This window comes from Pan paniscus, chromosome 6 (genome assembly GCF_029289425.2).
Source record: "Pan paniscus chromosome 6, NHGRI_mPanPan1-v2.0_pri, whole genome shotgun sequence".
NCBI classification, from domain to species: domain Eukaryota; kingdom Metazoa; phylum Chordata; class Mammalia; order Primates; family Hominidae; genus Pan; species Pan paniscus.
In genome coordinates this window covers 46,715,684-46,787,772 of record NC_073255.2, presented here as the reverse complement: position 1 = coordinate 46,787,772, position 72,089 = coordinate 46,715,684, and the positions used below count along the sequence as shown (strand labels likewise).

Sequence of the window (72,089 nt, the reverse complement as noted above, 5' to 3'; positions counted from 1 at the left end):
CTTAATAAATGCTAGCCATTTATAATTATTAATTTCATTGTCATCACCTTTCTATTACACAAACATCGACTGAGCACCTGTGCTATGCCTGGAGCTTTGCTGCGTCCTGCAATGCAAACATGAGTAGAACCTGGTCATGGTTTTCAGGAACTTCAGTCAATTATAGGAGACTGAGAAATAAACCACTAATTGCCCAGAGTGGATGAGTGGTGACAGGGATGTGCACACAGTGTTTCAGAAGACGGGAGAGGAAAGTGACACTTACACCCCCCCACCATTGCCACACACTGGCATCAGACTTGGCAATGCCATCTCAATAAGTTTAAGACAGCCCCATAAAATAGCCCTATTCTCCCACTCAACAGGTGAGAAAACTGAGGCAAAAGTACTTTGCTAAGTTCACAAAGCTAGTATACAGCAAAGTTTGGTTCGTCTTGCCTTGTCCTCTCTCTACTCAACCAGGCTGTCTCCTGAGCACCAAGAACACCTGGATGGCAGGCCAGAAAATGGTCCACAAATTAGGGAAAGTTTCTATTCTAGATAAATAAATAAAAGTTCTGCAAATGGCAAAGGGCAAGAAAATCTCATTCCCACCAGGCAATGGGAATAGTATGTTTAAAAGTATGAAATCATGAAGACAGTGTAGACAGACAACTACAGTTGCTGCACTGGGTCTAGAAAATAGGTTCTGGGTACGCAGGTGGAGTCTGTGAAGAGCCAGGGGAAATGAGGAATGAGACTACAAAAGTCAGTGGGGACTAAAGCACAAAAGGACACTGTCGGTGATCAGAAAGTGTGAATTTATTTGCTATGATATGTGCCTTTCATCTAGTCAGTCTCTCGGCTTAGCATGAGCCATGGGCGGACACTCATGAATTCCACTCCATAGCAGAATAGAGGGATGAGCTGGAATTAATGGGAATTAGGCACAGTTTGAAGATCTCTAACACCTCCAATTGCCTGCAGGCAAAGAAAAGTGCTCCAGTTCATGGATTTTAATGCAGTTCTTCCCTAAATGCAGTGAATTCCACAAATAGAAATTAAGTGCTTACTTTGTAGAATGCACAGGTTTAAGTATCAAAGGTCTATAGGCATGAACAGAAGAAATTCTTGTCTTTCTGGAGTTCACATCTTAGTTGAGAGACACAGAGACTAAATGTCACAACAAGTCAATCATACAGGATGGTGGTAAGTGTCACTGAAAAAATAGGGCAGAGGAAGGGGGTGCATAGGGCTAGCCAGGGGCATTGGTCACAATTTCAAATAGGATAGTCAGGGGAGGCCTCACACACAAAGAGATATTAAAGCAAGATTTAAAGATGTGAGAGAAAGAACCAGATCTTGGAAAATCCCAGCCAAGAGAACAACCTGGGCTAGGGCTGAGGCAGGCTCACACCCGATGCATTTGAGGACCAGAGTGGAGTCATTCATGACTGGGACTGAGCACATGAAGGGGACAGTGGAGAGCTTCTGGCTCAGAAGTGCCTGGGAGTTAAAGGGGGAAGTCATTGGTGGGTTCTGAGCAAATGAGCAAACCTGGACTGACTTAGATTTGAAAAGGTCCCCCACTCTGTCCTCTGTGGTGAGAATAGACATAAATAAAAATTTAAACCAAGAGTAGCTAGATGCCTCACTAGATCAATGGCTCTCAAACTTTTGGACTGTGATTCTTGGGAAAGAACACATTCTACATGATGACTAGGATATATGCATACACATACGTAACTACTGTAGAATTCTATAATGACACCAGTTGCTTGGTTACTCATGCTACATAGGATGAACTCTGATGTTTTCTATCCTAGTTTAGGTTACTCTATTTCACTTTCAAAATGTCTGTTTGTCACCCAATAAACTGACTTTATGAGTATATCAGTTATAATCTGCAGTTTTGAAAACACTTGAAAAGGGATCTTTGGTCATAATGTTGCATTGTGTATATATGGTGGTCCATAGCTGTCTTGGTGCTGAATACCCTAGATAAGGCAGAGATCCATTAGTTTGTAACATAATGGAAATAATATTAAGTCCAATATATTCTTGTGGTAGAAGCAACTGATGACAATATTTACCTTTAGGTAAATCAGAGATATAGCTCCTTAAACTATGGATTAAGCTGTCAGATTAGATAAACTAAGGTCAAATATTAAGTGGGAAGGAAATAAAATATAGCTGCAGTGCACATGAGAAATCAGTGTGTATAAAATGTGTTAAAAGTTTAATTAAAGAATGAAATGTTAAAGCAGGGTGCAGTGCTGTGCACCTGTAATCCCAGCTACACAGGAATATCATTTGAGCCCCAGGGGCTTAAGACCAGCCTAGGCAACTTAGCAGATCCCATCTCAATAAAAAAGAAAGAAAAAAATGTTAGCTTTTTCTATGACCAATATATACCATGACTAGGGAAATATTCATACCTAACCGATTTACTGAATGCTGGTTTTTGTTTTCTAAAACTTTTTCTTTCACATAGAAGGAAAATTTTCAATTACAGATAGTATTTTTTTGCAGCCATAGAGTATGCATATTAAACTGGACACTACACCCAGCATAGTGCTACTGGAGACATCCAGGCTATAGGAAAACACTCTGGTAACATGGCTGGACCTGGAATCAGTCACTTTGTAATGTATTCTCGGAGTATGTTATTTATGTAAGGTTGAGTGACCCTTTTTCAGGCTCTTAGCCACCCTTTGAACCTTTGCCCATGTATATTATCAACCTTCAGTTGATATGCTGAAATATTTGGATGCCGAGTTTATAGCAGGGACTAAAGCAGGGGGTGTCAAAACACGACAAGAAAGGCTTTTTCTTGTTTGATTTCTGGCAGGGATCAGAGTGAAAGTGATGGAAGGCTTGGGAAAAAGCCCAATCCTGTCAGTTATTCTAGCCAACTTGGCAGACTCCATAGGTTTAGAGAGTTCAGATGAGCTTTGTGTCCATAAACCTTTGAATACTTATAGAGGAACTAATCTTCCTGTCTGAGATTTTCTGAGGTTCAACACATCTCATTGCTCTGGAGCCAAACTTCTAACTACAATCAGATCCTTCTCTTTCCCAAAAACAGCAACACGAAAAGGCATTGAGTTCTGATCGCATGTGCCAAACCTAAACTCACAGAAAATGGCAAAAACGTTGATAGAATATGTGCTGTACCTCACCTGGATAAAGATTCTTATTACTGTCTCAGCTTTGTAGTGTACACCCCTCAAAACCATCTGGAGTGTTTGGTTTGTCTGTTTTGTGTTTTTAAAGCTATGAGAGCTAACACAAACCTTTTAAATGTGAAAATTTCTGCTTTGCCCCAGGAAGTTATAGACTAATTTTTAGTGTTCTTTATAAGGGAGAAGATTATTTACTGATTTGTGTTTTATAAGTGAAGAGTGTGTGTGTATGTGTATATAAAATAATTTATGATTTACATATACTCTAAAGCTACTTAGTAGTTAAAAATTTCATGATTCAATTTTTTATCTGTCATATAATTTGTTCTAGATAAGCCCTTAATAAAAATCAAGATTTTCCAGAGAAACTACACTATCTGGCAGCCTGTAATACTGAGCAAAGAAGGAAAGGCTCTAATAAGGAATCTGAGCTTTTTACTAGACTCACAGTTTTTACGTTATACAGATCTCGGATATTCTTCCTAGGGCTTTGTAGAGATCTGTGCAAGTCTCCACGTAGATCTAAATTATCTCCAATACACACATTTCCTTGAGAACATTCTTATTGAAACCACATTTTCAACCTTAAGTCCCTGGTGTTACTGTGCCTACGAGGCTGGCTCAGAACCAGAAATATGTCTCACATATTACTGCCACATTTCCTGAGTGAATTCAGGGTTCCAGTTGCAGGCTGAATTTTCTCTGAACTGTAGATACATTCAAGAAAGGCCATGTCTTGTAAAATAACCGGAGAATGCTGGCAGGCACACTTCCAGGAGGCATGATTTTTATGCCCAGTGCTACCATAGAGTCCTCTGGGTGTGTGTATCTTCCAGCTTGGTCGGCAGGCCAGTTGGCATTCATTCTATAACTCATCCCAAATGTATAAGTAGGTCACCAGAAATGGCCCCTCATGGATAAAAGAACAGAGCATTCGCTGAAGGGAGAAAAGTCGGGAGGGAAAACAATTTATAGGTGTTTCTTCATTACCTATATCCAGAGTCCTTCACCCAATGTCTAACATTGATCTTCCCACTGCAAATATTGATAGTGTGAACACCCAGAAAGAATGTAATATGCTTCAAACACCTAACAGAAATCAAACCAAAGAACAGGAAATACACTCTCATGTCGTAATTTTGCAAAGCTAGTTTTTACCGCTGTATCATAGATTCAACAAAAAGAGAGCTCCATTATGCTTCAACCATTCAGTATTTGTGTTTGTCTCTTTCTATTTCAGCTTTGTCATAGATAGCTTTCTAATGTGTTTGTTGGTTTTGACAATACTTGAGACTGTATCAATAGGAACTAACACATTTTAATTTCAATTTAAAATGAAACTCATCATAGTAAACAAAATTGCAAAACTAGTTTTTCATATTGGAATAACCTCTGTAATTTTTAATGGATGCCAGTGTATTCCCTTGTGGATAATTATTAGAAGGCATTTAAGGGCTTTGCTTTCCAACCCCAGATTTCCAAGAGCCACTTACATAGAATCTCATGAACATTCTTATGACGGCCTCTGTACAAAGAAAAAAAATGAACTAACGTCCTACCTTGTAGGAGATTGTATTTTAAATTTTTTACTCAGATTGATGAAGATAAACCCAGAACTCTTGCTAGAAAAAGATAATAAACATTCGCCCCATTTATAATTTAGGACACCTAAATATTTCCACTGTTCTTTGATCTTCCTGAACTGAACAATCCCGAGGGTACCTACATATCTACATTTTATTGTGGGGAGGGGTTAATATGGACTGTTTTTAGACTAAAAAGCCTTCCAGACCCAAAGGAATTAAACTCTAATGGTGCCATTCCTGAAACTGGGGCAGGCAGTTGGGCGGAGATGGGGGTAGAGAAAAAGCCACAGTCTTTTCTGCCAGAGAACAGGCACATCTGTCCACTGGAAAGGTCAGCCGTGTCTGTTCTCTGGCAGAGAGGACTGTGGCTTTTTCTCTACCCTCATCCCCATTCCATGGAACCAAAGCCAGCTCCTAGGAGCATACCAGGCACTTAATGAACAACTTCATTATTCTTTCAGGAGAGCACTAGCCACAAATCTAAGGAGTTTGGAGAAGAATTTTTCTTGGATCTATTTTAGTATTTTTTCTTCCACACTTAAATGTGGATAGACAAGATGGTTCCTCATTCAGTCAGAAGAATGCATGTCAGGCCACAGTAGAGCATCAGTGTTAAACATTCTTTCCTACTGGAGAATATAGGTTGGGAAGAGACAGCCGTGAATGCAGAGACAGTCCTGCCCAAGGGAAGCTTGGCAAAGCACTCTGCCTTTCCTGCTAAAATCCTAGGGGTGACTAACTTCCCTACTCCTGGTACTTACTCAGCAGATCACCAAACCATGTTGTATGATGAGGAAAAAGAAGCACTATGGTAGTATAAATTCCATGAGTATGTCCATGTATAATGAAGGCAAGACTACCCAGAAGGAAAATAATACAGGGGTTGTCTACAAGTGTAAAGGGTGTGTTTTCTCCATCTGCAGAGGCTGCAGCAATAATGAGAGACAGCACCTTAATAAGCCAGGGCTCAGTTCCCAATAAGACTTTGAAAGTGATCTGGCTCAACGCACATCAGCATTCAATTGTGCTGAGCATTAAGAGCTTAGGTGCACACAGCAGAGTATACTAATGAAACATTCCTAGGCTTGTTGCCCTCGAGAAACACGCTTTCTGTAGAGTCATAGTGGGCACACTTCTCTTCTATGATTTACTATTTTTAATTTGTTTTGCTGTTGTAAATAGTGACTGGGAGCAAAAGAGTTAGATGAAGCAAAAGAGTTAGAGTTACCTAACGTGCATATACCGATTATGACTTGAACTTACTTGGGATTAGAGTTCTCACTATTACTTACTTTATTTTATTTTATAAGAATTTTGATTTTGAAAAGATTGGGTATTACTTACAAAATAATAATACCTACTGGGTTTTCTGCATCAGATTCTATACCAACTATTAAGAAGAGAGAGAGAGAATGACCAAGGACATGAGCAGGAAAACAATGAATTTGAACTCTAGTAAGAGGAAGAGGAAAAACTACCTTACTGAAGGGGATTAGGAAGTCTTCACAGTCAAGACCACAGAAATCTGGTTTTCCAGAGGAAAAACGAAGCTGAAGAGGTGATAATGGACTACGGGCGAAGCTCTGATGACATGATTGTGGTATACAACAAAATACGAAACTCCTTCTCCCAAGGGTTAGACTGAGCTAACCTTAAAAGTCAAGTTATTACGATTATGTAATTTCGGGAAAAATGACACACCAAACTTTCAAAACAAAAGTGTCAAGAAAAAGAGAGACAAAAAGAAAAAGGAGGACGACATGACAGGAGAACAAAAGAGAAAAACAGGAGATAAAATCATTTCCTAAGCCTAAGGCAGCATTTCCCTTGATCTTCCTGGTAGATGAGCGATTTTTCAAACCCAAACAATGTTTCATGGGGAGTTACAATTCTGCCTCTGGGGACCCCAGGGGAGGTGGAGCTGAGGTGAGGGAGAAGTGAAATGAGTTTCCAGGTCCAGGCTCCACTGCTTCTCAAATAATGATTTCTACTGTAGATGTAACTGGTTCCCAGAAAATTATTTGGAGTCTGGGGCATAAGACAGTTTGAAAACCACCTTCTAAGTTATCATACCTTATGGTACTATTTAGCATGATTTTTCAGATGATATTCATGATGGGGCCTCCTTGGCATTCCTTCAAGCCAAGTGAAAAAAATCGGAAGGCTTAACGCCTCAATCAGCCTGTCTCTTTCATCCCCCGTAATACCCCATTGCAAGAGTACATTAACCTAGGCAACCGGCATAGTGTCAATTTCGTTGCTTCTCTTGGAGGGCCATAACTGTCAGTGGAAATTATTTTAGTTATGTCAGCTCTGCAGAGGAAAGTACAAAAACAAGGGAATCTAAGTCCTTGGAGTTCTACGTTTGTCTCAGTCTTCAACTTGCTTCCTCAAGAGATAGTATGTGGATTCTTTTCATATGCCAGGTTCCTAAAGAAACCCCATCACCACCACTAATTTCCCATCTTTGCAGTTCCTTTGCCCAACCCCGCAGAACAGCTACTTCTTGTCTAAATTACAAATATAAGGAAATCTCATAGGTATCTTTCTTTTATACTTTCATGGTAGATTTCAGGCATTGCCTGAGGGACTCAGTTACTAAACCTAGTTTAAATGGAAACATTTTTCATTGTAAATCAAACTTAAATCCTTAAGACTTAGAGAACTTGTAATATTGGCCATAATTAATTCATGTGATGGAGAGGGGAATACTCCAAATTTCCTTGTTTTTTTGAACTAGATAGTTTACTATCCCTTGTAGAACATTCCTAATCCACTATATTTAAGTGTGGTTGAGATGTCTCAAAATCCTATGCATTCTGACATTTATAATTCTTAATAGATTTATAACTCATTTCTGTGCTATAATTAGAGTTTTATACTTCTAAATCAAAACCATTCATCAATTTTCATGTCCTTGCACCAGAACGTCTACATATAATAGAATTGCTTAGAGACCCCTAGATCTTTGCTAATCACATTAGTAAATTCTTCCTTGGTACCATATCTTATTATGGCAACAACATGTGTTTCAAATTTCAGCCACTCACAAGTCATTTCTTACAGAAGACGGAGTGCATTGCACATGTCTAAATGATGAGCATATGTTAGCACACAGACATACACATGAACATACTTTGAGTCAAAGTGTGCTATTGGGACTATAACCCATCTGGCCAATGAAAGTTATAGATAAGCATTTGAGGACTGACTCTTCTAATTCACATAATTAATAAAGCTTGTTTAAAATGGAAGGCTCATATTGCTATATTTATTTACAGTGTTGCCATCTTAACTAATAGACTCATTTACTATTCCTGAATTCAAGTTATGGCTTTCTATCTCTTGGAAGGTTTCAGTCCAGATCAATTACAGCTTGTGGTCACTATGCCCTTGTCTGCTGTAGTAATAATGTGCCCAGCTGAAATCTTTCTTTGAAGTATTAGAGACATCATACCAGAAAATACTTACCTTCAGTGAAGTTTCACAATTCCTTTGGATACCTGCTAAATCTGACAACCTGCTGTACATTGTTGAAATTTCAAGTGTTTTCTACTCTGAAAAAAATAGGAAATACAGAAAGACTATATAAATCTAATCAATACTGGGTATGATTCTTAAGTGAACAATTTCTATTTAACATACTATATGCCCCTGGTTTATAAGTTTACAAAAAAAAAAAAGGGACATTTATGTTTAGCCAAGGATGGTTTAAATGCAGGTACTTAATGAAGAGCAGACTTATACCAATAGCTGCTCATCCTGGAACCCAGTGATGCCTGTTACTTCCCGAATTCACATTGGCAACATCACTTTTGATAACCAATAGCCGCTGTAGTAACAAAGACCTGGGAGCAGAGATCATTCACCCAGTAAGTGCTGTGAGTTGAATTGTGGCTTCTAAAAAGATATGTCCATGTCGTAAACCCTATAACCCATAAATGTGACCTTATTTGGAAAAAGAATCTAAACAAATCTAAGTAAGTTAAAAATCTTGAGATGGGTTCATCTTGGATTATGTAATTGAACCCTAATCTAATGACAAATATCAGGAAAAGACAGAGGGAGATTGAAGGCAGACAGAAGAGAGAGGATGTGGACTACAGTAGAAGTCCCTGTGAAGACTAAGGCAGACTGGAGTGATGGGCCACAAATCAGGGAATGCCTGGAGCCACCAGAGCTGCAGGGGATAAGAAAAGATTCTCCCCTAGAGACTTTGGAGTCAGCATAACCCTGTGGATACCCTGTTTTTGGACTTCTGGCCTCTAGAACTGTGAGAGAATTTTGTTTTGTTTTGTTTTAAGCTACCAAATTCATGATAAATTGTTTTGGCAGCTGCAGGAAATTAATGCACCATGACTTGCAAGCCCTTCTGAAACAGCAGATAAAAATATAGAATCATTGCGTGTCAATAAATGTTACCTTTCAGTTTAGAGAGGAAAAGCAAGCGTGAGCTATAAGTGTAAGCCTGGAAAACGGAAAATGTTTTATGAATGGTACAGAATTGACAGTGGTGCAGGCTGTTCCATTTCAAGCTAGGAGGAATGACATATAGACAACCAAAGAAGAAAGCAAAAGGCAGATTAACTGGCCCGGAAGAAAGTTTAACATCATAAGTCAGGCATACTGAATCATTAGGACAAAATATTTTTATAGATTGATTGATCTATAACTAAAAACACTGCATAGAGAAAAATCTTATAAAACCTTCATATACAAGATTGAATAATTAGCACATTTCCAAGAATGTGTGAAAAGGAGTGAGGGTGTTCCCAGTGTGTCTTGATTTTGTCTTCTGATAGGGTTTCCTGAAATGAATACACAGGCTCCTCATGGGTCGATCCAATGTGTGTGTCTGCTCACAGACTGTATTCTGGGCGATCTACAGATACAGGCACAAAACTCCAAAACTCACCATGCATTTTATTGTTTGTATTGTTCCAGTTCATTTTTTTTTTGAAATAATATTTTTTAGTTCAAACAGTTCTATTTTTGGTTCTGCACCATGATTTCTCATTAATTGTGAACTAAGGCAAGTGTCTTTTTTTTTTTTTTTTTTTTTTTTGAGAAGATGTTTTGCTCTTATTGCCCAGGCTGGAGTGGAGTGGCACAATCTTGGCTCACTGCAACCTACGCCTCCCGGGATCAAGTGATTCTCCCGCCTCAGCCTCCCAAGTAGCTGGGATTACATGCACCCGCCACCATTTCTGGCTAATTTTTTGTATTTTTAGTAGAGATGGGGTTTCACCATGTTGGCCAGGATGGTCTCAAACTCCTGGCATTGGGTGATCCACCCGCCTCAGCCTCACAAAGTGCTGGGATTACAGGCATGAGCCACTGCACCTGGCCGCAAGTGTCTTCTTGATGGTATCAGTCTATGAAGATTCACTGCCCATGGTACAAGAGTGTCAGCGTCCATGCTGATTGACTGTGGGAAATCCAGGATTGAGCTGGGGCTTCCCTCCCCAAGAATGAGCTGTGGTTTCACTCTGTTGCCATTTTCATCTGAGGAGACATCTTGCCTTGAATAAATTCTGTGGTCTTATCAGAAGGTCACAGCAGGTTACCCCTTGCCATCTTAGGCATGGAGTCTTTCAAGATGTTATTTATTTATTTTCTTCTACATTGCTTTGCCTCAAATTTGAACACAGGCCCTTGTCCCAATTCCCCAGCGTGATGGTGAAGACTGATTTCCACCTTTAAGAGATTTTACTTGAATTTGGGGAAAAATTGAAAGAGAGAAACAACTTTGACTATGACTAGTTGTGCTCCCAGTCTCCCAAGCCAAGAAGGGTGACACCACAGCTTCACTCCCAGATTTCTATCATTTTGATAGGCTCCTCCTCCAAATAAAAATTTCTCCTGGCGGGCCCGGTGGCTCACACCTGTAATCCCAGCACTTTGGGAAGCCGAGGCAAGTGGATCACCTGAGGTCAGGGATTCAAGACCAGCATGGTGAAACCCTGTCTCTATTAAAAATACAAAAATTAGCTGGGTGTGGTGGTGGGTGCCGGTAATCCCAGCTACTCAGGAGGCTGAGGCAGAAGAATTGCTTGAACCGGGAGGCAGAGGTTGCAATGAGCCAGGGTCACACCACTGACTCCAGCCTGGGTGACAGAGTGAGATTCCATCTCCAAAACAACAAAAAAGAATTTCTCCTCAGCCTCAAAAACCAGGCTTCAAAATAGAAAGAGGACTACCCTAATCAATCATCACACTCCTCTCTATCCCAGCCTAACCTTTGAACAAAAGAAAAAACATGTTGAAAGCAAAATGTTTAGCTAAAGTTCATCTCATCCTGTGGCAACTACTCCTTCTTTCCAGATAATCAAGCCAATACTTCTAGAGTCATCTCTGAATTCTCCCTTTCTCTCACATTGGATGTGGGCTCTGTCAAATCTTGTTACTTCTAATTTCAATATATATCCAGAAACTGAACTCTTCTCAGACTCTCCCATTACCATTTATTCCAAGCACCCATCACTTTTTGTCTGACTTAATGAAGTAGCCTCCTAATTTGCCACCTTGTCTAGACCTTGCTTTCCCTACCCCTAATGCTATGTTCTCCACCCGAGTTAAAAAGACACTTTTACTATTTAGGTCCACTTATTTTACAACGCTACTCGGGACCCTCCACTCCTTCCTATTACCAGCCCTGGCTTGAGCCCCACATTTTTAAGCCTCACTCAGCCCCTCCTCTCACTGACAGTTGTCTTCAAGAGCCAAGAGACGGTGATCATACAGAGCCCCTCTCTTTTCTCTCTTGCCCTGCTGCTGCAATATGAGTAGCTTGGACAGGAATTCTCTGACCAAATGACCCCAGATCACTTCTGCTAGAGCCTCTTCTCTGTCTGTCCTCTCTGGGATAACCTGAGTAAGATCTGTCTATACCTCTAAGCTTAAAAGATGGCGAAGGGGCAAGGTCAAGGGTGTGGCTGTGGATCTCTATTTTCCCTCTTGTCCTGGCCCCAGAGCTGTTAGAGACTGATCTGTGCTTCCCAGGTCCCCAGAGAAAAATCATAGGTTTTAAAGTCCTCCAAGGCTATATCAGATTTGTCCCGCCCCCGTATCTCTCCAATCTCATCTTCTCCAAACTTCTGAGCCTCCTTGCTGTTCCAGGAATACATAGACAGATTTACATCTCTGGGCTTTTACACTAGCAATTCCCTCTGCCTGGAATTCTTCCTCCATCTCTTTTCCTTATATTGTTTTGCTTCCTAGCACATTATCATCTTATAATATGCCATATTATATACTAATATAATATTGTACATAAATATATAAACAGCATAATGCTAATGTGTATCTCATACAAATATAAAATAAAAACAAGTCAAAGATTTTATTTTGTTTATTAACTAATGAGTGAACAGTAAGATGTTAAAGCTGGTTCACTGAGATTTATATTCTTTACTTGAGAAAATTAATATTCATTGCTATGCCCAGGAAGCATTTGCTTTGCTATGGATAGGAAATTATGCGTTCTTATCAGTTTCTACACTTAAATTCTGTCCCTACAGAGTTGTAAAATAGCCTAGTCAATCAAAAACAGTTCAAGGTGAACACCTTATAGATTCCGATAAACTCTGGAGTAGACAAGGCATTCCACTGAGAGGACAGCCAGTGATTCCTTTTACCCAGGCTCGTCTTGGACACATTAAGTTTTGCCAATAACTATATACTCATATTCTATATTAATATACTAACTAGTATTAAAATATGGCTAACTTTCTATATTAGAATGTAAGTTCCTTAAAGGCAAACATTTCTATACTTCCTTTAGTTGCTATATCTCTCATGTCTCGAACACTGGCTAGGACATGGTAAGCATTTAGTAAATTCTTGTTGAATAAATGAGTTAAAAACTTCACCAGTATATGCAATAGCTGCATGGAAATAAAGGCATCTAAATCTACATAGAGAAAAACGTGATTATCCCAAAATATAGCATAGTCTTTGAGACTTCATATGAAATTTGCCATCACATTATGTTTTAAGTAGAATGCTTAACTGCATATCTTCACCTTTCTTCAAGGCTCCAATCAATCACCAAAACAATAAATGGATTCTTACATTATATTTACATAATAAGCATACCTATAGTGTTTTGTTTTTTTGAAAGCCCCCAAGGTAAATTCAAGTTTCTACCTATTGGTACGGGGATGGGCGGAGGGGGGGTGGGGGGGGGGGGGAAGGGGGGAAAACAGCTGGCTTGTTTTCCTCCCCACGTTTTCAAAAATCTTGGAATCTAGAAGGCCTGGGGGCCTAATTACAAATGAGCTTTTTATATACTTCATTGGACATTAAGGGACACAGGAAGTTTTCCATAAAGAAACTTATTTTTTTAATTTTTAGTCCAGCTTAAAAATCTTTGTAAGAGAACATGAAAGAAGAACAAGTCTCGTTTTGATACATTTTGTGTTTGACCAGAAGGGCTCCGCAGTTCAATTGCTTGGTTTCCAGGTAAGAATTTCAGTGGATCTCTTTTTCCTGTTCTTGGGTTTTTCTCAGGGGTAGACCAGCTATCTTTACCAATCTCATTAGTAAGTATTTTTAAAAAGAAGGCAAAAAGCAAATAAACAAAATCCCCCCTCCAAAAGTTCATCAATGCTCTTGCAACCTCAAAAGCAAATTTAAACACATTTTTATAGGAAATGGTTACATGAAACTCTTCACTTAGCTAAATTGCTTGTGCATTCATTGAATGCAAGAATTAAAGATCTAGCTAGTTAAAATCCTACTCTATAAGGAAGTTGAAACTTTCTAAGCTTCTATCCAAACTGGAATTTGGCATATTGAGCCCCCAAAAAGATACTCTGAAGACAATATTTAGGAGGAAAGAAAACAAATGCATACGTTTATTGAGTGTTTATCATGTTCCTGATGGCGTGCTAGCAATTTTCAAACACTTTTTATGTAATTTTCACAATAATCCTAGGAGATAGTTATCATCCTCCTCAACCTCATCACCATCCTTGTACAGCCGGTCCTCAAATAAGATCTCTTCTTTCAACGTGGTCTTGTTATAAGGTCATTACACATTTTTTTGTTCTAACACTGACCATGTGGAGTTCCCACATTCTCCCCATGTCTGTTGTAGGTTTTCTCCAGGCCCTCCAGTTTTTTCCCATATCCCAAAGATGTGCATGTTGGGCTAACTGGTATGTCTAAAGTGTCCTAGTGTGAGTGTACCCTGAGATTGGAGGGCATCTTGTCCAGGGCTGGTTCCACATTGTGCCCTGAGCTGCTGGGGTATACTCCGGCCACCCAAGACCCTGAACTAAAATAACTCAGTAAATATAACAATTATTTTACTTGTTTTAATTAATCTTCCTAAATGTCTGTATTGCTCGCATTTATTTCAATGTTTAATGTTTTGGTCTTTATCTAGAAGTTTGGTGATGTTTGTGTGACCAGAAATATGCCGTAAGAAGCTAAGTATTTTTAACATCAATTCGCCTATGGGAAAATTGGTTTTCTCATAGTTGATTCTCTTAAAGTCACCGTTTCCAAGAAATTATCAATGATGTTAAGTGAGGACTTACTGTATATGAGGAAAGTGAAGCTCATGACATCAAATAACTTGGTCAAAGTCACAGAGCTGGGGAGGAACCCAGGCAGGGTTCAGAACTAAGAGTCTGAGGCTCCTATCCTGTTGCTCATTACAACTGGGAAGCTGCAAACCATATCATTTTATTCTCTTCTGTTTTATTCTGTGCTCTGTAAATTGGCAGTGAGGCTTAAAGTACTGCAGGAAGGAGAAATAGAAATGGAAGAGATTTCAATCATACTCATCTTTAAAATATACATTTTCAAGATGTTACAATTACGCATTGTCAAAGTATGAAAATGGTATCCAGTGAGCTTCAGATTAGGGCTACAAATACTGATTGATGGGTGCCACAATCAGTCTGACCTGGAAATTCTGACCTGGAAACAAAGTAATTGAACTGAGGAGCCCTTCTGGTCAAACATAAAATGTATCGAAACTAGACTTATTCTTCTTTCATGTTCTCTTACAAAGATTTTTTAAGCTAGGCTCAACTGAAAATTAAAAATAATAAGTTTATTTATGGAAAACTTCTTGCATCCCTAAAACTTTTGATGGATGCCACTATCAAAGGTTTCTTGCCTGGAAATTTCTTAATTCCTCTTATTCAATTGAAAAGGGCTTTGCCAGTAGAATTTGTAATTCTATTGAATTACATAAAGGAGCACATGAAGAATTTTCTTGACAGGCTTCTAAACAAAATAGCAATGTGGCTGTGGACAATTCTTGCATGTGTATCTCATTTGTTGCTGGCGAGCATAATTCTTTTACCTGGCTTCACTTGGCGGTTGAAAGAATACAATGAGGTAGAAGATAAAAAAATGTTTTCCAAAATCTAATTTTAAAAATTGTTGAATGATACCATCATAAGACATGGTGCAACACAAAAATCCATGTTTTCAATTTGTCCTTCTCTGTCTTCAGTGAGATGTGTGCCACTGTCACCTATGGCTGAAGCTGTTCCTTCCTGCAATGAGAGCAGCAGGGAGAAGAGGGCATAGACCTTCCACAGTGAATCCTCACAAAAACACTGAGAACTCAATATTGTTCCCATTTTATAAGTGAGAGAACTAAAGGCCAGAAATTCCAAATCACTGGTTCAAGTTCATTTAAGTGAAACTCAATATTTTACCACTAAACTCTAAGCTGTATGTTCATTTTCCCTTGCCATATCCTGTGATTCTGGAGCTTATACTCCAGAATCCCCACATCTATCCTTTAAAGTCCTTGCTGAAATGATGTAACTGCCTGATGGGTTCTTCTCTGCCACTTCCCAGATACAGCTGATTTATTAAGACAAGAGAATTGCAATAGAGAAAGAGTTTAATACATGTAGAGATGGTTAAACAGGAGACTGCAGTTGTATTATTACTCAGATCAGCCTCTCTAGAAATGTGAAGGCTAGAGGTTTTTAAAGATAGTTTGGTGGGCAGGGGCTAGAGAATGGGTGCTGCTGATTGGTAGGGGTGTGAAAAATGGTACTTGTATGCTGAGTCTGTTCCTGGGTGGGGGGCACAGGACTGGTTGTCATGAGTCATGGGTCTGAGTGGAGCCATCCAGTCATCAGAAATCCACAGTCTGAAAAGACATCTCAAAAGGCCAGTCTTCGGCTCTATTAGATAAGTGCAAAAGTAATCGTGGTTTTAGCCATTATGGCAAAAATCACAATTATTTTTGCACCAACCTAATACAATAGTGATGTTATTTATAGGAGTACTTGGAGAAGTTAAAAAATCTCATGACCTCCATAACAATGGCTGGCAATCCACCAACATCTTAGCAGAATTCAGGCCCCTCTCATCCTCCTAAACTTTTGGTCTTTTATTAGTTTTATAAAGAAAGTTTAGTTTGGCGAAGAACAATTGTCATTTAAAGTATAAACTAAATTTCTCCCAAAGTTAGTTTGTCCCACACTCAGAAATGACCAAGGGCAATTTGGAGGTTAAAGGTAAGATAGAGTTAGTTATGGCAGATCTCTTTCACGGTCAAAATTTTCTCACTGTCATAATTTTTACAAAGGTGGTCTCAGTGACAGGGTTTGGACAGTGCCCCAGACTGGGAGACCCCCCCCAACCTGCAGCCATGCCTCAGAGGTAGAGATGCTGAGGGTGCCTGGGAAGGCAGTCTCTTTCATTTGGAAGGTATAGCACATTAAACCTCTGTCAGGCACTAGCTGCTTCACTTAAGTGAGTTTGTCTCGTTATCTAGTTGTTTCCCACGGTCTCAAAGTAAAGATAATGCAACCATTAGTTTATAATCAGCAAGGACTTCAGAAAAGCCAGAATTTGGAATAAACCCTACATTTCACCTAAACCTTTCTATGAACTTAACAGCCTATGTTCATTCCTGAAGCTTATTAGTTTGTGATTGTGGTAGGTAAATTTAAAGGAAGATCTGTGGAGAAGAAAGGCTCTACATTAGACACATAGCTGGAAATTGCTTAGCTTACACTTTGAAGAAAGTTTAAAAATTTGGTTTGGATGAAACAAATGTGCCTCCTGAGAGTCAAGAGCCTCTTTCTTTCATTTAACCAAATGAATCACATGACTTGACAAGGCAAAGATATCCCAAGTCATATTGGATATGATGAAGTGTTATAAGACAAAAGAAAAGAGACCATGAGTTTAGAGAAAACCTTTTCCTTTTGTAAAAAATAAAAAAGAAACAAAGGGAGATGAATGCAAAACAGTTGTGGCCATTTGAAAATTGGGTTTTGAATATAATGCCCATGTGCACAGATCTGTGTTTTAAAATAAATCTGAACATTTACCCGAGCCTCAATTTAGGTCCACTACTATTTGTTCTGCCTGTTTTTATCATGATTTAAGCTTTGTGTTTTATTGTGCAGAAGGACTATGTGGCAGGCTAATGGTCTAAATACCTATGTCTCATTTTATAAATATTTATTGCCAACTGGTACATTCGTATCTTTGAAGTCACAGGCATGGCCCACTGGGAGCCCACACCCCCCTCCTCCGGCCTGTGGAGGATGACTTCCCCAGCACTCTTGTTTACATCAGGATAGCTTCAACGTGGAGTGATTTTTTTAAAAATCTACATCTTTTCACATCACTCATCTTTGCTCTGTTATATTTTTTCCCTCCTTCACCTTACATCTCATGCAGTGAAGGCCAGAAGTACTAAACCAAACAACCTAATCTGTGTTGCCCTTGAATTAAAGCATTGGTTCAGGATGAGCTAGCTGATCATTCATAACCTGCCTGGGGTTGCTGCAAAGGGCCGACAGGGTCTGGGGGAGAGAAATGAACAAAACTCAGAAGAGAAACTCAACATAAAAGATGTGATCATGGAGAATCTCCAGCATCAAACTAAAACCCCTGGACATAATTCTACTGGTAATCAAGAGCCACTGGAAGTTTTGAAGCAGGAGAACCTCACTGAGAAACATTGCTTCAAGAAAATGAATCAGACAGTATACATGAAAGACTGCTGCAGACTGGAGGAGGAAGGATCAATTAGGAGGCAACTGCAATAACACAGATGAGAGGGGATGCAGACCTGGATATGAGTACAGCTCTGTTAGTATTTAAGACCCAGATAATGAGAGTGGAAATAGATAGGAAGGTGCTGATGGGAGAGATGTCAATCATAGAGTTGATGACATTTGGAACTTTTGGGTATAGGCAAAGGTGAGTAACCATACAGGACAGAAAAAATGTGGAACAATAACGAATAGAAAAATGGGCCGGGTGTGGTGGCTCACGTCTGTAATCCCAGCACTTTGGGAGGCTGAGGTGGGTGGATCACCTGAGGTCAGGAATTCAAGGCCAGCCTGGCCAACATGGTGAAACCTCGCCTCTACTAAAAACACAAAAATTGTCTGGACATGGTGGCGAGTGCCTGTAATCCCAGCTACTCACTGGGGAGGCTGAGGCAGAAGAATCGTTTGAACCTGAAAGGTGAAGGTTGCAGTGAGCCAAGATCGCACCATTGTACTCCAGTCCAGGCGACAGAGTGAGACTCTGTCTCAAAAAAAAAAAAAAAAAAAAAAAAGAAAGAAAGAAAAAAAAGTGAGGGTCACATTAAGTTTCAAACATGCAAGAGGAGAATGTTTAGAACAAAAGATCATACAAATTACTGGAGATGGAATATGCTGAAACCCACAGAGGTAATAGGTAAGAAAGGAAAGATGGGCACAGCTTAGTACTTAGCTGTCTAAGACATGGCAGGTGAGGGAAAGAAAGGCAGACAGGAATAGCTCCTGATTTCCAGCTTGGATGGCCATGTGGTAATAATAACCAGAACAGAGTAAAAAGAGGAGGAGTGCTAAGGTGCTAAGGAGCAAGGAGTGAGCCCATACATTTATGTTTAATTTGAGCTTTTCATGGTCTGTCCAGGTGAAAACATTCAATAAGGCAAACTCACTTGCCAGAGCTCTTTGGAACAGATCTATTTGAGCAATATGGATTTGAGAATGGTAACAAGAAATTTAAAATACTGTTCAGAGGAGCAGAATTCTACTTCTGGGTAGATGGAGTAGACTTACTTTTTCCTCTTCCTCCCACTAAGTAGAACTAAAAACCCTGGATGTTATGTATAAAATAAACTCGAGAAGACTTTGAAGGATGGAAAAAAAGGATGCAGAACTATTGGAACCTTACGACGAGAGGAACAGCATAATGGTGAGTTCTCTGGGTTTCTTTGTTTTTTTCCTAGATCTGAGACCTGAAACTGAAGAAGTTGGCAATCTGGAAACAACAACATACACAGACAAAAAAGCCCAACAAAGCCTGTTTTTTCTAATCAGGCTTTGGTATCTCAGGATACCAGAGTGAACCATGGTTATTGACCAAGTGCAGGGAAAGGAAAATGGTCTCCCCCAAATCCTGTACCACCGACATCAGATTCCTCTGCCCAAGTCTTGAGCAGCATTCATCCTATCCAGCTCACCCAATTGTTCAAATGCACAACTAATTTTTTTGCCACATTTTAGAAATTGTATTCCTTAAAATGACCAGTCTCTTGATTCTCAGGTCACAAGACCCAGAACAAGCATTTCATTTTGGGCCTTCCATGTCCTGTCCTCTGTTCTCTTCATTTAGCCTTTAATCTCTCACTGCTGGAGTCACTATCTGTTTTCTAAACTTACTTCATTTCTGCCTTCCAGTCAAAATGAGCGCTTCTAACTTCCTACCAAAACCTGTCATCTGTTTTTGGCTCAATTTTAACAACTTCACCAGCCCTGACTTGCCTTACTACAAACCTGGAAGACTCTGAGACTCTGGTTCAAATTTCTAGGAAGTTTCTGGTTGATCTTTCTTCTGATGATAGACATGAAGACCTTTCTCCATATTTCCAATAAAAAGCTAATCCATGCTCACACATTTGACTCCTCTCCTCTTGCCCCCATCGTGCCACCAAGCTCCTCTGTTGTTCAAAAGCCTTCTAGTAGGTTATTTCCTCCATTCTCATCAGTCTGAGTTGATATACACAATATTTATTTTCTTCTCTACCTTGCCTTTTCTGGAAGCCTGCAATTCCACAGTACTCACCCCAGATAATGGACTTCTGTTCTAGATTCGTATGTCCGCCACATGCAAGCTGAATGACTTGGGCAAGTTTAAGAAATATATCGATAATTAAAATCTTTAGAATGATAAGGTCAACTGTGATTGTGGGTCTGTATCTTGAACTTTAAATACTTTATATCTAAACTTTACAATAAGTCACAAGGAAGGTATTATTATTTAAAATTTACAAATAAGAAATGAGATTTAAAGGATTTGGGAGGAGGGTTCAGTTCCTCGCTTCAGGTGCCTCTCCACAAGGCCTCTCATAAGACAGCATCTGGCCTCCCCCTGAAGGAGCACTTGGGGAGAGAGAGAGAAAGAGGGAGACAGAAGCTGTTATAGGAAAGGGGTCCTGATCCAGACCCCAAGAGACTGTTCTTGGATCTCGCGCAAGAAAGAATTCAGGGCGAGTCTGCAGTGCAAATTAAAAACAAGTTTATTAAGAATGTAAAGTGGTGAAAGAACAGCTACTCCATAGACAGAGTAGAGTGTTCCTGAAAGTAACAGGAGGAACGCATCTACCCTAGGTACAATGCTTACTTAAATGGGGAGACGTGCTCTGCTACAAGAGTTTGTGATAAAGGATTACTTGTCTTAATTACTATACTTTGCAAGATTCAATACTATTATCTTTAAAGCAAAATTAGGAATGCCTTTGTCATCCAGGTATCCGGATATCTGGACACTCCCAAGTCTGGGTCTATTAAGTAAACATCATTAATTTGTTCCCTTAACTATAAACATCTAGAGTCCAGGAATGCCTAACTTTCTGAGAATGCAGCCCAGCACGTCTCATCCTCATTGCCCTAGCCCTCACTCAAAATGGAGTTGCTCTGGTTCCAATGCCTCTGACAAAGCCACAGGGTCTTTTCTAATCTAATCTCAGAACTGACTTGCCATCCTCTGCAGCATCTTATTGGCCACACATACCAACCTGATATGACATGAGATGTGGGAGGGGAGGACACATGGGTGTGATACAGGAAGCCAATATCTGTGGAGGCTGTGTTAGATGGAGACTGGCTGCCACAGCAAAATCAGGACTGGTAGATGCTCCTGTTTAATATGTTGATATTTATAAGAGTAAAATTTATACATCATTAAAAAACTCAGAAACAATAAGCACATAGTGAAAACAATAGCCTTTATATGTAGCCCACCCTCCACTATCATAACCCCACTTTCCAAAGACGAATATTTTTCAACACTTTTAGTTTTTTTGAGTAGTTATTTTTAAGGGCTAAAGAATGTATATTTATACGATTTTTGATTCATTAACTTTAGACATTGTCTAAAGTCTAAATGACTTAGACATTGGATAAAGACTTAGCATTCTGACTCTTAAATCCCAACAACCATCCCTTACCAAGAAACACACATGTAAACACACACACACACACACACACACTTTCTACTTCACCCTTCCAGTATACCATGAGTCTTCTTGGCTGAGGTGAAGTTGGTTAGTTAATAAAAGTTAGTTAAAGAGGATAATTATACAAAATAATATATACACTTAACATTAGGTTTTAACTTAAAATATGTCATTGCATGTTCATTCATTAAGCTTTTGATTCATGGCCAAGGCTTTTTCTTCGAGAGTAGATCTATTGATCAGAGGTTGCCATTATCTTTCTTGTATGAATCACATTTATAATGCATATTCTACAATGTCCAGTTTGGGATTCTTTAAGCAGAACACAAACTTAAAGATCCCTGCAAAAACCTGTGTATGTAGAACCTTTCTATATTTAGTGTTTTTTATTTTATAGCTGTCTCTTCTATGGCCATTTTTTTTTTTTGGTTTTGTTTTAGTGACTTTCCTTTAACTCTTATAGATACAATGTAATTTTTTGTTAACTTTTGTTCTGCTTTTCTTTGATTTCTTAAATTTTTATGGGATACACTCCCAAATACAACTGGCAGAAACACGTTTGGGAACAAACATGCCTGACCCTCAATAAGCATACAGTTCAACCAGTGAGAGCAAAAATGCACAGAATGACTCACTAGTTGCACATATTCAGTCTTCTGAGAGCATCAGGCAATGTGTTTTATATGGAAATCAGAATCGTCCATCAATCACAAAGTAAATTAAGTGGGATCCATTAAGAGGTTTCCTATAATATTTTCTCCCATAGCAAAGTAAAATTGGGAAGGAGATTGCTATCTATCACAGGAACTTAAGTTGTTAGCATCACAATGACTGAAGAGACAAAGTATTTAGAAGAGTAGTCCTGGAATTCAAAAAGATCCAGAAACTATTTAGTTTAAGAAAAAAATAGACCTGCCTCATTAAATAGAAGTGACTGAGATTATACCTGAACAATTTCTGAATCATCATCCAAAAACTAAGGCAAAATTATGTTCAGTGTTGTCCATTTAAGGATATAGAACATAGGAAAACTGTACAAAGAGTTCCCTCAAGTATATTAAAATAAAATTCTGGCACTTGTGATGTTTGACTCTCTATCATTCACCCTATCCAGTCCCACATTATCTAGTAGCAAAGCAATTTAGGGAATTGACCCTATCTCTGGAAGTTGGTTCTGATTTGTCTTAGTCAATCATGGATTCCTGTCCTTGTGATTGGTCTGTGCCAACTTGGTGCAGAAAGTGACTAGGGAAGACTTACCAGTAACTTTCGTGAAATGTTTTCCTTGCTTTTAAAAGAATGCCATGGGAAGTGTTTAAAGAAAAACTTCAGCCAAAATAAATTTAAAGGAGTTTAATTGAGCAATGAACTATTCGTAAATCTGACAGCCTCCTGAGCCAGAGTAGGCTCTGGGACTCCAGCGCAGCCACATGATGGACAAAGATTTATGGACAGAAAAAGGAAAGTGATGTACAGAAAACAGAAGTGAGGTACAGAAACAACTGGATTGGTTATGGTTTGGCGTTTACCTTATTTGAACACAGTTCAAACAATTTTCCACATTCGATTGGCCAAAACTCAGCGATTGGCACAAGTGTAGGCTACCACCTGTTTACCCCTCCACTTATAATACTTCATGATGTACAGAGAAACTCTCAGGCTGAACTTAAAATATGTAAGGAGGCAGCTTTAGGCTAAATTTGATTTAACACAAGTAATCTATCCTGAATACAAGTGAAGATGAATAATGCCCAGGTTTTTCCTAAGGGTCCTTTTGTGATCATATGCCTGATGAAAAGTCTAAATACTGATGAATGGAGCTATCAGAAGACTGTAAGATCATAGAGCTGGTGCCGTGATTACAATGTTCCTGAAAATTTGTTCTTCAACTACATGAACAACAAATGCCCTTATTATTTAAACCTGCTTGGTCAGATTTCTACTTCTTAGAGCCACACATACACTATTTTTTTTTTTTTTTTTGAGACAGAGTTTCATTCTTGTCACCCAGGCTGGAGTGCAGTGGCGCAATCTTGGCTCACTGCAACCTCTGCCTCCCAGGTTCAAGCAATTCTCCTGCCTCAGCTCCCCGAGTAGCTGGGATTACAGGCGTGCCACCATGCCCGGCAAATTTTTGTATTTTTAGTAGGGACAGGGTTTCACCATGTTGGCCCAGCTGGTCTCTAACTCCTGACCTCAAGTGATCCACCCACCTCGGCCTCCCAAAGTGCTGGGATTACAAGTGTGAGACACCGTGCCTAGCCCACTATTTTTTTCAGTATTTAAAAGACCCTTCTTCAATTATATACAAAATAAGCATTCTTTACAAGAGGCACTTCAGTTTCTATCAATTCAAATAAATTAGCTGCTACTTTAATTTATATGTTAAACTAATAGAATTTGTTACCTCAAGTGGTAACCTAAGCTCAAATGAATATTTATAGTAGGATTATTAAAGAAAGATGTTTTGGTCAAACACAACTCTATGATTTATTAACAACCACATTTGGGAGAGTAAACAACAGCCACATCTATTCCTAAAACATCCCAAGGGGCCACTGTCAAAACTAGTGTCTTGGAATGCTTGGGCCCAGGGTATGATCGAGGGAGGTATTTCTGAACATTCTTAGAGACTGGAGCCTTATCAATATAATTAAATATTTCTAGCAGGAATTGATGGCGAACTCACCATGTCAAACACTAAGCTCCACTATTTATATGTCTTTCCACTTGAAATTTTTCAAATAGCTCTATCAAGAATATACATTTCTATTCCAAATGTAAAGAGAAGGAAAAATGGTTATTGAATTTAAATAACTTGTCTAATGCCACAGAGCTGCTAACTGGCTAACCTGAAATTTGTTATTATTTAATTAGGAAGCTATTCTCTTCATTATGTTTTAATTTTATTTACTTATTTTTAAATTCACTCACTAAGAAAAAAAAACTACGTGGAAGCCAAACATTACAGCATGTATAACTATAATGATTAGAAACATCTACCAATGCTTTCCTCTCCTGACAGTTAACTCAGCTTCACTTGTTCTAATAGCATGTACCCTCTCAATGGGCCAAAGGGGCGCTTCTACCTTTTCAAGGAGAAAAGTTTTTTGTTGTAGGTCTCCGGGAAGTGACAGGTCTACAATAAGTGCATTTCCAATGACTTTACATTAGAGTGACATGGTAAATGTGTAGCATAACAATCCAAAGAGACTTTGAGATTGGCTCTACTTGAAAACACTATGGAAAATACAGCCTTCAAGGTTTAAAAATGTGTGATCAGAAATACAGCTTAACCAAGGTTGTGTCACATGGTCACTATCATTCTTTAAGAACTACATTGAAAATAGTGTATTTATCATACTTTGAAAACTATATATCAGGCCAGGCATGGTGGCTCACAACTGTAATCCCAGCACTTTGGGAGGCCGAGGTGGGTGGATCATTTGAGGTCAGGAGTTCAAGACCAACCTGGACAACATGGTAAAACCCCATCTCTACCAAAAATACAAAAACGAGCCCGGTGGGGGCCAGGCATGGTGGCTCATGCCTGTAATCCCAGCACTTTGGGAGGGCAAGGCGGGCAGATCATGAGGTCAGGAGATCAAGATCATCCTGGCTAACACAGTGAAATCCCATCTCTACTAAAAAAACAAAAAAAATCCAGGCATGGTGGCACGTGCCTGTAGTCCCAGCTACTTGGGAGGCTGAGGCAGGAGAATGGCGTGAACCCAGCAGGTGGCAGTGGCAGTGAGCCAAGATCGCACCACTGCACTCCAGCCTGGGTGACAGAGCGAGACTCTGTCTCAAAAAAAAAAAAAAAAAAAAAAATTAGCCCAGTGGTAGTGGCATGTGCCTGTAATCCCAGCTACTCGGGAGGCTGAGGCAGGAGAATCACTTGAGCCTGGGAGGCAGAGGTTGCCGTGAGCTGAGATTGCACCACTGCACTCCAGTCTGGGTGACAGAGTGAGACCCTGTCTCAAAACAAAAACAAACACAAACAAAAAATACTATGTATCAAACAGATTATGCTTCTTTATCATAAATTCATTGCTCAGTGGTTCATTGAGGTGGTTTGGGTACAACATTCAGCCATTGAATTAGAAAAGTAAAGATTAGAAACAAATCAATGGCCTGGAAAATTGTGTTTATGGATTAAAGAAATAAAAGGAGTATACTCATCACTATTCTGATTCTTAAATTACTAAAGCGGTTTGACATGAACTCACTCTAAGCACCACAGGGACATAAGAAAAATAGGTATAATTGGCTCTGCCCTACAGAAGAATAAATCTAGAATCAAAGCATCTAGTTCAAGGTCACATTATTGAGTAAAAAGACAGCCTGGAAGAAATACATTTAGTACTCACTCCAGGACGCAACACATCTCCTACTTCTTCATGTGTACACAATTTCTAGTAATGTTAATGCTTCATATTAACCAGGCATATAAAACTAAGTTCACATTTCTCAAAGATAAAGTTATACAATTAATAAAATTGTCTTTATCTTATATCTAAAGAAAAAACAGAGGTGGAAATATATCACTAAGCCCTAAACATACCATTTAAAACCCTATGCATCTTTAATTAGATCAAAGTAAATAATCTTTTACTTCTACTTCTGCAGTTATTATACTATGTGCTCATACTTCTTATCCATGAACCTGGAAAAGACTATCTGAGCAGAGGAAATACCCAGATGTGAACAAATGTGGCTTTTGGCCAGTTCATACTAACATTCCATTTATTTGCTTCCAAAGAAGAATTCAGGGTCACCAATATGGTATGGCACTTTTCAGTTTTTCTGGTTGGTCTGTCTTTACCTTTTGGCAAAAACAAAAAACAAACACCTCATCTTCACAGAGGCCTGCTCCTCTATTTACTTGTTGAATGATTTTTAAAATGAAAAGCACTAAGTCTGTACTCCAGAACTTCTCTAAAAATGTAGATTCTCTAGTCCTATTCCTGATCTACTGTCTCAAAATTTCTGGTGGGTGAAGCATGGAATATTTATTTTTAATATTTTTAATAAGGTTCCCAGATGACTGTGCACACTAAAGTTGGAGAATTTCTGCACTAAAGAATGAAGTCCCATCTGAAACTTTCCCTGCCCAAGTAGTTTTACTCTTAGTGATCTTCCTTTCTGGCTTTTAGGAGCCAAAGAAAGAATGCTCTCTAGAAATATGAAAAATGATAGAAAAGAAAAACATAGAAGCAGAAACTCTATCAAGAGAGTGAAAGAGAAAAGAGATTAAAATCCAATCATGTGCAAAGTGAAACACAGACCCAGAAATATAGAAATGCAAGCAAAAGATAGCTGGACAACATGCCCAAAACAAAATAGAAAGCTGTATCTGAACATATCTGTCTAATCATAACTAAGTGTGAAACACATGTATCCAAATCTCATCTCTTTGCTTTAGTCTCTTCTTTAAAAGCAACATGGGTTATTCGGCAGTAATTTTTCTAGTCAACTTGGATGAATGGTCTTGACAATTGTTTTTGTCCTACAGGAAGTATTGAAGTCAAATATTTTACTGTTGTTGCTGTTACGACAAAAAGTACTTATTGGGACGTCAAACACACAGTAACAGTCCATTTAAAAATATATCTGATGATTAGGTAGGTCCTTGTGATAAGATCTATTACAAAGGAAGATGCAGAAGCTGTGTCCAAGAGATCCATGTCTTATCCATGTCTAGCTACTTTGCATTTTAGTGTCTTAAGGCTAATCACACTTGAGAGATTCTCACTTGGCCTTTTTTATAGATGTGGACATTGAAACCAAAAATGTAAATATAACTTAATGACAGAGTTATTTAGTGACTGAGAAAGGATAAAGCTTGGATTTCCTGACTCATGATACAGCATTCTTTCCTCCTCGCTGGTGTCTCCTCTCTGTAGATCACCAGCCGGATAAGTAGTTGGTTGTATCAGCCATAAATATGCAAATCATATAGTAAAGTGGAAGGACACAGTTGTGATATCAGCAGACTTATGGAGGAGCAGGAATCATGCTCATGGTGGACTGTAGTAGGACACATGGCGGAAGTTCAATGGCTGGTAAAGGGCTTCCCCGGGTTTGAACCCCAGCTCTGTCGCATCATAGGTGTTTGACCTTGGACAAGTTATTGCACTACTCTTTGCCAAAATAGTTTGTTTTTCTAACCTATGGAATGGTGGCTAAGATCCACCTTTGAAAAAGCCAAGGGCAGAAGCTCTACCTCATAGAGTTTTTATAAGGCTTAAAACATTCAGAACAATGCCCAGCACATAACACCATCATAGGAGTTTTTAAAATAAATATGTGGTGTACTCATACACATTGTAAATAGTGTCTCTCAGCTACCTTAGTCCAGGAGGCACTGTTTTCAAGTCTGGCTCCTAACTTTGTCTAACTCCTTCCTTCAGTAATTCAGATATTATTTCCTGAGCTTCATTTTTTACACAAAATCTCCCTCAAATTGACTAAGATTCGTCTCTCAAATTGTCAAAAAATCAGTTGCTTGTAAAGATCTCCTTTAGTAAGACAAATTCTTTTGTAACTTTTGTTTTTGAATTTGGGTTCAACTAATATTCCTTAAGGATCTACCACACTTTTCTGCGTCACTGTGTGCGAGTCTACTGTAAATGGAGTTCCTTCCACTCTTAGAAGTCTGTAAAAGCAGACAAGGTTATACTAAGTGAAATGGACCCAATTTCATTAGCTCTTGCCTCACTGCCTCAAAGACAGACCTTAGTCAGCTCCATACCCCATCCCTAAGCTTATGTCTGGGAACCCTCGGGCATCTCATGTGGGCCCCACTCTCACGGAGATCCATCACACCACCACTACTTCCAGGGAATACCTTGTGAATGCCAAAAACTGGGGAAGATCCATTCTCCCAGATCCCCCAAAGCTGTTGGCCTATTTTTCATGCAGCATCCATGATGCTGTCTTTGAAGCAAAATCAGAGAAAATGTTCCTCTCTTCCATAGAGTATCACAATTTCTTACCTGGGGACCAAGAGTGCCCCCTTTACATTGAGTTCTTGATGTAAAAGGATTCTTCCATTGCTGCCTGCAGCCCTTCTCTCTGCTGGTCTGGGCATAAGTCCTTGAAGCCTGACTGGTGGAGGATGAGACTTTCCCTACCCTATTTTCTCCTGGCACCTACTTCTTCAGGAAAACAACAACACAAAACCTCAAGCAATTTGGGTTTTTTGCTTGGTTTTTTTTGTTTTTTTTTTTTTTCAGATGGAGTCTTGCTCTGTCTCCAGGCTGGAGTGCAGTGGTGCAATGGGCTCACTGCAACCTCCACCTCCTGGGTTCAAGCCATTCTCCTGCCTCAGCCTCCTGAGTAGCTGGGATTACAGATGCCTGCCACCATGCCCGGCAAATTTTTGTATTTTTAGTAGAGATGGGGTTTCACCATGTTGGCCAGGCTGGTCTCAAACTCCTGACCTCAAGCGATCTACCCGCCTCAGCCTCCTGAATTGCTAGGATTACAGGCGTGAGTCACCACACCTGGCCGAAATCTCAAGCAATTTGATTCCCAAGGGCCAGTCCATGCCTTCATCAGACTATTCCCTGACACATCTAAGTCACAGTAGAGGATAGAGAAAGGCATTTGATCTTGACCTCATTGCTCCTAGATTGCATCTACTTTTTTCCCATATATGATCATCTGAATGGTGTTTATTACAGGGATTTTTTTTTCCATAAAATTTACTTCCAGTGCTTAATCCATCTACTATCAATTCTGGGCTTATTACTTTAAAAATCAGTTCTGGGTGATGGATGAATTGAGTCAGAATCATAAATGTGTGCTTGTTCAATACAATAATGGGTTAAGGTTACATACCCTGTTTTGTAAAATGTTTAAAGCCCAAAGATAAAAGCTGTTCACCTATCACCTTTTCTCACTCACCAGTGATGCCTAATAGCAGGAGTAAGCTGGGGTGGTCAGGTGGTGGACTGGGAACTTGCTGTCTTGGGAAAAGGAAGGCAAGCTTATCTTGTTTCTTTGAAGCTGCTGACACTTGGCTTGCTGGGGACATTGGTTGGACCAGCTAACATTTGCTGTCCATCCCGCTTTAAGGCAATCAAAAAGCCACCCCATCTGTTAACCTTGGCAGTATTTAGCTTGTAGATCACTCTTAAGTCCCCAGAATGTTTTCATACAGCGGTTAAATTAATGATTCAATCAGCCCAATTAGCTAGATTTTAAATTGTAATACATATCTTATCCAAAGCCCAAAAGGAAAGGACTCTATTTGCCTACTCCGGGTTTTCAATTCGAGGCCATTAGTAACTTCATGGCAGTATGGGCTAGTCCATGATCTGATGGAGACTGGTTTAAATTCACTCTTTTGAGAACACAGAAGTTAGTTGATTTCAGAAGTGCGAACCCCATAATATTTGGTATATTAATAGCTACTAAATGTATGCCACTGAGAGAACCTAAGCATTTCATCTGGTTGGCAATTAGATCACATTTAGGATATGATTACTCAGATGGAAAATTAGCTTTATCTTTAAAAAATATCCTATGTACTGACAACTTAGAGTCTTTGAGGGATAAGTAGATCAGCCATGAAACACAAACATTTGTTGTCACATCAATGGCAAGAAGACTTCCTGGTTTCATTTAGGAGGGTTTGATGGTTGTCTTCAAAGTGGTTGGAAGCTTTAACACAATAAACACTTTGAAGCACAATGCTTTGTCATTCTCCTGCCTTAGGCCTGCCTGTTTCTGGCATAGATTAACAGTGTTTGTCTTTTTTTCCCCTTTCTTTCTTTTTTTCCTTTCTTCCTTTCACAGTGGAAGAGTTTCCCTTTAATGATTGCTTTTGTCCCATGTAAGTACCAAACTTTTTAAATGGTTTTTGGCTGTGGAACTCAACCATGTTGATAAAACTTCATTAATGAAAGGCATTTTCCATGGGAACTTTTGTTGCCATATTGTAGTATTCGTGTTAGAACATTGGGTCCCCTATATAACAGTGATGCAGGCACCACCACCACCATGACAGCAGGAATTACAGCAGGACATTAACTCTAGCCCTGGGTGGCTTTTTCATTGCTGTTTTCCGACAATGATGGGACCTTCTCTCAACACTTCCCCTGATGTGTTCCTGAAGAGAAGTTAGCTAAACCAAAAAACATTCTTCATCATTTTTGTTCACTCAGTTGGCCTAATATTTCCCAAAACCATCTCCAGATTTCAACTGACAAGTTTTCTGCAAGAAAGATGCTTCTCTGATATCTGCTGAGATCATTTGAAATAATGGTAGAACGCCCAGAATTATGGGCTCTTCTTGAAATTGGATATCATCAAACGAGGTAATTGTTCATTTCTAAGAAGCCTGAAACAGCTTTGTGGTTCTTTGCTTGTGGACAAACAGTTTGCCTTTCCTATTTTTCTTACTGTAGGCACTAATTACAGAACAATTAACAAAAGCCTAAAAGGGTGTAATGGAGAATTTCTAATGAATCCTGACTTATCATGGCTGAAAGAAGACTTGAAGTTGGATTAATGTAGAAACACTGGAATTCTATTGAAGGAGCTGGCGCTTGATTTGATAGAAAAAAAGAATTATTACACTGTTCTATTCCCTTTTTCAGTTTGTAAAACTCCTCAGACAATTGTTTTCTAAGAAAGGATTAAACTCCTATAAGAAATGGATTTTGATTTTAAATGATGACACATTCTCTTTCTCAGTCCCATATATATGTGTACAGATATCATATATACACACACATAATCATATATATCATGTATATATATGTGTGCATATATATATACATATGTATGCATATTCAAAGTATTTTTCTATACCTGACTTTAACTTTGTTTTCTTTCAGTAATTTTCACCTTGATTATGATAATATCCATATAAATTTCATTACAAGGTTACTCGTTTATAATTCAGTGAAGTTTTTACTTCATCCCTAAAATGTATTCATTATTAAACTTGGCAGGAAATAAAGGCTAATGCAAGTGCTCATGTATGTACCTGCAGGCACACACACACATACATGCACACACAAATGTCCCACTGTCCACAAAGTAAAATAAAGTACTTTGGATTACCCCTAGCAAAATATGAGAATAGCAAGATAAGACAAAGTAATAAATGTAAAGCAAAACTAACAATTCCCATTTTCTAATTTGAAAATAGAAACTTTCCTACTAAAGTAAAAAGCGTTTAGGATAAACTTACATGAACTTGGCATTTCACTTCAAGATAAGTGCCAGTGAACTATCTGGTGGGTATGAAGTGTCTCTGCATTAAAAAGTTAGAAGTGACTTCAACACTCAATCCACTCACCCCCTTTTTTTTTTACTACATAAGAAAATTAACACAAAAATGCAATTATGGAAGAACAAAAAGAAAATTAACTTTAGATTTGAATATAGACCTGGGTTGGAATTTTAATTCCAATTAATGTTACTCAATCATGCCTCAGATTCATCTGCAAAAGCAGCAATAACACCTATTGTGCAGGGTAGTTAAAACAATGATATGTGAATATCAAATGAGGCCATACATGGGACATTCCTGGTCCAAACGAGCAGTTTTGGAAGTTACTTTCTCCATATAAACTCTGAGATGGGCACAGATAATAGAGAAAAATTACAGAAGAAAAGGTCGACCTATCAATTAATGTTTGACCTTACTTCTGTAATTCCAAATTCCAACTCTGTTGGTCCCGGTAATAAGACTAAGTACATTTTTCCCCATGTATATAGTTCTCTAGCTCTAGTTGCTCCATGCATTTCCAGTTTTCTAGCTAGAAAGGAAAGGAGGAAGAAGGAAAGAGGGAGGGAAGGAATGAATATCTCTTCATTTCCTGTGAGTACTTGCCACTACACTTGAAGAAATGGGAAACCAACAAAAGAATAAAATATCAATATTGCTGATCCAAGCATCTGCAGCCCATTACCAGCCTCTGCCATGGCAAAATCTATTCTTTTTCTACTTGAGCTCTCTCACTCCAGCTTTTGTTATCTCCCACATTCAGTCTGTTTCTCATCCTCTTCTGGATAATTACAGTAAAAACAAAATTATCACCCAGCAAACGATGTGTCAATATGTGTGCAAAGTTGATCATGGAAAATAAATAAGACATAAAATAAAAATAAAAATAAAAAATACATCCCAAACAGGTCTTTTTATTTAACATAAGGCCAAAGAAGCTATCAGGCGTTGCTGAATACTGTCCACTAACTGTACAAAATATTGACTGCATGCCTCGCAAACACCAAAATATCCGCTGGAATGCCATAGAAATAAATAACTTCTGCTATAAACACATGAAAACATATCAAACTGTTATCTCTTTAAACATATTGTAAATAAAAAAATTACCAGTACTTCTACACAATAAATATTAAGAAACCATTGACATAGTTGAAATGCACTCATATAAATTAACAACTTTAATTACATTAGCCAAACAGACATTGGTTAAAGAACTGCATGTAGTATGCAAAACAAAACAAAACAAAACAAAAAACAAAGTAAAAAACCAACAAAATAGAAACAAACAAACAAACAACATCAACCACAGAACATAAAAAGTTTTAAAATAAAACAGGCTTCAGATTATCTTGGCTTTCATAATTATATTTTTCTTTTAAAGAAAAATATCAACCCATTGTCAATGCACTGTTTTTCAAAGCATTTAAATAGAGGGTAAAACCCTTTGGAAATTAATACAGAAGAAATGATTCACTTTATGCATAAAAAATAAATAATAATATAGCTGAGACATGTGGTTTGCTTCTGCTCTTGAAGATGTGAACAGCTTCTAAGCATTCATTTTCTCTGACCCATACAACAGCTTCTCAGTGATACAGGGTTTAATTTAAACACATACAATGTCCACCCCCAAACCTTCTGCCCACATCTACAAGTTTTATTTATTTTGTGGGTTTTCAGGGTGACTAAGTTTTTCTCTACATTGAAAAGAGAAGTTGCCAAAAGGTGCAAAGGAAATCATTTTTTTAAGTGAATATGATAATATGGGTCCGTGCTTAATACAACTGAGACATATTTGTTCTCTGTTTTTTAGAGTCACCTCTTAAAGTCCAATCCCACAATGGTGAAAAAAAAATAAAAAGTATTTGTTCTACCTTTAAGGAGACTGCAGGGATTCTCCTTGAAAATGGAGTATGGAATCAATCTTAAATAAATATGAAATTGGTTGGTCTTCTGGGATAAGAAATTCCCAACTCAGTGTGCTGAAATCCACCTGACTTTTTTGGAAAAAAAAGTCGAAAATGTCAATTTGGTCCATAAAATACATGTTACTATTAAAAGATATTTAAAGACAAATTCTTTTCAGAGCTTCTAAGATTGGTGTGGGCAGATTTTTAAGAGCCTAGAGTTTAGTCTTAGAGAAAGAGTGAGGAGATAGTAAGGTTAGATAGAGCCACTGAGTTTCAAGAAAAAAACATACTACTAAGAATCCCATATGTTATAATTTAAAGCCTTTACTTTTGGCCTCATGCTGCTAGGTGAAAGAGTGGTTGTTCACAGGACTTGTATTTTCCAAGATTATTAAAGATGGTAAAATACTATCTTTCAATGTTATCAAAAAATGGTAGCAATTTATACTTCTATTTCAAAGCCATATAAATTTAACAAAATTAAAGTTTGTGGGTGTTTGATAACCCAATCACTCAATATCCAATTAAAATATGGAATACGTTTCAAATAAAATATGGAATTACATTTCTCTGCTTCTGATAACTGTGGTCACTAATCAACCCCCATGTTATCCCCGATATGTCTAGGACTTAGCTTAAAAAGATAGCAGATGTATTTGAGATGAGTGGGAACTATACATGGGTATCAGCTTTCTTGGTAAATTTCTGCTTTTTCCATGGCCTTGACCATCTTTGCTACTGCGCAGTGAACCAGGACTTAATTTCTCACACTGTTTCTGCAGGTTCCGGTACCAAAGAAGATGCAGTTCAAAATACTGCCAGTTTTCCAAGAAATTTTGTAAAGTTGACCATGGCCATCTACTCTTGCCTTAAAACTTTTCTCACCACACCCACCTTCCCACATGCATGATATCCAAGGTCGATAGACCTGGATTAGAATCCACTCTCAAGCTTCTCATGCAGTGCATATTGTATTTTCTGCATAAGAAAGGGCGGCCTCTAGAACACAGTAAGTGTATTTGCCCAGTAGTGACATTGCCTACATATAGCCAAGTGTTATAGTATACCAACTTAGTATATTTTTCAAGGAGAGCTAAACCACCTTTTGTAATGTTTGGTTTCTCACTGTTATCTTCCTTTCCTATAATTAATTTATTTTAATCTACAAATTGACATAGGGCTAAAAGCTTCAATATTTTACAAAATATTAATTAATGTAATTGTTCCCAATTATTAGAAACTTTTTTCCATTTTTCAAAATGTTTGCCAACTTCACACAAGTGTGTAAAAATAGGGCTCTGGATTTTCAAAAGCACATACATGAATAATTTATTAGCTATTCCAGGCAAGCTAAATACTAGAATAAACTAGATAAAAACTTGGCTTTAAGCATGTACTCTGATATTTATAAAACAAAGGTTTTTTTTTTCATTTCTGCATCTGAATCAATACAAATTTACACATGAAGAGTTTTGGCTATAAATTAAAATTTTAGAGATTTTTACTACTGCCCTCACCTCTGCCTCCTCTTAACTGTTCTCTTCCTTACTCTCCCTCTCTTAACACTTTCTCCCAAATTAATTATCTTTTAGTTAGTGATGACATTATTTTTCCCAGCTGGTACAGGTAATATTTCTCACAACCAAGCCTTAATCATTTTTTAAAAATACACTCAACTCTAATTCTGGCCTAAATATTATTTTTCTGAAAAAGCTTCTGATTTAAGATTGATTCCAATAGACACTAAGTTGGAAAAACATCAGCCCAGAGTTTTGATTATCATCCTGTTTTCCCCACAGGGGATAACTTGTAGAAGTGGGAGGGGGCACAAAAAAGAGGAGGAAATTTGATCCCTGTACAACGAAAGAGGGCCTTGCTGAATATTCACTGGAATTTCCAGGCTTTTTCCCATCCGAATTTTTGAAATGCGCCCACCTAGTTCAGAGTAAAAGCAAAAACTATAGCCTATCCTTCTTAAAAATACTGTGTTTTGCACACAAACATTCATTGCTTTAAGAACATTAAAAAATGACAGCCTGAAGTGCTTAAAATGTGTATGGACATGGTACAATACATGTATATATACATACAGATATGCATATGCACAAGCAATGTATATATACACATACAAGCATGTAGTTCCATGAATTTGATTGAACTTGATATCCAACAGTGTACAACTACTGTACATCCAGTATGAAATGTCCTGTTTCATGGATGTAAAAGGAGTCAAAAACCAAACTTCTCAGGTCTTTTAAGCCTGAACACAATCCACACTACTCAACCTTGAATCCCAACCCCTGACTCATTGATGGTGAATGATACCAACCACAGACAGACTGTTTAAAGGCTCACACAAATGTCTTTGGTGTATGTGTCTATTTTTTAAGGTACAAAATAATAATAATAATTATAATTATAATAATAAAAATAGCTATTTTGTGTGCTGTAGCAGTTCTTTTATAGCTCACATTAAGTGCAGCTCTTAAACCCCACCCCCACCCCCAACCAAAGAAAATACTTGTTAAATAAGGATTAGACAGGTCAAACACCATTGTAGTGCAAATAGTAAACGATTAAAAAAAAAACAACAACAACATTTACAAAATATAGAAATGTTTGGATCCAACAGATGGACAAACATATTCCTTTCAAGTATCTCTCCTTGAAGAAAATAAAAATTAATCAGATTACTTCCAATACAAAAAAGTCTCTCTTTTTGTTCTCTCTCAGGTAAACAGTTTCAAACCTATTAGGTTGCATAGTTCTAAGATCATAAGCACCTTAACGAAATGTAACTTGGTATTCTTTTTTCCTTGATCTTTCATTCTTTCCATACTTGTTCTCAATTTTTTAATGTTGTTTGTTTTGTTTTGTTGCAAAAGTGGTACAGAAAAAGGAAGTGTGACCACCTGCACACGATTGTTCTTTTACCAGTATGTGTATATATGTAATGTGTGGAAATGCCTGTGTGTGTGTGTGTGTGTGTGTGTGTGTGTGTGTGTGTGTGTGTGTGTGTGTATGCTGATATACACAGAGATAAGTGTCACACAGACATACCTTATGACCTGGGTAATTGGGTAGGAAAGTGCCTGTGATGGGCCCTTTCAAACTCATGGCTTTCTAGATGCTATTTGGGTTGTTCTAGTCCACACTACTGCAGACTAGATTGGTTGATTCAAGGCTCACAAGGGAACCTCAAGGGGGGAAAGGACAATACCCCGTTTAAACAACTGATGTCATCAGTGTGATTTCAGAAGAAATAAAGGGTACACCATTCTCCCTTTCCCTCCCAATTCCTGTCTCTTTCACTGCTTCATCTCTGAGCCCTGGCTAAGGATTTTTTCCACATCTTCCTTCATCTGTTTCATCAGGTTTTGTTTTTAATTTACTTTTGTTTTTTTTGTTTTTGTTTTTAATTTCTATTTTTCTGGTTAACTCAGAAACCTTAAAAATTTCTTCAATTTGCCACTGTCTTCTCTGGACAACTCTTGCTCCCTTTCCCCCTGGGCTGGGCAACTCTACGAGCACCCACACTCCTCCACGATCATGTTCTGAATGTCCTTTTTGATGATGTTTTGACCATCATCATAGTACAACATGGACATGGGTCTCAGCTTGGTGGGCACACAGCACGATTTGAGGTTGGCAAAGGGGCTATGGCCCCGCATGCGGTAGTGGTTGATGACTGTTGAGTGGAAGGACAGTGAGGACCCGGACGTGCCTGCTATATGGCTCGGGCACTCACCCTCGCAGTAGTTGGCATGATAGCCAGAGGGAGCAATGATCCAGTCATTCCAGCCGATGTCCTTGAAACTGACAAAGAACTGTTTCTTACAGCAGATGTTGACCTTGCCATCACACTCCAAGCCCCGCCGACGCCGGCGATGAGGGTGGTCTTCAGACTGCCGGGCCTGCAGCATGAGGAAAGGTCTGTGCGACTGCTCCTTTTCCTCATCTGCTCCTGCCCCACCTTCACCTCCGCCCTTCTTTTTCCCTTCCCCCTCCTCTTCTTTCTTCTTCTTCTTGCCCAGGAGAACCAAGCTGGCGCCACTCTCCTGGCACTGCTCACAGGCAATCCGAACGTCCAGGGAGCTCTTGCCCTGGTCCAGCAACCGCTGGATGCTGCTGGAGACAGGGAAGACGTGCCAGGTGCTCTTCCGAGCGTCTACTACTTTTTCAGAGAGCAACAGTTCACTCCTCTCCCCCTTTAAGCCCACTTCCTCGGCCTCTTCCCCTGTGTCCAAGCTGCCCTGCGGGTGCTTCTGCTGCTGGAAGAGGCGGATGGTGACTTTGGTCCTGGTCCTGTTGGCCTTGGGGACTTTTAGGAAGAGCCAGACTTCTGCACGCTCCACCACTGACAGGTCACTGCCTTCCTTGGAAATCTCGAAGTGCAGCGTCTTCCTGGCTGTTCCTGAAGATGAAAGACAGCATAAGAGAAAACAGGGACACCTGTTAATTCCAACATTTACATGCACTCGCAAATTTCAGGCAAGCAGGAGTCTTCTGTGATAGACCCTCTTGAATAGGGGTCAACAAATGACAGCCCATGGGCTGAAACTGTTTCTGTACTGCCTGCAAACTAAGAATGGCTTTTATACTTTTAAGTGGTTAAAGAAAAGTGATATTTTGTGACATGTGAAAATTACCTGAAATTTAAACATTAGTGCCTGTAAATAAAGTTTTGTTGGAGCATGGTTATGCTCATTTCTGTACATGCTGCCTATGGCTGTTTTTGCACTATAATAACCAAGGACTGCGTAGCTGCAATAGACTGCCTGGCTCACAAAGCCTAAATTATTTACTCTCTGGCCCTTTATAGAAAAAAGGTTTTGGACCCTTGCTTTAGAATGAAGAGGGCCTGCGAGTCTGTGTCTGTTGACTAATTGCTTAACCTCAGTTTCATCTTCTATAAAAATGGGAATGACATAAGGACATTTGACCTGTTATCTCAAAGGTTTAGGAAGGTCAAATGAGATAACATAAACAAAAAGACACTGTAAGCTCTAGAAAGCTAAGGAAATACTATTCTCAGACAAAAATGCAGCCCCTGGCCCCACCTCACTGTGTAAGTCTGTGCAGTCGAGACACACTTGAGCCAGCCTCTTCTTCCCTTGTCACAGCCTGATTCCTCCGCCATCACCTCTTTGCTGGGTCACTGCAGCAGCATTTTCTTTACTTTGCCTCTGCAACACTAAGGAAGGCCTCCTCTCCAGTCATTTCTCCATGAAGCAGCTAAAGGCATCTTTCCCACAGGTGGATCTGATCACATCACTTCTTCTTGAAAGTCCTTTACTGAATTCCTATTGCTCAGTATCCAACAGAAAGTGCCTGGGACTTTGGGCTCTGTACATGCTGTTCCTCCCTTGAATGTCAGCTCTTGCCCAGTCCTGTTCTCTGGGGTCTAAGGCCTTGAGAATTCCACCCCCTTTCTCAACTGCAGGCAGTGACACCTGCTGTTCCTTCTGCCTTAAGTGCTCCTGCCCCAAATCTGACATACCATCCTTAGTGCTGCCTTTAATAATATTTCAATTTTCAGATTGTTTGGATGATAGTTCCTCTAGGAGGCTTACCTCACATCACCTCCACCACCACCCTCCTGCCAGCCTGGTTTAGAATGCCCAGGGTCTAAGGTCACTGTCATAGTCTAGTGTTTAGCAGAAAGTAGCCAATGACTTGATTACTTATTAACAAATGGAGGCGTCCTTAGCATTGAGTTCTATTAAATTAAGAGAGCCACCTAGTACCTCTGAATCCCCCATTTTTGCCTCTGACCCATTACAGGGCAGATTAATGGGCACCAGAAACATATGTCAAATAGCAATCGCTGCTAATGGACAGGAAATCCCCACATTGTCAGGGCAGTTGAATTTAGCAACCACTCAGTTCCAGCCTAACTCTAAAATTAGAAAGTCACCTATTTCCTTCTCTTTTCCTAAGCAACTGTATGTTTAATGACACAGCAACAATTACTATGAAAGCAGGTATCCAAACTAAAATTTTTTAATTAATCAAATATTTTCCCTCACTTCCATTTTTCCCACTTGGTGGCATATAGAAACATATCCTCTTTTCCATGACCGTGGACCTCCTTACAACTGTCTGCTGTACATGTATCCCATGCACAAATCTGGGAACAATCTTCAAGAAGTTCATCTTAGAACTTGCAACTCCCTGGGAGGATCTCCCTGCCTGGATTTCTATAGTTAACGGAAATCCAGCCATACTTATCACTCGAGGCCCTGAGATGTTTACGGTACTATAAATTTTAGGCACAGTTTCAAGTTCTCTGCAGCAGAAGGCAGGCTTTTCTGTGCATTGCGTACTGTGGATTCTGTTCTTAATTTAACACACTCTGCACACTGTGATTATGATAGTGGTAAATTCACTGAGGCAAGGGCCAAGCAGGGCTGCAGATGGATAGGAAAGGTTCTCTGGCATCTTTCTATAAACTTACGAGGATGCTGGCCATGATGATGGTGGCGGTGGTAAGGGGAGTTCCTCTGACTCCGACCTCATGTCTTTGGCAGGAGTTGAAATGAATAATAAAGCTGGGTTTATGATTAGATAGAATACCAGAGCAGAGAGCAGTTAGAGGGAGAAGCTGTCTTATTTTAGGAAGCATGATGACTTATTTTTTCAAAATCTGAATTCGATATTCCCCTTTGCTAAGAATTGGTGTGGGTTTTGTTGTTATTGTTTGTTTCTTAACAAAATAAAAGAGAAGAAGATTCCCATAAGCAGAGCTTAATCATTTAAATCTAAAAAGGCAATCAGCAGTTGATTTTAGGGTGGCAGGGTCCTGCCAAGGCCTTAGGAGAAGGCCGAGGGAAACCTCCCAAGCCTTGGATAACTGGCCTGGAGGGTGTGCAGGTTTCCTCCAGCGTGGGCACATCTGCCTTGCCCCATGGAGAATGTTAACAAGATACCTGCTGTTTTCCCTTCTGCCTCTATGCAGGACAGCTTCTGAAATCCTAAACTGCACAGGGTGTCACTCCAAAAACAGAGAGATAGTAGCTGCTAAATTAGAGAACCCAGAGGGCACAAGGTTGGGTTTTGTTTTTCTAGGAAAGAGTGTGAAACTGAGTGCCCCGGATAGGGAGGCTCAATGGGTTTGGGGTAACTCATCCCCATGAGCTCTGCTCTACTCTCATCCACACCTGCCAGAAGGGGTCAGGGTGAAGCCGATGGACAGCAGTGCTGACCGGCATGCAGTGGACTTTCCATGAATAAAACCCAAGGCTGACTACAGATGTTTAGGTGGGGGTGCCGAGGGAGGGTTACTTGGCTGACTAGAATTAGGGACAGCCGTGTGCAAATTGCTTTTGTAGGGCTAGAGAGGCTGAGGCTGCTGGCTTCCAGTCACACAGCCTACAGGACAGCCCCTGATTTCACAAGAGCAGGTTTCTGATGCATGATCTAGCCCCACCCCTTCTTCACAGGCAGCTGTACTTGGAAGCAAATGATTTAGTGTTCCTGAGAGAGGATTGTACAAAGAGAGTACTCATTAGAGGGGGCTCAATCTGTCAGGTGCTGTTATATTAGGATCAGAGAGTCATCATAAAATGACTTTCATGCTGGTCTTGGCTGATAATTAACTGCATGGCATCGCCTGGGTATTGTGGAGAGGCAAGGGTGCTGATTTATGCATCCGTTTAATTATCTGAATTGGAAGACTCTGTTCCCTGTATTTGCATCCACTGCCTGCGTGCTTTCTCTCTCCCCCATATTTCTGACATTTGGATTTTCCCCCTACTAATTGACATGCCTGTCGCCTCCTTCTCCTGGTGTCCATTTCTGGAACTGCTATTTGTATATTGCATGATATTTTATCAGGAAAAAAATTAAAACAGATCTAATTTCATGAAAATGCTGTTGCCATAATGCTCAGGAGAACAGGGGGAAGAGAGAGATTCAAGTCTTCCTAATGTCTACCTTATATGCAGGTACATTTTACAAGTTCTATTGTATTCTGACTTATTAAGCAGTGCATATTTCTTTCTTTTACATTAGCTTTCATTGCAGAAGGGTGTGGGGAGATGAGACTGCTGGAAACTGACGTGGGATTGATGTTTATCAGGGCTGTAGGCTTCAGAAATATATTAAGCCTCGGAATGTCCTAGGTATGAAAAAGATAATAAATAACAGGTCAATTTATTATATTCCCTTTATCTCTATATTACCTGAGAGAGATTGCTATACTGCAGTGACACTTTCAAGATACCCCAATCCTCCAATCTCCATGCATAACTATTTGAAAAAGGGAAGGTTGACTAAGGCTGGGATGTTCAGGATCAATTTCTAATCAGTTTCAGGTTTTACTCAAATATCTCATGCTGTAAACTCTTGAAATGAATGTCTTCCCATAATGCGCCGTGAGCAGGTTCTGCATTAGTTTGTACAGGTGCGACCTAGGTTCCTGCACTATTACCTAGCTAACCAGATATAGCTGGTTGCTTTGCGAACCTTTCATTACCTACTCTCTAATAATATTCTTTTCATCCTCTGTGCTATTTTTTCCCTCCCGAGGCTTGTGAGCAAGGCTGTATCACAGCCTGCTCTGCCTGAGTAATTCACTAAGAAAGTCCCACGCAAACCCATGTGGGTGATAATATTTCATCACTTAAACCTCTATGAGCTTGGTGGACACATACCAAAGAGAGAGAAAAAGAGGTGCAGAAAAATGGGCAAAGAGAAATTTTGTACCTCACAGGGAATACCTCTGAAATGCTGCTGGGTGGGAAGGATTGGACAGAGGAGAGACTGTGTAAGCTGGAAGGAAAGATAGCTGGAAGGGTGTTTGCAGCACATTTTCCTCTGCTTTCAGAATTTAAAAAATGTTTTGAATAAGTCAATCACGAAGGCATGGCAAGGGTTAAGCAACTAAGCCCCTTGTTGTTCCCTCCCCCTACACTAAGATGCAAAATGCTGGACTCATCCAAAAGTCCAGCATCTCAGATTTGTGAGTGTATGAACATTTTCAGTTAAATAAGCAACACACACATGCAGTGTTTCGATTTGGTTTTGTTTTCCTCACCAGGGTCCTGCTTAAAATACGTTGCTCTTTTACATATGGGCAATAGTTATGTCTCTAATGTGAACGTGGAAAGCCTCGTTGTTTATAGAACATATTTAAACTTACCATGGGGTGGGAGCTGGGGGAAGCCTCCCTGTAAAAAGCATCTGTTCCTTTAATTTTCCATTCTTCATCAAGATTTCACTGTGCCTAGATATGGTATAGTCAATGGTAAGGGTATACACAACTACCATTTACAGGGTGCATTCTCTGAAGCTCTAACTTTGCATTTGGACTGCTTCCAGGGGTTTCTGCAGAAAGCAGCAAGTGAGGTCTTAAGGTTATTCCTCCTTTGACCTACAGTAGAGGATCTTTCCTGCAGTAGAACTATAGGTTTGGCCATAAATTATCTTGATTAATTTTTTAGCTTTAATTTCCCTCCTTAGGGTCTATTATTGATTTATAAATGCCCTGGCACAAACATCCATCATCCATGCCTCTTCCATTAAAATGGTGATGAAAAAGGTTAAATATTTTGGGAGAAAGGGGTTTTAGGTTCCTACAAGTAGCAAAAATTCTTAAGGTTTAACCCACAAAATTTCAGAGACTTCTTCCAAAGTTCCTGAGAACTTTGGCACTTCTGATTTTGGACATAGGAACCAGTCGAGTACGAAGAATTCAGAACTACAGCTAGGAGATCACGTGCAAGTATTTTTTAGCAGAAGAGGGGCCAAGACAAATATGTGTTTTCAAGAAAAGTGCCTGGGAAGGTATTACTGCAGTTCTTTAAATATTACAACGGACTTTCCACCCTGGCATCTCCACCACCCCCAGCCCAGTCCATCCACTGCACAGGCCGCAGACCACTATTAATCTCTTTTCCCATCTTTCCCCACCATTTCTCTCCACACCCTCAGTTCGGAAACAAACGCATCCTCAGAAGCCGAACACCATGTTCCCACAAGGCATTACAGAAAGAACCTTTTTCCTCCCTGTTTGAAGTCACTTGTCATTTGTCGCTGGTGGAAACTGTTGATAAGGCAGGAAAACTAGGCAACAAAATCAGGGGAGATGGAAGATGTTTTTGTTACGACCCGGGAGACCGTATTAGGGAGAGACTTGTGAGCAAATCAGTATCGCTGATGATTCATAGTCACATTTCTCCCTGCTCCGCTTTGTTTGCTTTTGAAATTTATCACTCGTCTGCCTTCCATAGAGCTCCGGAATGTTCACATGTATCACTAGAATTTCCATTTCCTTTCCTTCTGTCTCATTTAATGTATTACAGGTAGTCATGCTTCTCCCATCTCATAAATTCCTAACTTTTTCTGCAGGATGAGAGGGAGCAGGCGGTAACTGATAATCACCAAGATTAGGGCGCTACAGACAGGGGCTTCCAGTAGGCGCAACTGCCTTTCCCTGGATACACTGACAAGGAGCAAAAGTCTTTGGAACGCGCCCTCTTGTGGCCGCTCTTCCCCATTATTCACGGAAGAGAGCGTGTAACCCCTAAAGGCATCCCTAAAGGAGGGGTGATTCACAGAAAAGTTCGGAAGATGGGATTGGAATGGTGGGAGTCAGCTTCATTTTGAGATGGCTTTCTTGGGGTGGGGAAAATGGTCATCCAAGCAAAGCTTCTTGGATCCCTGTCTGGGCAGTGCAAACTTCTAACTCAAATCTTCCATACATAGTATCCTCCAAGGGGTAGACTTATGTGTTGCGCTTAACAACACCTAGGCTACGTGAGCACATCCATTTCTTGGTGTGTCATTTGTCTTTCTTTCCCTATTCTTTCTACAACAAGTGCTATCAATTGCTAAGCTAACTACCAGAACCCACATCCAGGTTTGACAGCATATGGAGACTTAGAGGTACATTATTATTATGCATTGATTGACCACCTACTGTCATGAGTCAAAATAAAATAAAAATAAGCTGCATCAGCCGAAAAGGCCACTGAATTTAGCTTCATGACATTTATAGTGATAGCTTGGCTTTACCCATCCCTTCTATCTTTCCTTGTGAAGAACTCTGTAGGCCTTAAGGTAAAACATTGAGGGTTTTGTGCCAGCCATGCAAAGAACACACTAACCTTGGTGAGAAATCTTGGGTGATGTGACATATATAAAAATAAAATAATTTTTGTTTGTTGGGATACATTTCAGAGAGCCGTAGAGTGATTCCCTGCTGTTTAGTCAATAACAACTTGCATCAACTTTACAAAAATTGAGCACTTTCTACCTAAACAGGATGGGACAAACTCAGTTAAAAGAGTCCTCAGCACTTCAGCTTTTGGAGGCTCTCTACTTCTGTAGCCAGGCCTTGGCTTTATCCAACAATCAAGGAGAGAAAAGGCAAAAATTAAACATAGCCTCAAATTGAAGAATCTTGAGGTTGAAAGGGGCTGCTATGGGTCTGCATCTGTGGCATGCTCATGGGTGACAATGTCTGGATTCTATGCTGCACAAAATGGTTATAAGGGAAAGAAAAATGCATTCCTTTTTCTATTCTCCAAAAACTCTTGACATTCCACATAGTTGGAATGTTATTAAAGTTGAATTATTCCAAAAGCAACAAGACATAGGTCTTTTCTATTCATGTTCATATATTTGCTACAATCATTTGGATGATAAATGTCTTTTCCTGGACTAGCAAAATCAGCAGCAAAATGCTCACGTGGTTTTCTGCTTGAAGAGTAGACAGTCCATACAGCAATCATTAAATACGTGAAATTACATTAAATCAACTTGAAGTTGATGTGTGAAATCCCTCAGAGAAAAATAAGCAATTGTAATAAGTGTTTTCTAAGAATCCAAAGTCAAGTTGTAAAGTCAACCAGGAGTTTCCCATTACAAATCTTAAACTTGACTCAATGTGAACGTCCAACGAATCGCTTTTTTAAAAGTCGCTCATTTTCTTTCAAACTAAACACCTAACTGAGAAGTAAAAAATGACAAGATCTCATACAACTGAGAGAAGATTGTCACAGAAAGGAAGACCACACATAAGAAAGAATGTAGATGGTCAAATTTTTTCACTGCCAAATCTCTAAATGCTAAGAGAGTGATTTGCTATACAAGTCCAGTAAGTCAGAAAGAGGGGCATATTGCTAGTAACGGTAGTGCGGTGAAAAGTGGTCAAAGGCATAGGTATACTTAGTCATATGACATGGTTAAAGGCAACTGGATACGAGCTGTCATTGAATCCATCATGTGTGGAGGTTGGTATACAAAGACAGGAAGCAACCCTCTAGACCACTGAAATCTGTTTCACACGCACAGCCAAATATTGTAAATATTTTCTTTTTTACCTTTTCCCACCATGAAAAGTTGAGAAAAAAAAATGGGTGTCAACTTGAAAAGTTCCAACCTAGCTTTCTTCCTCAAAAAGCTCCAGAAGATAAAGTCCTAATGATCATGCCTTTTGGGGCTGGGTTAAGAAAGAGCTTTAGGGAAAGAAAGTAGGATCTTCCCTAAGTGAGAGAGGCTTCTGGTGAGACAGCCAAACTGGGAAGCTTGTAGGACACCAGGGCTTCTCCTGCAAGGGGAAGCCACACAGCCAGCAGGCTATCTGCACCCCCGGAAAGATGCCCTGGTCTTTCATGGTTTTCTTGAAAACAGAACATCTGAGTCAACAGGTTTTCAGATTGGAAATTCTGAGTGTTGCCTTAATTGTTTATACTGCTGCGGCAAACTTTTAAACAAAAATGCTGGGAGTCCCTGCACATACTTTACTGGCCATATGCTCTACCAAACAAAACAATGGCATTCCTTTCAAATGGAGTTGGCAAAGGATGCAATTCTTTAGCCTGGCATTACCATGAAAGTAACACGGTATTAACACATCTGTGTGCCTGACGTGCATGGGCTTGCAGGCATGCAAAGGATCTGTGTCACTTAACTATAAAAATAGCCTGGCTCCAAGTCCGTGGGCCCATACTTTTGACAGGTATTGCTATTCAGCAACAGGTTAGTGTGGTCCTGGGCCAACGATTAGAATCTATTTATTAAAGTTCTTCCTCTTAAGGATTGAGTGAGTTCAGCGTAGTATCTGAGAGTACTTTGTCAAGGTTGCGTTCCTTGGCAGAGAGCTCTTAGTAACTTTAGAAAGAACAAAACTGGTTGTTTTATTTATTTTTTTTTCTTTCAGAGAGCAAAAGTCAGTGTCCCAAAAGTAACTGCTGGTTCAATGACAACTGTCCCCCAAAGTAGCTCTTCCCTGTCTTGAATGTGGTGCCTGTGCACTTATAGACAGTTTCTAAAGGTAAAAATGACTGTCACTCATAAATATGCCCTGCTTCTCCAATGTGGCCCCAGGTTGGACTTTTAAAGGGGAAGGTTTGTTTTAAGAGAGTGACTTCATCTGTGCCATTCCACTCCAATCCTGGCACATTCTCCCCTCTACCCTCAATAAAAACTTGGATGGGGTCCGGAAGCCTCCTCTGCTCCCCTAGCACCCGAAAATGCCGCGGCTTTCCTCCGGCTGCTCAGATCTGGTTTCACAGGCAGGGCAAGGCAGCCCCTCACAGTCTGCCTTCCAGCTCAACATTGGCCCCGAGCTTCCTCTCTGTGTGACCCGCTGGGTTTAGTAAGTGTAAGCCAGTCATCTCCAGGCAGAGCTCGACCGAGAATTCCTTTTCTGTAAAGTCCTCTCCCCCTCCCCTGCCTGCCCTCCGTCGGCTAGTCCGCTACCATCACCTAATAACTAATAACCTTCCCAGGCAGTTTCCAGCTGAAGGGAAAAGAAGTTCCTCCTGGGACTGTCAAAGAAATATATTTTACCCTCCCACCCCCCACCCCTCCCCACCCCCTGCCAATGCCAGCACCAACCTGACTCGGCAAACGTGATGATCTCCGAGGTCTGCTCCATAAGTTCATTCATTTCTGCCCTCCTTCCAATGTCATCCTCTATCTCCACATACCCGTTCTCCCCGACTTTGCCCACATGAAGCTTTCTGATCGCGTTCAGAAGCGCCGCCTTGGGCACCGGCTGGGTGACATCGGGTCTCTTCTTCAAGTGCAGCATGTTTAAAATGTGCTTCTTGACGGCCTCCACCATCTCTGGCTGAGAGTTGGGTACATCCTTTGGGAGGGCGGCCAGCGCACAGGACGGACAGTCGGGGGCCGCGCTGTGCCCCTCGGATCCTGGGGTGGGGGAACTCCTCACTATAATCCAGCAACTTGCCAACAGAAATCCTCTCAGCCAAAGCAAGGGCATCCTGGCAGCAAAAGTTGTTGTGATTGTCTTTTTAAAAGGCCCTGCTTTTCCTCCCCCCTCACGCGCAGGTTTTTTTGTGTGTGTGGGGTTTTTTTTTTTTTTTTTTTGGTTTTTTTTTTCCTTCTCCTCTTCAGCAAATTCTCTGGAACAAGAACAAAAAGTTTTCTGTGAAGTTTTGTTTGCAGGTTCCTCTCTGAATGCAGTCAGTGCTGTAGGTTTGTGGCTGTCAGGGAGGAGAGTTCTGACTGTCTCCGAGTAAGAGAGAAGGAAGGAGGGAGGGAGGGAGGGAGACAGGGAGGGAGGGAGAGACAGGGTGGGGGGGAGACAGACAGAGACAGAGAGAGAGGATGGGAGGGAGAGAGAGACAGAGAGAGAGGAGAGAGGGGGAGAGAAGAGAGAGGGAAAGAAGGGGGAGAGAGAGGGAGAGAGGGAGGGAAGGGAGGGGGAGAGGGAGAGAGGGAAAGGAAGAGAGAGAGAGAGAGAGAGAGAGAGAACGGATTGGCCCTAAGTAAGTGAGTGAATGGAGAGGGAGGGAGTTTTCTGTGAGTAGGGCTGTGATTAGGGAGGGAGGGACAGCCCGTTTTCTGACAGGCTGCTCTCCTTCTGCTCTTAGCTTCCTCACAGACACCTCTCTTCAAATATCACCATTTTCGGGGGTTCTACTTTCTCTTCTAAAATAAATTATCCTGATTTTGTTCACTATTTTTTTTCTTTCTCTGCCCAGTCTCCTGGTTTCACCTTCTTCCTTTTTTGGAGGGGAGAAAAGAAACCCCAAACAAACACAGTGTCTCAATCAATAGGGATGACTTGATTGAAAAAGTCTGTTCCCACCGCCCCTCCACCCAGCCAAGCCACAGCCCTAGGTGGTAGAACGCCCACCTGGCCACGTGGTGGGGCAGAGGGTGCAGGGAGGTCCAGTGGACAGGTAGTGGAGGTCAGGGAAGAGGGACTCAGGGGTAACAGAGGATTGTTCTGGCCTGATGGGATCCAGGGGAGATGGTCCTTTCACCCCATTCATTCGTATTTAAATGTTCAGGTCATCAACACTGGCAGGCGATCTGAGGAGAGCGCAATGGAACTTTTGTTTGGGGTCATATAATACACTCCACTCTTCCCAACTGTGAAATGCAGCAGGGCACTGAAGGACCAGAGGGCAGGCAGCCTGTCACAAGCCCAAGTTCCAGAAGCGCTTTCTCCCCGTCGCGTTCAGCTGCCCCCTTGTGCCGGGGACCCACTCACTCTCACACATTACAGCCTACCACCACTCGCCGGACTTCACAGATAAAATGCAAAATTCTCTTGGCCTTTCCCACATCCTTTTATAAAAAGAGTGCACTCGTATGACTTGAATAACTGGTCCTATGGGAAAAGACTCTCTAAAATATATTGGCAAATTATTTTTCTCTGTCATGTGGTAGTTTTTTTCAGCTTGCCCCAAGCCTGTCCCGACCAGTGCATTCATAGACAGCCTCCTTGACTGCTTCTTTTTCCCTCAAAGGAACAGTGCAGATGAAATCATCATGGATTTTAGTGTGCACAGAAAAAGAAAAATGTGAATTTTTTAACAATGCCTTTCTAAGGCTTAAAAAAAATTCTTCCCCCTCCCCTCTTTTTCATTTTCTGTCTTATTGCTTTTATCTTGCAGAAGAATCTTTAAGGGGTCCATCTGTTAAAGCGTTCCTTCCCTCTCGGTTTCTTTCCCACACATAAGCCCTCTTGGTTTCTGAAGATACACTCAGCTTATATCTGACACCTAGTGTGTTCATAGCATTACAGTCAAGCAATGCAGTTTAGGTGGAAAGAGTTAATAAATATCATTACTACAAGATAAGATCTGAGTGCAAGGGGAAGAGGGCAAGAAAATTGTGACACTAAGTTATAATTACAGTTTGCACAGATTAACAATGCTTTCTGAATTATATATACTGTCCCCTTTTCCAAAACAACTATTTGTAAGACTTTTTCTGTTACAAGTAACCTAACACCTTTGGGGTTTCAGCTCCAGAAACATCAATTACTCCACCATTATTGTTAAAACTTTGTCAACATTGCCTAAAAAGCCTCATATTTTTTACGGGGATGGTGAAAGAGAATGGGGGAGGCAGGGGACATTTGTGTTACAATGGTTTTATAAAAAATCTTTGTGCTATAATACTTAACATCATCCACCTATTTGGAGTCACATATACAGTACCCAAAATGTTTTGTAGTTCAATTAAGTTTTACAAGAAAGTCTGAAATACAACCAAAAGTTTAATGGCTCTAAACAACTCAGGAGTCCTAATAGCAGCATTTAGATAAGTGCAACTTATCAATATTTGGATTCTCTCTGCATCTGAGTATGTGTGTGTTCCCTGAATTTACTGTTTGCGAATGTAACTCTTAAAAATAGCTTTCTCTTTGGCATATGTACTTGTATATATGTGCTGAGTGGCTTGTATAAACATATAATCTATTTGCATGCTCTAGGACTATTAAAAGCTGTATTAACCTGCCTGAATAATATAAAAAGGTACACATCACAATGCACATTGGAAATGCCAATTAGTTGTAAAATTCCTCCTAGCTTTCCTATCTTTGAATGTGTAAAGAGCTCAGAAGTAAGAGTTAAAAAGCATTACCTTTCTGGTCCCCGCTCTTCCACCAGCCGGCTCTTGTATCATGTGGTAAGAGCTGTCTGAGCTCCTCTTCATGGTATTGGCACTGTGAAGTTTTATACTGTACTACTTATTTGTACACCACACATTGGTACCACTGAAACAGAGGAGGGCTGGGGCTTTGTTTGGGATTGGTTGGAATCAGCATGACATCAGCGGATGACTGGTTTTTCCAGTGTGAGACATTTCATAATTCATTATCTAATGGAAAGCCCTTCCTGGCTTCTGATACACTACTGGGTGATGCACTGAGCCAGTGAAACCTCTGGCTAGGATTACTCTACCTTTTAGAAAAACATTGGAATCAAATAGATATGTCTCAATGAGTGTGTCCAACTTTCAACTTTTACTACTCGCACACATGTCTCGTTATATTCAGGTTCAGTTTTATGTCTTTACATAAAACATCTGTTACTTCATGAAGTTGCTTCTATTTACAAAGTATTTTATTGTTTCTTTCAGGAAAGAAAATTGGTAGTGTTCTTTATAGGGATTCTAATTTTATATTTTTAAAATAAGCTATTTCATTGAGGAAAAAAATTGGGAAAATCTGTATAATCATATGATGATGGTCTCCCCCCACCCCAACCAACTTACACTATTATTTTATATCTTGAAATTGAATGCCTGCTTCATAAATCAAGAACTTTGGAAATAGTAATTCTCTTTAAGTGAATTTCATAAGTATCCTTCCCAGGTCTTTAGAATCCCATTCTAACTAACCAAACACACACACACACACACACACACACACACACAACAACAACAACAACAACAAAAACCCTCATGCATCATTCTTTTTTACTTCAACTCCTATAATTTCTAAATTGTTACAAATATAACAGCAGATTAATGAAAAGAAGTGAACATTCCTTGAAATAGGGGTAAAGCTGGTCAGGCTTTTTTTGTGGGGGAGGGGTGTTGGCAAGTCTGGTAAATAACACAGGAGGAAGGGGTCCTCTGACAAGAACGGTGAAGGGTTGTTTGAAGGACTATGGTTGAAGCATAAGCCCAGTTCTCATGACAAGTTGGATAAAATGTGCAAAATTGGGAGCTAATGAGAGCCATATGACCAGATATGTTGTTTTGTATGCAGGATTTAACATGCATAAAATAAACTTTTCACTGTGCCCACAAGCAAAATATAGAGGCTCTGGCCTCCTGATGTGTGGCTTAAGCAGTTTCCATTAGGACACCAGAAGTTTTCTGTGTAAAAGGGTCTCTCTTGGCTAGATACAGAGAAAGTGTGGGTGCTGAGCTGCATGGGGGTGGGGGGAAGGAGTATTCTAAGAACTGCATATGCAGAAATGAAGTAGGAAAAAAATCATTAGGTTGTAGAGGAAGAGAGTGAATCTGAGTGGCGAAGACAGAAATAGGATTAATGATGGTGAACTCCAAACCTGCCCCTCAGCTTAGCACTGGGTGAACTCAAACCCTTTATAAGAAAGAAACTTCTCCACCCTTTTTGCTGAGAATTAGTGGAGTCAATGACCTTCAGGTCATCTAAACTCACCCCTGACCCACACATGAACCCTAGTGTCCTGAAAACATCCCCTCCGCCTCCACACAAAGTAGTGTGTGTGTGTGTGTGTGTGTGTGTGTGTGTGTGTAGGTGACGTGGGGTGGGGGTGGGAGGCACAAAACAAACCCAGATCAGATCCCAGTTCCTCTGCTCACTCACCGTGTAAACTCAGGCCTCAGTGTTCCCATCTATAAAATGGGATCCATGATATGAACCTGTGGGGGTCAAGTGCAGCTGTCAGATAATAATAAGTGATATTATTTCTGAGAAGCCTGGTGGCTGTTCTTAAACTTGGGTGTCACAGGAATCTGCAGCTCTCTGACCAGAGGAGCCACAACACAAGTGTGACTCTGAAACTCCGCTGGCCATCTGATGCCACCGAGTGCCCACCTGCCAGGCCAGCCTACCAGCCGTGCTGCAACCCCTCTGCAACCACCTGCACCACAGTGGCAATGCCTCCTCGCTCGGTGCAAATCAAGGTGGGGGTGGTGGAGGAAGCAGGCAGGTTAAAATAGCTTCTGTGGAATATTCTAGACTGGGAATCAGCTTTTCCCTGCGGAACTCAAGGGCCCGGGGCACAAGCTGGTCAGCCCAGTCCTGACCAGAATCTCCTTCTCCTTCCTTGGTTTGGTTTCTCTTTCACTTCCCCCTCCCCCGGAGCTTCCCCGCACCCCAGGCCCTTCGGGTCCCGGCTTCTCGGCCCTGCTACTGTACCTTGAGCAGCACCTGCTGGCAGCTTCCAGGGATCACGCCGGAACGCGGCCGCTGCTCGAGCCCAGCTCGCAGGATGCCTGGAGCCAGGGCCAAGCCGGTCTAAGCGGCAGCCTCTATTTTTACCCTGAGCACCAGCAAGGGCAACTTCTTTTAAGAGCAGCTCTTGATTTTTTCCCCCCTTTTGGCAGCTAAAGAATTCAGGGAGGGGAAAAAAAAATCACTGTTCAGTGAGTGCAGCTGGGAATCTCTGAACCCAGCCCTCAGTGCCAGGGAGTGAAACCACAGCAAATGTCAGGGAGCGGGACCTGCGGAGGGGCCGGCTGGCTCCCCGCGGACAGAGGCGAGCCGGGAGCGCTCGCGCACCAGCCAACTGCCCCCTTCTGAGTGCGGAGCGCGGTCCTCCAGCGACTGCACTAGCAAAGTGGCCCGCTGCCACCGCGTTATTCACCTAGTGGAGGCGGCCTGATTTACTGGCGACTTCACAAACCCAACTCCACGCTGGAGCATTTGCATGGCTCTGTTCTCGCCTCGAGGAGCAGCCACTAGCGAACCCGGTGGAGCAGCTTGCTGCGAGAAGGAGCCGGGAGGGAAACTGTGGTACCTTATTTTACTGTAATTGCAAAAGGAACGATGTGCCAGAGATTTATATTTAGAAGTTGTATGTTTCTACTTTTATGTAAATGGAGCAATTAGGGCCTGTCTTGCTGCTGCTAACTCCAATGCGTGTGCATTGCTGGGGAGCTGGTGTTTTCAATCACAATTAGTGAGCTGGTCAAAAAACAAAGTTCGTTTAAGGATAAGAGCTCAATTGTGCGAATGGGGGAGAGGCCAGCGTTCGTGTGCCGGCCCGTGGCTTACGGTGACACCTAGCTTAGGGCCACGGCCAACCCTATAGTGGTGTTTACCTGTGGCAGCAGCTGTCCCTGTTCAAAGTTGGCATAGATGAGGAAGCAAGAATGTTCACTTTTCTTCTCAAGCAAACCGTCTGTCCTTCAGCTTTCATCCACGCTATTAATTGGTCTCTTTCCTCACTACTCCTGGAGCAAGGAGACAGGACCAGAAAAGGGAGGGGGGGTTGGGGCATTTTTCAGGGCTCTATTATTTTAGCTGCTGCTCACGGATTGCTGTTATTCAGTCAAAAATACAAGCCAGGAGACGCGAACGCCCCAAGCAGGTGACTGGGATGTTGTTCTCTGATTCAGCTGAAATGACACAAGGCTGGGGGTTCAGAGGCACGGACAAGAGTGCTGACGAGTCACGGTGTTTTCTTTCCTTCCTATGAAAAAATCTGTTTCCAAAAAAGCATGATTTCTGGTTCATCCCGTCTGGGAAACCGAACATAAAACGTGACTATGGAGAGAAATCAAAAGGACTCGAGGTGTTCCCAGCAGCTGATGTGTTATTCTGGGGCTCAGGCCGGAAAACCTTGCCTTGTTGGTGAGGGGTGACTCCCTCCAGAGGCAGCTCAGAATCCAGAGAACGTGGGCAGGATCCAGAGTACTATTTGCTGCAGGGAGACTGCGAGAGTCTGTGATGAAGGGTCTCATCAAATGGTTTAAATCGAACATGGGATTGGCAAACCCTGCCTGTTTCCTGGACAGCCGCAGCCTGTACATAGCTTGGGCTGAATGTTAGGTAGAAAGATTTGGGACAAAGGAGAATCAGCATTTCACATCAAAATTGAACTGGGAAGCTGTTTTGCTTTTAAGTTAAATCAATGAATGAATAGATCGAAACAGAGAGAGAGAGGAAAGCATTAAAAAGTCCCCTGAAATTCATTGAGAACAACAGGGTCAGAAATGATTAATCTGAAACTTGACTCGTAAGCTTCACATTTCTTTCAGAACCACCAGAATATCCCACAAGGCCTTCTGCTATGTAAGAGCACTCTGTTTTTAGATGATTTGGAAATGCTGCTTTCTGAACCAAGGGAACCCAGATACTAGAACTAAAACAATTAGGGAAAAGAGAAGGAGGAAGAAAACCCAGTAAGTAACCTATTACTGTTCATTCTACAGCAGTGGTTCTCAACCGGGGCGATTTTGCTCCTCGGGGAACATCTGGCCATGTTTGAAGACATTTCGGTTGTTACAGCTGGGAGGGAGGTTCTACTGATCGTTAGTGGGTAGAGCCCAGGGATGCTGCTGAATATCCTACCATGCACAGGACAGCCCCCAACAACAAGAAATTACCTGGCCTACAGTGTTCATTGTTCTGCAGTTGAGATACCCTGATTTCATATTATAATTGTAAAGTTTCACCCAACCTTCTCCCTATCCATCTCCAAGAGGCCTTGGAAAACAAGAAAAAAAATTGCAACTCTACAAAATACTAATAATTCAAGTGATTCTGCTTCCTTTTGCATCTTATGTTTTCTGATTACTGGAGACTACAGATACAATGTTCCTCTTGGGCAACCTCGTTGTTCCAACCAACTTTCACGTATGGTCTCAATACATTTTCCTGCTGGCTTTTTGTTTTAACCTAAAGCAGAATCTTGGTGACCAGCAACAAAATGAGATGGGCTGGCCCACACCCAAGTTGTTAGGAGACAAGAGACTCATGCAAAAGAGTAAATGAATAAAGGATTGAGTTGTTCATTTTAGCAATTCAGTATCAGATAAATCCATGCAATAGAGAATTCCCTGAAGTAAAATTCACAAAAGTAGGATTACCATGCCTTTCTCCTAGAGCAAACAAATATGATGTAGCTTGATTTTATTTGTTTAATACCTTAGGGGAATGACATACAATCAATATCCAAAGAGATAAAACAGTGTTTTGCTAAATCCTAATGGCTGTTGCAAGCAACATTATATTCTCCAAACTTCCTTTGTAAAAGGAAGTGGTGTGTCTGTTAAAGGAAGGCCATGCCCTTCCAGGTGTTGCTCTCCTGTGAGAACTGGGGAAACTATTGTGAAGGATTCCATCTCATGGAAAATCATAAGAGTAATCAACAAATATTGGTGAAATGCATAAAAGGGAAGTTGCCTGGATGAAACTAGCTTAGAACTGAAATCCTGTTGTCCAGACATTGAGCGCTTACTTCCCTGGTTCATCACTTAGCTCCTGAGTGACATGGGTCATCCAGAAAGGAAAGGGCAGGTCAGAGATCATTTTAAGATGAAGGGAGCCATGAGGGGAATGTCTTAGACACTCTGACGCTGTGTCATCTCTTCCAACGTGTGAATCACTGTCTCCTCAGGTAAATGGTCATTTTGGAACCAAAGGCCTCAATCAACTTTCAAATGATTCAGAAATGCCTGGACTTCTTCCCAAGAAGTAACCATGTAGTACATGTAAAAAAAATTCAATATTGAAAGAAATACTCATTTACAACCACTATATAAAAACATATATTGAAAAAAACCCAGACTAACTCAATCTGAAGAAATATGCCCTCAACATTCTTCCTGACCAATATATATTTCAAAATTGTTTATCATGACTCAGTTCTAACCCAATCAGGAAACATCTGCTTCAACAATTTATCTTCCTATTGCCCCAGAAGATTATTGAAGAATACCCCCCAAGGAATGCGGAACAGATTGTTGTAATCATTTTTCTCACCTGGATCCCCTTGGGTAATAAGTTCCATTGGTGACTTGAAGACATGGTGGTTTAGCACGTAGATTCCATTGGACTGATAAGAGAGCAGCAATCTTGATTTGCATCCACTTTTGCCTGTCCACAAAGATCCCCCCACAACCTGTTCCCAAATCGCTGCTTGGAGGGAAAAAGCCCGACAGAAAAGCCTGGGGGCAGTTCTGTGTGTATTTTTTTTAAATCAGTGAATTGCTGCCTCCCTCATGTCCTAATAGAGTCCAAAGGTTCTGCCCTCTGTGGGAGCAGCTCCAAGGCATGGGCTGAGTGCCGCTGTTCACGAGTCCTGTGGACTCGCGTGGACACTGGCAGCAGCTCAGCTAGGTGAGTAAATATTTCCAGGTGGCCCACTCTAATTTTAGGAAGGTCAAGTTTGCAAAGGTGAAATAGCAACTAGGACTTCTGTCACTTTATCAGATTGGAAAAGCAAACTGTAATTAAGCACAATATTCTTACAGAGTTTAAAATGGAATCACTGAATTCTACAACCAGCTTTAAACTTTCAAAAAATAACTTATGGCTACAATCCCTCTTCTACTCATTGAGTTCCTCTTAAAAGATGGAAGAGTATAATGAATGAGGGAGGAGCCTCTATAGTAGAAGGAAAAAAACACTCCAGAAAACCTCTCTCCAAAAGGCCAGGGGTTCATTTGTGATCCCTTAATGAAACAGGGGCAGAAAGCCAACAAGGTAATTTTGGCCAACTCCAACATCACTTAACTATGAGCTGAGAATAATTAAAATGGTGCTCCCTGTAGAAAAGAGTTCACCCAATAAGTTTCCCAAATTTCAAGGAGCTTTTGTTTTATTAGATGCTGTTAGCTTCATGTTAGTCACAGGAAAAAAAAATGCCCACATACACACGCACAACTAAATGTAGTCAGTTTGCTCAGCTGCTGCTGACGTCACTGCTGCCCACTAGGAGTGAGTTACTGTCATAACCCCTCTTTTATTAATCATAGGCTGGAGGAAGCACAAAGTGAGTGACATCATTAGGCAAAGGACCGGCTAACTCATGCTCCAATTTACTCAGCTTTATTATAACATTTCTCGAGTGTCATATGAAAGTGATTACCATTTCACACTTTCCCCATCTGAGCAATCATCCCTAACCTTCAATTCAAATTCCCAGAGAAAAACTTAGCTTTTCAGATGGAGGTGCATAAAGGCCAAATCTCACTAAGGGTCCTTGTCCCAAGAAGGAATGTTCTCCTCAGAACGCCTTCTTCCTGGGCTTGAAACAGAGGCAGTTTCTAGAACCACTGGATACTAAATAATTCTCCATTGTCTCTGGCCCTGGCGGTGGCCTCTGACTGGAGAAGACCCTGACAGTCCAAATGGGTGCAGCCAAGTATGGCCTCCCAGTGACCAAGGGCACAGCCACCTCAGTGCTCTGAAGTATGCAAAACACCATTTGAAGATGAGGCAAAAGGTAGTGGTTGAATGTGTGGGTCCTGCAGTCAGAATGACTGGGTTCAAATTTAGGATTCACCACTTTCAAACTGCTGGGCAAATGACTTGGTTCCCCAATTAGTATAATAAATGTGGATAATAATAACACCCCCTTCATAGATAGGATTGTTGTCAGGGATAGCTGAGTTAGTCGTGTGAGCCACATAGAATGTGCTGGTACACAGTCAGTATTGCTTACTGGTATTATTTCTCTTCCTTTTTTAAAAAAGCTTTATTGGCTGACCTGAACTCCCTGCATCCTATTTTGTAGAGCCTTGGAAAGATGGGCAAATGCTCTGTGACAAGCCACCAGGGTAGACTGGTACTGAAAAGACCCTACTACACACAGGGGCTCTGTCCCTGGCTGGAAAGTTACAAGTCAGCCTACCTCTCTGTGATCTGGTTTCCACACCTACTACTCCTTATCCCATGAGGAGCTTCTGGAAACTAAAAAAGGTACGTAATCAAAACCAAAAGAAGACATTGGTTCAAGGATCCTCAAGAGCTCAGCATCATGTTTCTGTTGTTTCTTTTTGAATAGACAAAATTCTCAGAGTGTTCAGTAGCTACACACACACACACACACACACAAACACACACACCCCACACACAAAAGTAGCATCTCCACAATGTTGCATGCATCAGGAAAGCAAATGTTTTTACCGCAGGCTGGGCTATGCCTCATCCTCTTAAACTAGCATCTTGAGGTCTTTGCAGAAGCCATTTTATAGATGCCTACACTCATCCCATTACTTGCATTCTCATCCTGAGGGTATTTTAAGGAGTCAAAATAAAGTTTACTTAGGCGTGTGTGAGAGACAGAATGATAGACCAAAAGAGAAGGCTAGGGCTTCATAATATTTAGATAATGATGAAACTGAAATGGCTGATGCAGAGTGCAGTAATTATATAGGATACTTTATTATTTGGGTTCACCTTTGCTCAGTAGTGAATTATAAGCACTCTACTAGGTGAGAGGTTTGGCTTCCAAAATGAACAGCTGGCGCAGGATGGAACTGTCAGACCATGTCACACGGTAAATAAAATAATAATACATAGAAACTTTAGGATCTCCTAATTGGAAGCTTCCTTTAGACAACAAAAGATGCCAGGCTATCTGCTGCCCCCTAACTGGTACCATGAAGAACAGCACATAACTTTTTAAGAAGCAAAGTCTGATTCAGGTACAATTAGTTAGTGGCTGAGTCAACCTCCTAAGTTATAGTTGTGAATTTGGCCATTTCCATGAACCTGTTTGTTGCGATTAAGGCAAAGTCATCGGGTAGAGTCTGTTTTGTTTCTGTCTTTTCCTGATGGAGAGGCACTCCTGATTTGCAGCAGCTGCCCAGGTAGAAGAGTGTTGACCAAAGGACACATCACCAACACAGACTGTTAATCATGTGACTAGAGAAAACTCTCATGGTGGCATTCAAATTTCCATATCCTTCTTCTATGGAAATTTCTGAGAGACCCAGAAAAGAAGCATAACCACGAGGGAAAGTGATTCCTGCAGACCTGAACATTCCAGACTTACCAGGTGATCCAGCTGTCTGTCAGCGAGAAGAGGCTGAGGCGCCCCCTTCTGGTGCATCTGAATAGTAAGAAACCCTGTGTAGAAAGAAACCCTGTAGCAATTGGGCACCTTCTCTGTGATCTGTCCGCTTCCAATACCAAAATTGTTGCTTTTTAAATGACATCCATCGTAAGCTTTAAAAAGACGCATATTATTTGTATAAAATGTGGAAGACGCAGAACAAAAGATGTAAATCACATGTAATCATCCCTTCCAGAAATAATCATTATTAAAGTTTCTGTGTATGTGTTAAAAAAAAATTGCAATCCGACTGTAATATAATCCTGTATACTGATATTTTTCACCTATCACTGTATGTTGAGCATTTTCAATAGTCAAATTATTTCTTGAAAATATTAATGACTGGGGAGTAACCTTTCAAATAGGTGTGTCTTTATTTTTAAACCAGTCCACAATTATTGTATATTGAAGTCATTTCCCAAATTTTGTAAGTATAAGTATTGCATCCATCCTTATATGTATTTAAATGCATCTCTTATTATTTCCTTGAGATAAGTTCCTAGAAGTGGAATCACTGGATTTAAAAATGTGGACATATTTATGCCAGACGCGGTGGGTCATGCCTGTAATCCCAGCACTTTGGGAGACCGAAGCAGGTGGATCACTTGAGGTCAGGAGTTCGAGACCAGCCTGGCCAACATAGTGAAACCCCATCTCTACTAAAATTACAAAAATTAGCCAGGTGTGGTGGTGCACGCCTGTAATCCCAGCTACTCAGGAGGCTGAGGCATAAGAATCACTTGAACTCAGGAGGCGGAGGTTGCAGTGAGCCGAGATGGCACCACTGCGCTCCAGTCTGGGCGACAGAGTAAGACTTCATCTCAAAAATAAATAAATAAAATTAAAATTAAATAATATAAATAAAAATGTGGACATATTTAAATCTTCATATATATTACCAAATGCCCTCCTGAAAGTTTTTACCTGTTACATTCCAACCAATAGTGTAAGGGCATGACTCTTTCCCTGTGTTTTGGGATGGATGTTATCAAAGTTCTCTCCCACCCAGGCCAAGTATGGTATATGCTTTGTTTTAATTTGAATTTTTAAATTATTATTTAAAATGGACATTTTGTTGTCCATTTGAACAACTTTCTTTTGAGTCACTGTTCATGTTCTTTGCCCATTGTTTCTCTTTTATTAGTAAGAACCCTATTGTCATTTTTATATTTTAAATAAAATTTCGTTGTATATACATTTATATTATCTATAGTAAAGTATATTTTATTATTAATGAGAACTCTTTTTATATTAAAGATCCTAACCTACTGTCTGCTACATATTATTGTAATTTTTTTCCCTGTTAGTTCCTGGCCCTTTAATTTTGTTTATATTAATAGTGTTTCAGGCCAAAAGAGAGTTTACACTTTTATATGAACTAATCTAGGAATTGCTATCTTTTTGCTGAGGCTTCTCCATCAGGAAATCAAATTGATACTCATGTATATTTTTCACTAAATATTTTTTGGCACTTTATTCTTTAATCTAACGTATCTGGAATATATTTTGGCATACAGAACAAGGAAGAGTTATGACTTTTTAGAAATTTTTCCAAAGATTGAATGAATGAGCACCATTTATGAACTTTTCACTTTGGAATGCCATTTTCATCACCTATTGAATGTGTATAAATATGAGCACTAATTTCATTCAGTAGATCTGTAGTGTGTTGCTAAGCTTGTGATCCCGTTCCATTGATATCTTTTTCCAGTTTTAATGTTTTTCTTTTAACTCTGGTTCTGTCCTATCCCAGGTCTTTTCACGTATGTGACTCAAATCCACAACTCAACAGTTATCTTGATTAAAATATCATTTCCTAATGCCAGGGCTTTATAACAACTGTAGATAATTATAGGTTTTTCTCTACCTGCAGTTACTCAAAGTTTGTCATTTAATGGTAGCATATTATTGAACAGTGTGTTTGTTTGTTTGTTTGTTTGTTTGTTTGTTAAGACTGTGTCTCGCTCTGTCGCCCAGGCTGGAGTGAAGTGGCGTGATCTCGGCTCATTGCAACCTCCGTCTCCTGGGTTCAAGTGATTCTCGTGCCTCAGCGTCCTGAGTAGCTGGGACTATAGGCAAGCGCCACCATGCCTGGCTAACTTTTTGTATTTTTAGCAGAGACGGGGTTTCACCATGTTGCCTGGGCTGGTCTCGAACTCCTGAGCTCAGGCAATCCGCCTGCCTCGGCCTCCCAAAGTGCTAGGATTACAGGCGTGAACCACCGTGCCTGGCCTTAAACAATGTTTTTGATTGAAAAAGCTTCTTCCTAATTCTAAAAATAATAGGTATTCATTTTTCAAATACAAGCACCATCAAGGAAAAAAGAAAGGAAGGAAGAAAGAGAAACAGGAGGGATGTAAAGAGGAAACAAAGAAAGGGAGAGAAGGAGGGCAGGAAAAGAGGGAGGGAGGGATAGAGGGCTCCTACAGTTTAATCATTCAAAGAAAACCAGAAACAAAATTATAGTTTATGTCTTTCCAGAAATGGAAAGATCTTTCTTCATTTCAGGAACATTTTCTTCTATTGCATTTTTGACAAGTGTTTTTGTTTGTTTCTAAAATTTTCTTGAATGTGTAAATTGTTGATTTAAAGATCCTTTATTTTTTGAGTGTGCTCTTTAGCTTTCTTTGCGCTTTGTTTCGTTTCTTCTTGTTAGTTGAGGAATTTATGCATAAGCCCTATGTTGCTGTTTATTCTTTTTTGTTAACTCATTTTTGAATGGGATAAGACAGCAGGTCTACTGTTTGTCCTAAAATAGCATAGGTGTGTTCTCATCTATCCTCCTTTCTACTTCTCTCAACATCATCTACGTCTTGTCTAAGGGTTGGGTGGCCTCTGGGGCCTAGGACAAGAGCTGAGGTCATGGGTCGGAGCCTTCCAGTGACCCTGCAGCTAGGGCTTGTCTTGCCAACTTAGGAGTGTGTCCCTTCTGTTGGAGGAATACCCTTCAGGTTTCAGCTCTTTCCCTAGTTTTAGAATGGACTGGGTTAGAAAGATATTGGAGTTTGCAGTCTTTTTCTTTTGTACTGCTGCATGTGTTTAATTCTTCATCGTGTCTCAAGCTGACTGCTCTCACTCCTCATTTCCTTTTCTTACCTGTGACAAAGCCTCTGTTCCTCCATCCTTGGATGTAAGGTTATGCCACCATTAACAAAACTTAGGGAGAGAAAACTAAAATCACCCATGCACTCCAGGCTTGGCAGATGCTCACACCTGACTCATTCTCTTGTTTTCGGGTCCTTCACCCAACGGCTGCCACAGCTGTCTGTTGGCTGGCTGCTCCCCGGTCCCCACTTGAACCCTGCTTCTCTGCAGTCCCTTGCATACAGACTCTCTCTGTAAGACACATTCTCCTCCCAGGCCATCCTCTTGGGCAGGACCTAAAACAGCGCCAGGCCTGCCTTCCCTCCCATGTAGACCCTATTAGCTCCATGGGAAACTCATGCATTTCTAGCCCACGCTTGATGGGAATGTGGTTTCTTCATAAACATAGTCCCCTCCTCCTTTTATCCTTTACCTTGCCTTAGACCAATTTACATTTATTCAGGCATGAGTCAAGCATCAGTATGCAGGGGTCCCTCAGCTGCAGAAGGTGCTGTTGAAGCCTATGTTAGTTATCTTCCCTGGAGTTGAAGAAGATTAATTAACCCTGTCCTGTTGGGAGAGCTGGGACTGACACATACCTGGCAGGTGCTTCTTCTGAAGGTGTCTCCCAAAATTCATCCCCCTCCCCACCTTGCTCTCCACTCTCTTAAACTTTTATATTCTCAACATCTCTCCAGAGTCTTAAAACTAATGGAACCTGTTCTCAGATATCTACTTTAAAGATTCCTTTGCAGTTGTCTCTATCCCCTTCACTCTGGTATCTGATAGCTATCTGGTATCTTGGCCCCTGGGTTAGAATTTCAATTCTAAAACATTAGACTAGTTTTAAAACACTAAATGTTTGTTTTGTATTATTGCTTGAGTGAGAAATAAGCCTTTATTGATTTTGAGGCATCATCTTTTTGGGAACTATTTCTTCTAGCAACTATTACCTTCAAGACAGAGAAGAGCAGAAGATGAGAAATTTAAAGGCAGAGGCTTGGGAACCTTCATATTTGCGAGGTGAGTGGAGGAAGAGGAGCCTGTGAGGAGCTTTGAGAAGGAGTCAGATGTGTAGGAGAAAAACAAGTAGGGAACACTGTCAAGGAAGCCAAGAAAAGTGAGAGTTTGAAAAGGTCAAATGACACGATGTGGTCAAGTAAGACACTGACAGAAAGGCCCAATAGATCTGGCGATATTCTAATCAGTGCCAGTGCTAGCCTGAGCAGATCAGCTTTGTTACTTGGGGACAGATTTTAGTGGGAAGAGAAGGGGATGAGAAGACTAAGGAGATGTATTCTATCAAACGTGAAGAAGAAATTGAGTAATGACTAGAGAAGGAGACACTGAGGATTGAGAGAAAGCCCTTTTAAATTTTAAGTTAGAGATTTAAGCTTCTCTTCGGAGAGAAGTGAGCTGCTAAAGGTAAATAATTTTACAATATGAGAGAAGACAGATAAGCAAGTTTCCTGCTGAAGTGAGAAATGATGGATTGATTCCAAAATAGACCCACGTTCACACCACTCCTTACCACCTCCACCACCGTCCCTCAGGCCAAACTGCCATCCCTATTGACCTAAATATACCACCACACCTGAATAATTGCAACAGCCTCCTAGCAAATCTCCCTACTCCCATCCTTGCCCCCATAGACTATCTGGAATCCAACACTTAAAATGACCCTTTCAAAAATGCAAGGCAGATGAGGTCTCTCCTTTGCTCCTACCCTCCCGTGGCTTCTCCACTCGCTCACTATTGTGGCTAGAGAGAAGCTACGTGACCTGGCCACATCCCCGAACGTGCCTTCTTCTCTGTTTCTCCTTGGTCTCTGTCTTCTTCCCATGTGATCCCCCTTGCTATCCTTCCAACAGAATGAGCTTGTGCATGTCCCAAGCCTTTGTGCTTGACATCGCCTCTGCCAGGAATTTCATCATTTTCCATCAGACACCCTCGCAGCTCACTCCCTGAATTTCTTGTTATTTGTTTCCAGATCGCTGAAGCCTTTTTGGACCACTCAATATAAAATAGCAACGGACTCCACCCTGGTACACCCTAACACCCAGGCTGTTTCATTTTTCTCTGTTATATTTATCACCATCTGAGGTATTTTTTTATTGCCTATGTGACAACACTAGAATGAGGGTAGAGACATTGTTTTCTTAACAGCTAAATCTTGGCAACTGAAACTTTGTTTGACATGTAGTAGTTGCTCAATAAATATTTGTTGGCTGATGAATTAATCCTAAGCATAGGTGGTAGGATTAGCCTTAAATTAAACAAGAAGAAAAAAATAAAGGATAGGCATAGAGAGACATGATAATAACTGACAGAGAAGGGAATTAAGAGAATTTTCATCTCATTGATTTTGCAGTAAAAAAGAAGGTAAGCTCATCTGCTGAGAGAGATGTCAAAGCTGGTGGAGGTGGTGGAGTGGAAGGTTTGAAAAGACAGATGAAATGTTATAACAGTGGCAGAAGCAGATAGGAGATGAGGGGGCTTCCGAACACCTCCAGGCATTCTGGAAGTCATTGAGACTGAATGCATAGAAGTTTCAGGAACACCAAACCACAGAGTTGTTCTGTCTTACCCAGAAGTGTTCTTCACTGTAAAGTGTAGAAGAGAGAAGGTCAATTGTTTAGATATAGCACTCCTGTCCAGTAGAACTTTCTGCAATCATGAAAAGTTTCTACAATCTGTACCATGCAATCGAGTAGCCACTGGCCACGTGTGCTTATTGAACATTTGGAATGTGGCTATTGTGACTGGCTGCACACTACACAGTGCACATCGGGCGATCCAGACTCAGATTCTGGCAGAGCAGGAGCTGAGAAAGGACAACAAAGAATGGCAGTAAGAGGAAAGGTCAGTAAAGAAACTGAGCTGTGCCCTCAGGAATCTGAACCAGGTGAAGAAAGAAGTGAAGCCAGAAAGCAACTGATAGTTTGTGAAAAATAGCATCATCCAGGAATCAGAGATATTGATGATGTGAAATGTAGGTATGTTGAGAGAGAGTGAGAGCTAATGGGCATTGGGTCTTAGAAAATGGAATGCTGAAGATTAAGATTTCAAAGGACAAACCATTGTGAATAGTGAAACAGCCCAGGGCATGGGCATAGGATGTGATTCTTATGTGGAGTGGTTGTGAAAGTCTTTGGTGTTAAGGGATTCAAAGGTCTGTAAGAGAGGGTTGGCTGAATAAAAAACCTGGGGTAGATGTCTGGCACAGAGATGTATAATGTGATAGCCATAGCCTCAAGGCTGTTTTTAGGTGAAGGTGGAAATATGATGAAGATGATGCTCTGTTAGTTATCATTGATCAAGCACTCATTTCTGCTACGCATGGAGCACAGTGCTTGATATATGTGTAATACCCTTTCACCCTTCAAATAACAATTTGAAATAGTTTTTCTTATTATTGCTAATTACAGATGAAGCCACTGAGGCTTGGAAAGACCAGATAACTTGTCCAAGGTATATCCTTGGAGCTAGGATTTCAATCCAAGCAGCTTGGCATGAAAGCTCATGCTGGCCAGGTGCAGTGGTTCATGCCTGTAATCCCAGCACTTTGGGATGCTCGAAGCGGGTGGATCACTTGAAGTTGGGAGTTCGAGACCAGCCTGGTTTACATGGTAAAACCCCATCTCTACTAAAAATACAAAAAATTAGCTGGGTGTGGTGGTGCTACTGGGTAGTCTCAGCTACTCTGGAGGCTGAGGCAGGAGAATCACTTGAACCTGGGAGGCGGAGGTTGCAGTGAGCCGAGATTGCACCACTGCACTCCAGCCTGGACAACAGAGTGAGACTCTGTCTCAAAAAAAAAAAAAAACCAAACCAAAACAAAACAAACAAACAAACAAAAACCAAGAAAGCTCATGCTGTCCAGCACTAAGCTCCATTGCTTTCTTCTTTTTTCTTTATATATTTCATGTTCTCATCTGAGCCTTCATACTTGGAGCAGCAGTGGTCAGCAGTAAGAGTCCTTAGTGGCTATCACCCACCCCCATCCTCATCCATGTCTCCCAGATCAAGGAGCTGCAGGAAAACATGCATGCATGCTAGGAGGTGGAATGTCCATGGAGGACTCCATCTCAGAGAAGTTAGCTGGTGGGCAAGCTTAGAGTGGAAACTGAGAGTTATGGCAGCAGATTACAATGGAACAAGTGGGAAAGTAGGAAGGGATGTAGTAGGAGGAAGATGGTGGGGATACAGAGCCCACTGGATGAGATTCCTGGCAAGGAGAGTCCTTGGAAGGCCTTCATTTGGGATGGTGCAAAAGGCTGACAAGCTAATATTAATTGACCTTAAACTTTCATACTTATAATATATATGGCATGCACAATACTCATATCTCATGCCATGAGAAACATTTAAGTATAATGCTTACATATATTAACAGATATTAGAATGGCACTAAACAGGAAACATTTTTAAATTTAGGAGTGCCTGGTTAGCATAGTGGCATTCAACCGGTTCTTGCTACCCCTGCTTCCATGAGAGTATTACACAAGATAAAAACTTCCAGAAGCACTGAGATAAGAGTGGGAATGAATCTTAATCTACATACACAGGTGGTCAGGATAGGTAATTTACTTTATTTTTCTGTGATTGCATTAAATTCCTACCCTGAGCCTTCAATTTGCCATATGCTAGTAAATAAGCCTCACTCTCTTTGAAGTCTTCACATTTTTTTCTGTACCTAAATTCAGGAATGGGGGAGGGTGGATGGAGTAGAACAGAGGGATGAGAGAGCTTGTCTAGGTTTTTCAGTCTTGAGCTAGAGAGTGTAACATGCGGCTTAGCACCTATCTTCCCTTTGTCCACGGAGAACCTTTCTTCCTTCCTGGTCTAGGCAGATCAGAGCCAACTTGTTCCTCATTGATAACTGTGAGGCCTTTTATTATAATATTTTTCAAGTTCTGGTCAGTATAATAAGGCAAAAAATAAAAATAATGAGCAAAACGCAAAAAAGTGGTGACAAAATTATCTTTATTAGTAGATGGTGTGAGTGTGCTACAGGTGTAATTTTTCAGTGCACAAATTCATATGCAAAACATGTGACATTTCTTCAGTTCTGAAATCAACACAAATCAGTGGGAAGTCAAATCTCTCTTATGGTTTTTTGCCCTCCCCCCATTCTAAAGTTTCCTGGTCTTGGCAAAGGAAAGTTCCTCTGTTCATGGGTCCCCACTGGCTAGTGCTGGGGTGCCGGTGCTCTCCGAGAGGTCCCACAAGGACTGAGACCTTGCTGCTCTCCTAGGTACTGCCCAGCCGCCTGCAAATCTCCACTGCTCCTGTGAGGGGTGTGCCAGTCTCTCACCCACCTCTTCCTCTCCTCCCTTGGCCATGTCCAGTTCATTTTCCTTTCTGCGCTGCATGTGCCAGATACCCGCCATTGCCTGTTCCAAATTTAGTAAGTAAGAGTCTGCCCTGCAGAAGCATCTGAGGCAAAGATATACAAAGCCCTGGCTTTCTACATTTCATACAAGAAAAAGAACAATACAAAAGATAAACACAAACCAATATTAAAACAAATTGTATTCACCATTGTGTGACCACAACAAACCCTATGTTAATTTACAAACTTATGTTAAAGGTTCAGCCAGATAACAGAACACAAATATTTAGAAAATATATAACATTTTATAGGACAAAATAATATACAATGTCTAGAAATTATTTTAGAAGATAGTTGTTTCTCTACTCTCCATTTTATAGATGAAAGAAAACGTGCATAAACAGAGTGACTAGTCCAACTTTATGCACCTATACAGTGGCAGAGCTAGACTACAAACCCAAGTCTATCCAGTTCCAAACTCCATGCATTCAATCACTACAGCACACTGCCATAATAAAGTGATATATTCCAGTATTATGTTATAGTGATTGGGTGATATATGGAGAGTTATGTATATATCTCTCTCCTGCATTTGTTGAGCATGTACTATGTGTCAGGCACTTGCTAAAGACTCTTCAAACGTGATGTCTTTTAATTCTACAGTATCCACTCACATAGGTATTATTAATCCATTTTGCATCTGAGGCAGATGAAGAATGTGATGAACTAATTCTTTATTCATTCTTCAACTGTAATCTGGTGTGTGCCAAGAATGCCATTAAAATTGTTCTGACAAATGTTACCAATAATCCTCTCTACAGAACATTTCAGTGTTCTCTTTTTGAGTGATTGCATCTACTTCCTGGTTTCAACTGATAATATTGGTGATTCCCAATCTCCCTCTGGCAACATCTTTTATCTGAGCTTCAGACTCATACAAACAACCATATATTGATTTTATCCATTCAGGTGTCTTTTAGGCACCTTCAACTCAGCATGTTAAAATTTAACCAACTTCTTTCTCCCTAAACAAGCTCCTACTTTTGAATTTTGATCTGTTATTGGTGTCCAATCACCCAAGAGTTCTTTCCTGACTACTTTCTTTTCAGTCCGCACAACTAAATGCAATCAATAACCTCATCATAACCATTTACCTTATATGTAGTTTTAAAGGATGATAAAACAGGACATTGTAGGTTAGGACCTTAGCCCAGATTCTAGCACGATGAAAACTCTCAAGAAATGTTGGCTATTGTTTTTACTAATATATAAGCAATGACAATAGCCACTACCACAACAGAGACACACTGACTGTGCCACTGCAGACCTCGGCTGTTAATTAGACGCTGGATCTTTTTAATTAATGTCCCTATTGTGTCCTTTTTTTTTTCTTTCATATTTCCATATCTTTGCTTTGTGTTTAATGAGACTTCTTCGACTTAACCCTCTATCCTTCCTTTTACTTTTGTTTTAACTAATATTTTTAATTTGTAAAAGCATTTGAATTGCTGTTTCCTTCCTGTCTTTGGGCTTAAGTTCTTTTAAAATATTTCTAAGAACATTTTTTCAACGTGCCCTTAGAAAAGACACTTTCTGTTTTGTGCTCTGAATAATTTCTGTTTTCCATATCATCTATTTTTTTGTTTGTTCACCTTTCATAACTTTGGTTTTCCTCATGCCTAGTGATTCTAGCTTGTCCCTTTGTATTCAAGATGGAATATGCTAATTATTATAATGGGCATGTTAATTACCAGAGCTAGAGTGAATGCCTTTTGCTGTTGTCTAAGTGGTTTGTTTCCTGTCATCTAATTCTTGATAGGAAACATGAGTAGGTGATGTTGTTTGGTTTATTTCTCTTTATCTTGAACTCTACGCCTAGAAGAGCATCTGGCACATAATAAGGACTCCCAAAATAAAAGCACATTGTTATTGAAGGGCTTTTCCTATTGTAGTTGACAAGATTGTTAGTGGAATCTAAAGAGACTTCTAATGAAACATAGGCACTAACCTAATCCCAGGAAAGAAAGAGGAATGTATTTTAAGCATGGTCAACCCTTCAAGCCAATGTTCTTTTATTTTCTCCTGCTTTTATTACAGAAACTTCCCAAAATCAAATTAAAACAGAAAGGGGCAATGCTGATCTGATAGCTCACACCCTCTGCATTGAGAATTAGATATGAATCCTGATTCCATTTCTATTAGTGAGATCCTGAGATACATCCCTTAACTCTCTAAATCTTAGTTTCTCTAAATACAGAGGCTGTAAATCTTATCTGCTTGCTTCCCAGGGTTTTGTGGGAATTTAAGTAAATAGTTTATATTTCAGTCATCTTAGAAACAATTCATTTTACAAATACAGTTTACCAGGCTTCATTTTTAAACTCATAATTGTACCATAGCCTATGTTTACAAGAGTTCCTTCAAAAAAGCCCGTGATAACACATTGTGTTAACTGGCACATACCAGGGAATGTGTTCCTGGGTTGTCAGACATGAATCAAGACTTGATTAAATCAAATTCTCAGGTAATAATCTTTCAATCTTAGCACTCTATTGATGTCACCCCTCTATGACCTTCTGTTTGCTTCTGGAGAAGTCTAAAGTCAGCCTGATTTTTTTTTTTTTTTTTTTTTTTTTTTTTTGCTGCTCTCAAAGTTAGCTTGTTACTGTCTTTTTAAATTTTCTTCGTGGATACTTCTCAGCTCTATTTTATTTTGTTTTTATTTCTCTTCATAATTCAAAAACTCACCATGGTGGAATGATATGGGATATTTTCTATTAACATTTCCTGAAACATGTTTAGCCCTTTTCAGTCTGCACACTTTGGTGGTTTCTTTTAGCTCAAGAAAGTTTTCTTACAATTAGTCTGGTTTCCTCTCCAATTCCTAGTTTGGCTTTCCATTTTGTGAACCCTATATCTTTCCTCTGTGAGTATTCGACTATTGGTATATTTCCTCTTTTTACTGGAAGAGCTACTGAAGTGTATCACTCTCATCTGTGTGGAATTTTATTCAATACCCATCCTGTCCTTTATAATCTCTAGTACAGATTTTAATTCTGCAATTGCCAATTTTTTATCCTTTTTATCTCACTTAGCCCTTTTTTATCCTGGATTTCTTTCTAAATTATTCCACTGCTTTTAATCTTATCATTCTCTCTTTTTCAGGCCACTTTTTCTTGGACTGCTTCAGGGTATCAGATTTCTACAATGTCCTTCTGTTAGTAAATAACTTTAAGAAGAATGCTTTTCCACTGAATGCTAAATAACCTGGACACTTCTCTTTTTAAAACATATAGTTCTTTCATTGTTGTTGTTTTTTTTTCTTTTTTGCTTTTCATCTGGAAAGAGAGCCATTCATACTTGATGTTTGCAATTACACAGATAATACAGATTCTTTGGCTTTGTTTTCTGACTTTTGTAACCTGGTAAAATACCCTGGAAGAAAGGTAATTAGTAACTCCTAGAATCTGTTAAGCATTCTTCTTAGGATCATTGATTTTCTGATATTCTACATCAGTGGTATACATGGAAACCTACAATTTCCAAGACACACTTCTATAGAGGTGCTTCCATTTCTTACCCTAAAGGAAGGCTTCACTAAGGGGTGGTGATTTCAAGATTTAATGTGTCAGTATTCCCTTGTTTTCTGGAAGTGACAGCCCCAAGATTGATGCAGAAAGTAACAGGGGTAGAAAAGAGGGGAGAGAGGGAAAAAGGCAATGTTATAGCCCATTTGGAAAGTCCTCTCTGTGCAGTGAAAGTGGGGAGAGGATGACTAGTTTTAGTTAAGAGTCAAAAATCAGGAGGAAGGATATGTTGTTTTCCCTTCTTTAATATTTAAAATTTTTAACTTCAATTCTTTTTTTTCTTAGAAATGGGGTCTTACTCTGTCACCCAGGCTGGAGTGCAGAGGGGTGATCATAGTTCACTGCAGCCTTAAACTCCTGGGCTCAAGTGATCCTCCCACCTCAGCCTCCTGAGTAGCTGGGACTACAAACATGAACCACCCCACCTGGCTAATTTTTTTTTAAAATTTTTTTGTAGAGAGGGGGTCTTGCCATGTTGCCCAGGCTGGTCTCGAACCCCTGGCCTCAAGTGATCCTCCCGCCTTAGCGTCCCAAAATGCTGGGATTATAGGAATGAGCTACCACACCCAGCCCCGTCTTCTTTCTGATGAAAAGTGCTGTTTTATTTAATGAGTCAATGCATAAGTTAGCCAGTCAGGCCCCAGGAAATCAGAGTTAATGAAAATATCTCCCAAATTATCAGTTTGGTTGTTTGGTTATTTAAGGTAACCAAAAAGGGGAACTAGAAGGATGGCTTTTCTGTGAAATAATGAGACAATTCTATGTTTCTGTCTTTTACCCCTGCCATAGTTCTAAGGAAAAGCAGGTCATGAGGAAGGTTTTTATGGAGCATTTTGACCAACTACTTTTCCTCCTTCTAATACATGATAAGATTCTGGACAAGAACAAAGGCCTAGACTTTTCGTAGCTTTCTCTGTCTCACATGCACCTTTCCAGCCCATTC

The 72,089-nt window shown here is 40.3% G+C and overlaps 1 protein-coding gene and 1 long non-coding RNA gene across 3 annotated transcripts; one reads left to right on the top strand and one right to left on the bottom strand.

Annotated features, from left to right (window-relative positions):
- Positions 1–32,346: 32,346 nt before the first annotated feature.
- On the bottom strand, positions 32,347–53,013 carry INHBA (inhibin subunit beta A). 2 transcript variants are annotated; one of them, XM_063606218.1, is made up of 4 exons: positions 52,492–53,012; positions 50,220–51,992; positions 47,211–47,740; positions 32,347–37,779 (listed from the first exon to the last, which is right to left on the bottom strand). In XM_063606218.1, the coding sequence occupies exons 3-4, from the start codon at positions 47,596–47,598 to the stop codon at positions 36,887–36,889; spliced, it is 1,281 nt and encodes a 426-aa protein (XP_063462288.1). In that variant the 5' UTR covers positions 47,599–47,740; positions 50,220–51,992; positions 52,492–53,012; the 3' UTR covers positions 32,347–36,886. The 2 variants fall into 2 exon arrangements, with proteins under 2 accessions (XP_063462288.1, XP_054971856.1); XM_055115881.2 differs by lacking the exon at positions 50,220–51,992 and having other exon boundaries at positions 52,492–53,013.
- Positions 37,822–60,409, top strand: LOC103784449 (uncharacterized). The gene is made up of 3 exons (XR_610094.5): positions 37,822–41,311; positions 57,818–58,002; positions 58,885–60,409. It is a non-coding gene; the product is annotated as an uncharacterized LOC103784449 (long non-coding RNA).
- The last annotated feature ends 11,680 nt before the right edge of the window (positions 60,410–72,089 follow it).

Coding starts and splice junctions, on each gene's coding strand:
- INHBA (XM_055115881.2), bottom strand. CDS start 47,598: ATGCCCTTGCTTTGGCTGAGAGGATTTCTGTTGGCAAGTTGCTGGATT. Junction 37,780..47,210: donor CATCACGTTTGCCGAGTCAG/GTTGGTGCTGGC, acceptor TTTCATCTTCAG/GAACAGCCAGGAAGACGCTG.